Source organism: Aotus nancymaae, unplaced genomic scaffold (assembly GCF_030222135.1).
Source record: "Aotus nancymaae isolate 86718 unplaced genomic scaffold, 86718_ANA_hifiasm-v0.15.2.pri h1tg000028l, whole genome shotgun sequence".
Taxonomy (NCBI): Eukaryota; Metazoa; Chordata; class Mammalia; order Primates; family Aotidae; genus Aotus; species Aotus nancymaae.
This window is the reverse complement of record NW_026988441.1, coordinates 37946636-38015156: the sequence shown is the minus strand read 5'-3', so window position 1 is coordinate 38015156 and position 68521 is coordinate 37946636. Positions and strand designations below refer to the sequence as shown.

The window sequence follows — 68521 nt, the reverse complement described above, 5'->3', positions numbered from 1 at the left end:
ATAATAGCCACAACGTATTCAGTACTTAGGGGTGCCAAGAGATGTGGGCTGTTTTTTTTAAACATCTCTATTTTTAAAATTGAGACATCAATCACATACTATAAAATTCGTTCTTTTAAACTATGCAATTCAGTGGATTTTAGTGTATTCGTAAGGTGTGCAACCATCTAATTCTACAACATTTTCTTTTTATTTTTTTCTTTTCTTTTTTTTGAGACCGAGTCTCACTCTGTCGCCCAGGTTGGAGTGCAGTGGCTCAATCTTGGCTCACTACAACCTCCGCCTCCTGGGTTCAAATGATTCTCTTGCCTCAGCCTCCCGAGTAGCTGGGATTACAGATGTGTACCACCATGCCCGGCTAATTCTTGCATTTTCAGTAGAGACGGGGTTTCCCCATGTTGGCCAGACTGGTCTTGAACCCCTGACCTCAGGTGATCCACCCACCTCGGCTTCCCAAAGTGCTGGGATTATAGCCGTGAGCCACCATGCCCAGCTCAGAACATTTTCATTATCTCAAAAAGAATCACCGTCCTCATTGGCTATCACACCACAGTCCTTCTTCCCCCAGACCCTGGTGACCACGAATCTGCTTTCTGTCTTTGGGAATGTGCCTGTTCTGGACACTTTCTATAAAAAGCATCCTACAATGTGTGGTCTCTTGTGATTCACTGAGCATCAAGTTTTAAGGTTCATCCATGTCGTAGCTTGTGTTTGAATTTCCCAATAATATTCCATTGTGCAGATGGGCCACGATGTGCTTATTCATGCGTCTGTGATGGACAGCTGGGTTGTTCAGCGTCTGTCTTATTTCCTTCATGGTGCTGTGCGTTCGTACTCTGCAGCTGCCCCCTGTTTGGACAGATGCTCAGTAGATATTTGCCGAATAAAAGGACAAATGGATGATGGGTGTGGTGACTCATGCCTGTAATCCCAGGGATGTGGGAGGCCAAGGTGGGAGGATCGATTAAGCCCAGGACTTCAAGATCAGCCTGGGCAATACAGCAAGACCCCATTTCTACAAAAAAAAAAAAAAAAATAGCTGGGTGTGGTGGTACACATTTGTAGTCCCAGCTACTTGGGAGGCTGAGGTGGGAAGACTGCTTGAGCCTGGGAGGCTGAGGCAGCAGTCAGCTATGATCGTGCCGCTGCACTCGAGCCTGGGTGACTAGAGCGAAACTCTGTCTCAAAAAAAAAAAAAAATACATTTAAAATTTTGTATTTTATTTTTTGAAACAGAGTCCCACTTTTTTGAAACAGAGTCCCACTTTGTGACCCAGACTGGAATGCAGTGGCATGATCTCAGCTCACTGCAGCCTCCTCCTCCCAGGTTCAAGTGATTCTCCTGCCTCAGCCACCTGAGTAGTTGGGATTACAAGTGCATGCCACCATGGTGCCTAATTCTTTTGTATTTTTAGTAGAGATGGGGTTTTGCCATGTTGGCAAGACGGGTCTTGAACTCCTGGCCTCAAATGATTCACCTGCCTCAGCCTCCCAAAGTGTTAGAATTAACAGGCGTGAGCCACCACATCCAGCCCAAATCCATTTTTTTAAAAAGAGGATGAACGCATGAGTGTTTCTTCTGTAGCACCTCCTACCACCTGGCATCTTGTAGCCTTCACTTCAGCTGATTTTCTGTTTCTCCATCCCCAGAACATTAGCCCCATCTGGGCAGGGAAATTTGTGTGCTTGGATCACTGCTGTATCCTCAGAGCCTAGAACAGAGTCTCATGCTCTCTCAATTCTCGTTGAATGAAGAAGAAATTGTTGTCCCGTCAACTCAAACCCCTCCATCAGCCCCAGGAGGCCTTCAGGGAATGGATCACCAACATGTGTTTTCTTCAAAGGAGAAAGGAGTTCCAGAGGAACCTATCCTGCCTGGGGGTGTCATGGGCTAGACACACGTCATGTCATGGCGTCTGGTTTCATGCATGTAATTATCCAACTTCTGGCATCTGCCTTCTCTGAGACAACAGGATTTATATACGAAGTCATCCCTAAGTCATTTGTAATTGCAATAAAAATGAATAAATAAAATAGAAACTGTAACATTGTTGCCGGGCGCGGTGGCTCATGCCTGTAATCCCAGCACTTTCAGAGGCCGAGGCGGGTGGATCATGAGACCAAGAGATCTGGACCATCCTGGCCAACATGGTGAAAGCCCATCTCACCGAAAAATACAAAAATTAGCTGGGTATGGTGGCGCATGCCTGTAATCCCAGCTACTCAGGAGGCTGAGGCAGGAGAATTGCCTGAACCCAGGAGGCGGAGGTTGTGGTGAGCCGAGATTGCGCCATTGCACTCCAGCCTGGGTAACAAGAGCGAAACTCCATCTCAAAAAAAAAAAAAAAATTAGCTGAGTGTAGTGGCAGGCACCTGTAATGCCAGCTACTTGGGAGGCTGAGGCAGGAGAATTGCTTGAATCCAGGAGGCAGAGGTTGCAGTGAACCAAGATCACACCACTGCACTCCAGCCTGGGCGACAAAGCGAGACTCCGTCTCAAACAAACAAACAAACAAACAAAAATACAAAATTAGCCGGGCATGGTGGCGCATGCCTGTAATCCCAGCTACTGGGGAGGCTGAGGCAGGAAGATCACTTGAACCCAGGAGGCAGAGGTTGCAGTGAGCCAAGATAGCACTGTTGCACTCCAGCCTGGGTAACAAGAGCAAAACTCCATCTCCAAAAAAAAAAAAAAAAAAAGATACTCTCTTAAGTTGTCATTGACCCACAAGAAGGCTGTACCTGGAGGCCACCGGACCTATGTAAGCAGGAGCGAACTGAGGGAGCCCATACCTGGACCTCTTCCGCTCCCCTATTCGAGCTGCTCTGCCCACACCACTAACCTCTGTTCCGGTTGGATGATCCTTGCCTTGCTCTCTGCCTGTCTTCCAAATGCCACCAGGTGCCCCAGCTAACCCCACATCATGACTCTTCTCTGTTCAAAAGTCACCCATGAGGCGGGGCGGCTTACAGCTGTAACCCCAGCACTTTGGGAGGCTGAGGCGTGTGAATCACTGGTCAAGAGATCGAGACCATCCTGGTCAACATGGTAAAACCCCGTCTTTACTAAAAATACAAAAATTAGCTGGGCATGGTGGTGGGTGCCTGTAGTCCCAGATACTCGGGAGGCTGAAGCAGGAGAACCACTTGAACCCGGGACGTGGAGGTTGCAGTGAGCTGAGGTCACGCCACTGCACTCCAGCCTGGCAACAGAGCGAGACTCTGTCTCCCAAAAAAAAAAAAAAGCTATCCATGGCTCCCCAAGGCTCTCAGGACAGAGCACACAGTCCTCAGCCTGACATTCCCCACTTGGCCCCTGGAAACCTCTCCAGTCCTTTCACCCGCAGTCTCTCTCCGACCAACAGCCTGGGCTCCACTTCAGGCCACTCTACTTCCTTCCAGGCTGTGCTCTTCCACCTCAAGACCCTGGCCGGGCACGGCGGCTCACGCCCGACATCCCAGCACTTTGGGAGGCTGAGGTGGGTGGATCACTCGAGGTCAGGAGTTCGAGAGCAGCCTGATCAACATGGTAAAACCCTATCTCTATTAAAAATAGAAAAAAATTAGCTGGGCGTGGTGGCTCACGCCTGACATCCCACCACTTTGGGAGGCCGAGACAGGCGGATCATAAGGTCAAGAGATAGAGACCTTCCTGGCCAACACAGTGAAACCCCGTCTCTACTAAAAATATAAAAGTTAGCTGGGCATGCTGGCGGACACCTGTAGTCCCAGCTATTGAGAAGGCTGAGGCAGGAGAATCACCTGAACCTGGGAGGTGGAAGTTGCAGTGAGCCGAGATTGCACCACTGCACTCCAGCCTGGCCACAGAGAGACTCCATCTCAAAAAAAAAAAAAAAAGGAAAAGAAAGAAAAAATTAGCCAGCCGTGGTGGTGGGTGCTGTAATCCCAGCTTCTGGGGAGGCTGAGGCAGGAGAATTGCTCGAACCTGACAGAGGTTGCAGTGAGCTGAGATCGTGCTACTGCACTACAGCCTGAGCGACAGAGCCAGATTCTGCCTCAAAACGACACCAGCAGCGACAACGAAAAAGACCTTTACATATGCTATTCCCTTTGCCTCCAAAGCCTTGAGTTGGGCGTGGTGGCCACGCCTGTAATCCCAGCTACTGCAGGGTCTGAGGCAGGAGGATCGCTGGAGCCTGGGGGTTCAAGGCTGCAGTGAGCTATAATCACACCACGGTACTCCAGCCTGGGCAACAGAGCAAGACCCCGTCACTAAAACAACGCAACAAAATCCGGAGCCTTAGAGGACATCTACTCATCCTTTTCAGACTTGGTTTCCATGGTATTGTTTCTTTTTGTTGTTGTTGTTGTTGAGTTTGGCTTGTTTCGTTTTGAGGCCGTCTGGTTCTGTCACTCAGGCTGGGGTGGAGTGGTGCGATCATAGCTCACTGCAGCCTTGAACTCCTGGGCTCAAGCAATCCTTCTGCCTCAGCCTCTGGAGTAGCTGGGACCACAAGTGTGCACCGCCACGCTCAGCTATTTTTTTTTTTTTAATTTTTTGTAAAGATGGGGTCTCACTATATTGCCCAGGCTGGTCTGAAACTCCTGAGCTCAAGTGATCCTCGTGCCTCGGCCTCCCAAAGTGCTGGGATTACAGGCGTGAGCCACCACCTTGGCCCCCAGAGTACTGCTGCTGTTCTTTTCCCATTCAGCAAGCAGAGGCCTTACGCCCCATCCTCTGACACCCCACTTCTGGTACCTCCTTCCTCTCTCTGCCTCAAGCTAACCACGGGGCTGAAGAAATCTGTTTCTCATTCTGAATCTCTTACAACCTGGGGGCACTGGGCCTCTCTGGAATCCCAGGATCATCCAGCAAAAGTTGTTTTATGGCATTTTGGTTGAATAAATGAATGAGTCCATCAATGAACACAGGATACATTTCCAGCACTCTAACCAAGCGTGCAAACCGTTATTCTCTTCATCTCGCCTCACATTTTAGCCACAGGAACATACTTTCTGCTTTCTCAATCTGACCAGCTCCTCTTTGACTTCCAGAACTGAGCGCATATGTTTCCCCTCTTCTGCTCTCCTTCCCCAGACTCCTACCCCACTTGGCAAACTCCTATTCATCTTTCAAAACCCAACGCCTACATGTGGAGTCTTTGGGTGTTTTCTGTTTCTGTAACCCTGATCATGAGTGGCTGGGAGCAGGCGGGGTGTGGTGGCTCACGCCTATAATCCCAGCACTTTGGGAGGCTGAGGCAGGCAGATCACCTGAGGTCAGCAGTTTGAGAGCAACCTGGGCAACATGATGAAACCCTGTCTCTGCCAAAAAATAGAAAAAACAGCCGAGCATGATGGTGCACGCCTGTAGAACCAGCTACTCGGGAGGCTGGGGCAGGAGAATCTCTTGAACCTGGTAGGTGGAGGTTGCAGTGAGCCGAGATTGCCCCACTGCACTCCAGCCTGGGTGACAAGAAAGATTCTTTTTCAGAGAAGTTTTTTCTAACTGTGAGTCATGACTCATAAACAGATAATGATGAAATCAATGAGAATAGGTTTTAAAATTTTTTCTGCCACGTATTTTCTTTCATTTACAGTCCTAGATCAGCAGCCTCTTTGATTTGACTATTTTGCCAGCATATATTTCACTTTTTATTTACTTTTTTTTTTTTGGACAGAGTCTCCCTCTTTCACACAGGCTGGAGTGCAATGGCACCATCTTAGCCCACTAAAACCTCTGCCACCCGGGTTCAAGTGATTCTCCTGTCTCAGTCTCCTGAGTAGATGGGATTACAGGTGCCTGCCATTATGCCCAGCTAATTTTTGTATTTTTACTAGAGACAGAGTTTCACTATGTTAGTCAGGCTGGTCTCGAACTCCTGACCTCAGCTGATCTGTCCGCCTCAGCCTCCCAAAGTGCTGCGATTATAGGCATGAACCACCACACCCAGTCTATATTTCACTTTTGATCATGCTAATTCACCAGCATATATCCAGCCCTACACACATGGGTGAGAATATTATAGTTTCCACTTCATTTATTACAATTACAAATTACTCAGGGATGACTTTATATATAAACCTTGTGGTCTATGGAAATTATCTCTGATTAAAAAAAAAAAAAATCCTGGTAGGATGCAGTGGCTCACGCCTGTAATCAGAGCACTTTGGGGGGCCGAGGCAGGTGGATCACCTGAGGTCAGGAGTTCAAGACCAGCCTGGCCAGCATGCTGAAACCCCATCTCTGCTAGAAATACAACAAATTAGCTGGCGTGGTGGCGGGCGCCTGTAATCTCAGCTACTCCGGAGGCTGAGGCAGGAGAATCGCTTGAACCCGGGAGGCGGAGGTTGCAGTGAGCCGAGATGGTGCCACTGCGCTCCAGCCTGGGTGACAGAGCAAGACTTTGTCTCAAAAAAAAGAAGAACACAAGAAATAAACCCTTTTTGCCTGTGGGTGAAGTTCAGCCCACTGTCTTCTGTCATGTGTCCCGCAAGCTAAGAATCATGTTTACATTTTCAAATGATTGAAAAATTAAAAAGATATTTTGTGACCTGTGAAAGTTAAATGAAAGGTACGTTTCAGTGTCAATCAAAAAAATTTTATCGGTTGTCCGGGCATGGTGGCTCCGCCTGTAATCCCAGCACTTTGAGAGGCCGAGGCAGGCGGATCACGAGGTCAAAAGATTGAGACCATCCTGGCCAACACGGTGAAGCCCCATCTCTACTAAAAATACAAAACTTAGCTGGGCGTGGTGATGCGTACCTGTAGTCCCAGCTACTAGGGAGGCTGAGGCAGGAGAATCACTTGAACCTGGGAGGTGGAGGTTGCAGTGAGCCGAGATCGTGCCGTTGCACTCCAGCCTGGTGACACAGCGAGACTGCTTCTCAAATTTATTGGCATACAGCCACACTCCTTTATTTCTCTATTATCTGTGGCTGCTTTCCAGCTACAGTGGCATAGTTATATAGTTGAGACAGAGTCTGGATGGCCGATAAAACCAAAACTATTTAATAGCTGGCCCTGTACAGAAAAGGTTGGCACTGGGTGCAATGGCTCATGTCTGTAATCCTATCACTTTGGGAAGTGAAGGGTCAAGGATTACTTGAGCCCAGCCTGGGCAGAACAGCAAGACCCCAACTCTATACAAAACTATTTTTTTAAGACAGGGTCTCACTCTGTTGCACAGACTGGAGTGCAGTGGCACCATCTCCACTCACTGCAACCTCCACCTCCCGGGTTCAAACAATTCTCCTGCCTCAGCCTCCTGAGTAGCTGGGACTACAGGTACATGCCATCATACCTGGCTAATTTTTTTTTTTTTAATTTTGATAGAGATGGGATTTCACCATGTTGCCCAGGCTGGTCTTGAACTCCTGAGCTCAAGTGATTGGCCCACCTTGGCCTCCCAAAGTGCTGGGATTACAGGTGTGAGCCACTGTACCCAGCATCCATCTGTATAAAAAACTTAAAAATTGGCCGGGCGCAGTGGCTCACGCCTGTAATCCTAGCACTTTGGGAGGCCAAGGTGGGTGGATCACCTGAGGTCAGGAGTTCAAGACCAGCCTGGCCATCATGGTGAAACCCTATCTTAAAAAAAAAAAAAAAAAAGTGCTCACTTCGGCAGCACATATACTAAAATTGGAATGATACAGAGAAGATTAGCATGGCCCCTGCGCAAGGATGACATGCAAATTCATGAAGCGTTCCATATTTTTAAAAAAAATTTAAAAATTAACTTTGATGGTATGCACCTGTGGTCCTAGCTACTTTGAAGGCTGAGGCAAGAGGACCACCTTAGCCCAGGAGGTCAAGACTGCAGTGAGCTATGATGGCACCACTGCACTCCAGGCTGGGCAACAGAGTAAGACTGTGTCTCTAAAAAAACACAAAAACAAGGGCCATGCATGGTGGCTCACGCCTGTAATCCCAACACTTTGGGAGGCCGAGGCAGGTGGATCACAAGGTCAGGAATTCGAGACCAGCCTGGCCAACATGGTGAAATCTACTAAAAATACAAAAAGTAGCTGGGCATGGTGGTGTGTGCCTGTAATCCCAGCTACTCAGGATGCTGAGGCAGGAGAATTACTTGAACCCAGGAGGCGGAAGTTGCAGTGAGATTGTGCCACTGCACTCCAGCCTGTGCAACAGAGTGAGACTCTGTCTCAAAACAAAACAAAACAAAACAAAACAAAACAAAAAAAAAACGAAAGAAAAAATTAGCCACCCACCCTACCCTTTTGAAGTGTATGATTTATTAGCTTGGGATTTATTAGCTTTGGGATACTCAGAAGTGTTTTGGAGAAGAAAGTCTTGGGGAAGACTTTCTCACATAACTCTCATTCTATTCCTCACCCCCGACCTGCTTAGATAGAGAGTTTTTGACAGAATAGAAAGTTTCCAAGTGTGTTTGCACCAGGGAAAGGTAAGTCTCGTTTTGTGCAACTTTTGTTTCTGTATGATACACATCTGGAAAGGCAGGTACAGGCTGATCATGATGTAAAATCTCTTTCCTAATAGATGCTGTGATCAGAGGAGTATGAGACCTGCAGCCTTACCAGGTAGCTACAGGTGGCTCAATTTATTTTATCTGGGGACAGGCTGCAGGAGAATCCAGTGGAGGACAATTTCACATGAGATAAGAACACATGGCTGTACTCGGGCTCAGCTCACACCTGAATCAGCTCTTTCTAGGTGCCTTTTATTTTTTAGAGACAGGATCTCACTCTGTTGCCCAGGCTGGAGTCCGGTGGTGCAGTAACGGATGACTGCAGCTTCAAACTCCTGGACTCAAGCAATCCTCCTGCGTCAGCCCACCAGCTAGTTTTTAGTTTTATTTTTTTATTTTTTGAGACGGAGTCTCACTCTGTCACCCAGGCTGGAGTGCAGTGGCGTGATCTTGGCCCACAGCAACCTCCACCTCCCAGATTCAAGTGATTCTCGTGCCTCAGCCTCCCAAGTAGCAGGGATTATAGGTGTGCACCACCACGCCCAGCTAATTTTTGTATTTTTAGTAGAGATGGGGTTTCACCAAGTTGACCAGGCTGGTCTCGAACTCCTAACCTCAAGTGATCTACCTGCCTTGGTCTCCCAAGGTGCTGGGATTACAGGCATAAGACAGCAGCACCCAGCCCACAGCTAGTTTTTAAATTTTGTTTAGAGACTGGTCTTGCTATGTTGCCCAAGCTGGTCTTAAACTCCTGGCCTCAAGTGATCCTCCTGTCTTGACCTTCCAAAGTACTAGTTTAAAGGGGAGAGCCACAACACACAGGCTCTCAATGGTTCTGCGGGGACTCTCACCGGTGGGTGGGAAGGAAAGAGAACACTGGACCACAGGGGTTGCTGGTGATTCCAGAGAGAAGGGCTCCAGAACCCTTACCCATCATCTCAGCCTCTGAGGATCAATCATCAGCTCCCTCCCACTTTAGAGGTGGAACTACTGAGGACAGAAACCGTATCTCTGGCCAAGGAAGAGCAAGAATCAGTGAGACCATGTGGATCCCAGAGTCTCCTAATCCCATCTCCCAGCTATGGGAAGCCCCGGGGTCAAAGGTAACAGGGTCAGGGCAACCCGAGCACCCTGGAACTGAGCCTCCAACCCGCCTCCCAAAAAAGTCTCCTGGACTCACCCCAAGTTTAAATCCTGGCTCTAACAACCAGGGTGACCCTGGGTACAGCCTTCAAACTCCCTTGAACACCTGTTTCATCACCTGAAAAATGGGACGAAGTCTATATCATATAGACTGCATCTAACTCCCAATGTCGGTGTGCAGATTAAAGCAGATGTTTCATGTAAAATGTTTAGGATACCTAGTACACAGCAAGCTATGTGCAGGGCAGAGAACTAAGCAGTACCCCTGGATGCCATCATCCCCAGGGCTCCAGGCAAGCACCACTGTGTTCCCAGTACCCAGTATGGGAATGGCCAAGTGCACCAGTCTTTGGCTTTCAAGCTTCGGTTAAATGCCATTATCATTTATGCATCCACTTTTTTTTTTTTGAGACAGGGTCTCCCTCTGTCACCCAGGCTAGAGTGCAGTGGTGCGAACTTGGCTCACTGCAGCCTCCACTTCTTGGGCTCAAGCAATCCTCCCACCTCAGCCTCCAGAGTAGCTGGAACTACAAGAACGCACTACCTCACTCAGCTAATTTTTTAAAAACTTTTTGTTTTTAAAGACTGGTTTTCACCATGTTGGTCAGGCTAGTCTTGAACTCCCGACCTCAGGTGATCCGCCTGCCTTGGCCTCCAAAGTGCTTGGATTACAGGCGTGAGCCACCACACCCAGCCTAAAAAACTTTTTGTAAGGCAGGGCACAGTGGCTCATGCCTGTAATCCCAGCACTTTGGGAGGCCAAGGCAGCCAGATCACAAGGTCAGGAGTTCGAGACCAGCCTGACCAACATGGTGAAACCCCATCTCTACTAAAAATACAAAAATTAGCCAGGCATGGTGGTGCACACCTGTAATCCCAGCTACTTAGAAGGCTGAGGCAGGAGAATCACTTGTACCCGGGAGGTGGAGGTTGCAGTGAGCCAAGATCGCACCACTGCATTCCAGCCTGGGTGACAGAGTGAGACTCCATTTCAAAACAAAAACAAAATCTTTTTGTAGAGACAGGGTCTTGCTATGTTGCCCGGGCTGGTCTGGAACTCCTGGGCTCAAGTGATCCTCCTGCCTCTGCCTTCCAAAATGCTGGGCTTACAGGTATGAGTCGTGGTGCTAGGTACATCTACGATTTTTGAGCACTTTCCATGTGGTGTATTTTTGTGGTTTTTTTTGTTTTTTTTTTTTTTTTTGAGATGGAGTCTTGTTCTGTCACACAGGCTGGAAGGCAGTGTCATGATCTCGGCTCACTGCAGCCTCCACCTCCCAGGTTCAAGTGATTCTCCTCCCTCAGCCTCCCAAGTAGCTGGGATTACAGGCGCCTGCCACCACGCCTGGCTAATTTTTTTTTTTTTTTTTTTTTTTGAGACGGAGTTTCGCTCTTGTTACCCAGGCTGGAGTGCAATGGCGCGATCTCGGCTCACCGCAACCTCCGCCTCCTGGGTTCAGGCAATTCTCCTGCCTCAGCCTCCCGAGTAGCTGGGATTACAGGCACACGCCACCATGCCCAGCTAATTTTTTGTATTTTTAGTAGAGACGGGGTTTCACCATGTTGACCAGGATGGTCTCCATCTCTTGACCTCGTGATCCACTCGCCTCGGCCTCCCAAAGTGCTGGGATTACAGGCGTGAGCCACCGCACCCGGCCATAATTTTTATATTTTTAGTAGAGACGGGGCTTCACCATGTTGGCCAGGATGGTCTCGATCTCTTGACTTCATGATCCACCTGCCTTGGCCTCCCAAAGTGCTGGGATTACAGGCGTGAGCACCTGCACCCCATGTGGTGTTTTAACGGGAAAAAGAAAACCATCCCAGAATGCCTGAAACCAAGGGGTTTCCCAAGAGGTGGGACTTTCTTTTTTTCTTTTTGAGACAGTCTCGATCTTTCGCCCAGACTGGAGTGCAGTGGCATGATCTCAGCTCACTACAACCTCCACCTCCTGTGTTCAACCGATTCTCCTGCCTCAGCCTCCTGAGTAGCTGGGACTACAGATGCCCAACACCACACCAGCTAATTGTTTGTATAGTAGCGACAGGCTTTCGCCATGTTGCCCAGGGTGACCTCGAACTCCTGAGCTCAGGCAACCCGCCCACCTTGGCCTCCCAAAGTGCTAGGATTATACACGTGAGCCACCGCACCCGGCCAAGAGGTGAACTTTGTTTTATTTTGAGACAGAGTTTCTCTTTTCTTGCCCAGGCTGGAGTGCAGTGGCACGATCTCAGCTCACTGAAACCTCCGCCTCCCAAGTTCTTCCTCAGCCTCCCGAGTAGCTGGGATTACAGACGCCCACCACCATGCCTGGCTAATTTTTTATTTTTAGTACAGACAGGGTTTCACCACCTTGGTCAGGCTGGTCTTGAACTCCTGACTTCAAGTGATGCACCCGCGTTGGCCTCCCAAATTGCTGAGATTACAAGTGTGAACCACCATGCCCAGCGGGAACTTTTTAAATACAGAAACCAGGACAGTCCCAGGCAAACCGGGACAAGTTGTTCAGAGGGTACAGCTGTGAACAAGACAGATACAGTCACCTCTTCCAGGAAGCCTTTCCTGATTGGCCCACCCCCTCTAGCTCAGGGGCCTCCTCTGCCTCCCCAGACCACAGCTGCCTTTGTACCGCCCCCCCGCCATGAAAGCACCATCACCCCAGGATGGAAATGCCTGCAGTTACATCAGCGTTAGCTTAGGGAAAGCAGAAACCAGTTCGTTTCCTGGTCACCGATGTGAGAGCCTGGCGTCAAGTAAACACAAGTAAATGAATGAAAGCTGACACTCTTTGGCTAAAACTAGGGTTCAGACGGGCAAAGCTCTCCAGCAAGATTCCCCAGTAAGGATCAATAGGGAGGAACCGGGATTCGAACCGGCACCTGGAGAGACTCCTCCACCCACCCTCACGCTCACCGTGTTGTAGAACTCGGCCACCAGCTCCGAGTACTGGAAGTTGGTCTCACACCAGTCCAACTCGGAGCTCTGATAGGCAAAGATGCTGGGCATCTTGTCTCGGTGCCCGCCACCGGCTGGCTGAGCCCGGCAGAGAGGAGAAGGCGAGCTTGGGAGGGCCGGGCCCCGGTGAGGCGGGGGAGAGGACAGGCAGGCTGAGAGGAAAAACCTGCTGAGCCGCTCCTCAGGTGCACCAGGGCGGCCTGGCTGTGCAGTGACAGCAGCCCCGGGGATAAGTCGTGGGGCTGGCACTGTCCAGGCAGGGCAGAGGTGGGCAGGGAAGAGGCCTCCCATCCAGACTCACTAGGAATAAGAATTGGTGGGGGCGGCGGTGGCGGAGGGAACTGTCTTTATCTTTTACGTACTTGTTTATGTATTAGAGTCAGGGTCTCGCTCTGCTGCTCAGGCTGGAGTGCAGGGGCGTGACCACAGCGCACCGCAGCCTCGAACAACTGGGTTCAAGCAACGCTCCGGCCTCAGCCTCCCATGTAGCTGGGACCACAGGCACACGCTGCCACCACATCTGACTAATTTTTATTTTGCTTTGTTTTTTTGTTTTTGAGACAGAGTCTTGCTCTGTCACCCAGGCTAGAATGCAGCGGCACCATCTCGGCTCACCCCAAGCAATCTTGCCTCCCGGGTTCAAGCGATTCTCTGCCTCTGCCTCCCGAGTAGCTGGGATTACAGGCCCAGCTAATTTTTGTATTTTTAGTAGATATGGGGTTTCACCATGTTGACTAGGCTGGTCTGGAACTCCTGACCTTAGGTGATCCGCTCACCTTGGCCTCCCAAAGTGCCAGGATTACAGGCATGAGCCACCTCACCCGTCCTGAGTTCCTCTAAGCTGTGTGACCTTGGGCGAGTGAATTTACCTCTCTGATCCTCTGTTTGCTCACCTGTGATTTGGAGAGGATGGTGACAGAGCCAACCGTAACAAAGGCACACAGAGACAAAGCCTGTCAAAGGCTTAGCCCACTGCCTATGTCAGAGTAGGCTCTCAATGAATGGTAATGGGTTTTCTTACTGTAGCTGACCTCGAACTTTAAGTCAACTTTGTGGGAATAATAATAATAATTATTATTATAATAAAAGAGCCTGACCTTAGTAAGTAGTTAGCAAAAGTGTGCATAACAATATTATCATATAATTACCTATTATATAACAATATTATATTAAAATGAAAAATTATATTAAAAATATTTTATATAATATGATTTCAAACATTTAGTATAATATTTTAATATAATTAATATAACATTATATTAATATAATTAAATAATATTACATATTATAATTATTATTTTAAGTGCTTGAAATTTGGTATTATCTCATTTAATTTATAGATACTTTTTTTTTTTTTTTTAAAGACAGGGTTTCACCATGTTGGCCAGGCTGGTCTGGAACTCCTGACCGGTGATCCGCCTGCTTCAGCCTCCCAAAGTGCTGACACTACACGTCTGAGCCACTGCGCCCGGCCCATTTAATGTTCTTAACAACCCTAAGAGCAGCCAGGAACTATTGCTATCCCTTTTCTTTTCCTTTCTTCTTCTTTTTGTTTTTTTTTTTTTTTTGAGACGGAGTTTCGCTCTTGTTACCCAGGCTGGAGTGCAATGGCGCGATCTCGGCTCACCACAACCTCCGCCTCTTGGGTTCAGGCAATTCTCCTGCCTCAGCCTCCTGAGTAGCTGGGATTACAGGCACGCACCACCATGCCCAGCTAATTTTTTGTATTTTTAGTAGAGACGGGGTTTCACCATGTTGACCAGGATGGTCTCGATCTCTTGACCTCGTGATCCACCCGCCTCGGCCTCCCAAAGTGCTGGGATTACAGGCTTGAGCCACTGCGCCCGACCTTCTTTTTTTTTTTTTTGAGACAGAGTTTCATTCTTGCCATCCAGGCTGGAGTGCAATGTCATGATCTTGGCTCACTGCAACCTCTGCCTCCTGGGTTCAAGCAATTCTCCTGCCTCAGCCTCCCAAGTAGCTGGCATGACAGGCACCCGCCACCACATTTTTAGTAGACACAGGGTTTCACCATGTTGGCAAGGCTAGTCTCAAACTCCTGACCTCTGATGATCTGTCATCTGGGCCTACCAAAGTGCTAGAATATTACAGGTGTGAGCCACTGCACCTGGCTGGCCTCTTGTACTCTTTTGAGAAAGGGTCTTGCTCTGTTGCCCAGGCTGGAGTGCAGTGGCATGATCATAGTTCACTGCAGCCTTGAACTCCTGAGCTCATGCCATCCTATCTCCTGCTAGTAACTACTAGCAAGAAAGTTAAACCCCAGAGAGGTTAAGGAACTTACCATAGGTCATGCAATTAGGAAGTGGTAGAGACAGGCAAGCCACGTCACCGCTGACGCCTCAGTTTCCTTACCTGTAAGGTGGTTAAATAATAATGGTACCACCCTCTCAGGCTTGTTGTGAAGATTTAGTGAGCTGACACAATGTTTTCATAGAAAGATAAATTGTGGGCTGGGTGCAGTGGCTCACACCTGTAACCCCAGCACTTTGGGAGGCTGAGGTGGGCAGATCACAAGTTCAGAAAATCGAGATCATCCCGGCTAACACGGTGAAACCTGGTCTCTACTAAAACCACAAAAAATTAGCTGACCGTGGTGGCACGTGCCTGTAGTCCCAGCTACTCGGGAGGCTGAGGCAGGAGAATTGCTTGAACCCAGAAAGCGGAGGTTGCAGTAAGCCGAGATTGTGCCACTGCACTCCAGCCTGGGTGATAGAGCGAGACTCCTTCTCAAAAAATAATAATAATAATAATAATAACTGAACTGTGTGAAAGTCATCTACTTTTTCAATTTCCAATACTTAGAGGACAGAGGCTCAGTCGGTGCTAATACGTTCTATGTCTCTTAACAGTTAATGACTTTGAGAAAAAAGAAAAGCCCTTCCTTAACCAACAGTATTCAGTTAGAATTTAGTGACATTCTTTGGTTACATTGTATTTATTTTTTAATAAGCTTGTCTTCATGGTAGGCCGTATCTACTTTCCATGCACAGTGGGGTTACAAAGTTTCCTTTCTAAGATAATAATTTCTTAGCCCAATGCAGTGGCTCATGCTTGTAATTCCACCATTGCACTCCAGCCTGGGCAAAAAGAATGAAACTATCTAAAAAAAATTAATAAAAATAAAATAGAATTTAAAAAAATATATATTATGTATTTTATACATATGTATTTTATATATATATATATATATATATATTTTTTTTTTTTTTTGGGCCAGATGCGGTGGCTCATGCCTGTAATCCCAGCACTTTGTGAGGCTGAGGAGGGCAGATCATGAGGTCAACAGATGGAGACCAGCCTGGCCAACATGGTGAAACCCCATCTCTACTGAAAATGTAAAAATTTGCTGGGCATGGTGGCATGTGCCTGTAGTCCCAGCTACTTGGGAGGCTGAGGCTGGAGAATCACTTGAACCCGGGAGGTGGAGGTTGCAGTGAACTGAGATCACGCCACTGTACTCCAGCCTGGGCAACAGAGCAAGACTCTGTCTCAAAAAATAAATTAAGAGAGAGCGAGAGCGAGAGAGAGAGAGAGAGCGAGAGAGAGAGAGGTGGAGTCTTGCTCAGTTGCCTAGGCTGGAGTGCAGTGGTGCAATCCTAGTTTACAGCAGTGTCAAACACCTGGGTCAAGCAATCTTCTCACCTTAGCCTCCCAAGTTGCTGGGATTACAGGTATGAGCTACCATGCGCCGGCGAAAATAAGTTTATGTCAGTTTTACAATTGTGGTGGTGGTTGCACAAGTCTATACATGTGATACTATTAGATTTGTTCTAATTTTTCTGAAAAAATGAAAAGAAAGTTGCCTAACACATGAATGCATGTGAAACACTGTTGAAATCTGAATATGGTCTATAGATCATATTTATGTCGTTTTTCTGGTTGTGAAACTATATAGTTATATAAGATATACCACTGGGAGAAACCGGGTGAAGGTTACCGGAATTGTTGTATACTATCATTGCAGGCTCCTGCAAGTTTATAACTATTCCAATCTACATTCATTCATTCATTCATTCATTCATTTATACAGGGTCTCACTCTGTTGCCAGGCTGGAGTACAGTGGTGCAAAGACAGGCCACCGCAGCCTCAACCTCCTGGGCTCAAGGGATCCTCACACCTCACCCTCCCTAGTAGCTGGGACTACAGGCCTGGCAAATTTTTTCCATTTTTTGCAGACCAGTTTCTGCTGTGTCTCCCAGGCTGCTCTCAAATTCCTGAGCTCAAGCAATCCTTCCACCTCAGCCTCCCGAAGTGCTAGGATTACATGTGTAAGCCACTGTGCCTGGCCTAAAAATCTTCTTCTTCTTTTTTTTTTTTTTAATTGAGACAGAGTCTCACCCTGTTGCCTAGGCTGGAGTGCAATGGCGCGATCTCAGCTCACTGCAACCTTCGCCTCTCAGGTTCAAACGATTCTTCTGCTTCAGCCTCCCGAGTAGCTGGCATTACAGGTGCCCACCACCATGCCCAGCTAATTTTTGTGTTTTTAGTAGAGACAGGGGTTTCACCATGTTGGCCAGGGTGGTCTCGAACTCCTGACCTTGTAATCTGCCTGCCTCGGCCTCCCAAAGTAGTGAGATTACAGGCGTGAGCCACCGCGCCTGGCCTAAAAATCTTTTTTCTAAAGGGATCGATTTAGATTTTTAATTAATACATGAATGGATAAACACAATGTGTGAGGTTCATCTGTACCATGGAATATTATTCAGCCCTAAAAAAGGAAGGAAATTCCGATACAGGCGACAATGTGAACGAACTTTAAGGACATCAAGCTCGGTGAAATAAGCCAGACACAAAAGGAAACACCCTGCATGATCCCACTCCTAGGAGGTCCCTAAAGTCCTCAGAGTCACCAAGACAGGAAGTTAAACGGCGGGGGCCGGGGGGGGTCGGTGGACCAGGGGCTGGGGAGGGGGATAGGGAGTGAGTGTTTCTTGGGGACAGAGTTTCAGTTTGGGAAGATGAGGAAGTTCTGAAGAGGGTGGTGGTGACGGTCGCACAGACACGTGAATGTGCTTAATGCCACTGAACTGCGCACCTAATGATGATTAAAATGGGCAGTTTCTTGTTATGTAACTTTTACCACAATTTTACGAAGTACTGATTTAGGTTTTTAAAAGAGAGGTTTGGGGCCGGACATAGTGGCTCATGCCTGTAATCCCAGCATTTTGGGAGGCCAAGGTGAGCAGATCACTTGAAGTCAGGAGTTCGAGACCAGCCTGGCCAACATGGCAAGATTTCCCCCCTCCATCTCTACTAAAAATAAAAAAAAAAATAAAACCAGCCAGGCGTGTTGGTGCCCGAGTGTAGTCCCAGCTACTTGGGAGGCTGAGGTATGAGAATTGCTTGAACCCAGGAGATGCAGGTTGCAATGAGTCAAGATTCCACCACTACACTCCAGCCTGGGACACCCAGAGCAAGACTCTGTCTTGCCAGGAGCAGTGGCTCACACCTGTAATCCCAGCACTTTGGGAGGCCGAGGCGGGTGGATCACCAGGTCAAGAGTTCAAGACCAGCCTGGCCAACATGGTGAAACCCTGTCTTAAAAAAAAAAAAAAAAAAAAAAAAACAGCCAGGTGCGGTGGCTCACGCCTGTAATCCCAGCACTCTGGGAGGCCGAGGCGGGTGGATCACGAGGTCAAGAGATCGAGACCATCCTGGTCAACATAGTGAAACCCCGTCTCTACTAAAAATACAAAAAATTAGCTGGGCATGGTGGCGCCTGCCTGTAATCCCAGATACTCGGGAGGCTGAGGCAGGAGAATTGCCTGAACCCAGGAGGCGGAGGTTGCGGTGAGCCGAGATCACGCCATTGCACTCCAGCCCGGGTAACAAAAGCGAAACTCCGTCTCAAAAAAAAAAAAAAAAAAAAAAAGAGCTGTCATCTTGCGTCCCCACGTGTGTACGCGTAATCTAAGCTGGTCCACCCGAGACCCCCTGAGCACCAACCCTAGTCCCCCGCGCGACCCCTTATCTGCTCCGACAAGATGAAAGAAACAATCATGAACCAGGAAAAACTCGCCAAACTGCAGGCACAGGTGCGCATTGGTGGGAAAGGAACTGCTCGCAGAAAGAAGGTGGTTCATAGAACAGCCGCAGCAGATGATAAAAAACTGCAGTTCTCCTTAAAGAAGTTACAGGTAAACATTATCCCTGGTATTGAAGAGGTGAATATGTTTACAAATCAAGAACAGTGATCCACTTTCACAACCCTAGTTCAGGCATCTCTGGCAGCGAACACTTTCACCATCACAGGCCATGCTGAGACGAAGCAGCGGACAGAAATGCTACCCAGCACCTTAAACCAGCTCGGGGCAGACAGTCTGACTAGTTTAAGGAGACTGGCTGAGGCTCCGCCCAAACACTCTGTGGATGGAAGAGCACCACCTGCTACTGGAGAGGAGGAGGAGGATGAAGTTCCAGATCTTGTGGAGAATTTTGATGAGGCTTCCAAGAATGAGGCAAACTGAATTGTGTCAACTTCTGAAGATAAAACTTGAAGAAGTTACCGGGAGTTGCTATTTTATATTATGACTGCTTTTTAAGAAATTTTTGGGCCGGGTGCGGTGGCTCACGCCTGTAATCCCAGCACTTTGGGAGGCTAAGGCGGGTGGATCACGAGGTCAAGAGATCGAGACCATCCTGGCCGACATAGTGAAACCCCGTCTCGAAAAAATAAATCAATAGAGGCCGGGCGTGGTGGCTCATGCCTGTAATCTCAGCACTTTGGGAGGCCGAGGCAGGCGGATCACCTGAGGTCAGGGGTTCAAGACCAGCCTGGCCAACATGGTGAAACCCTGTCTTTAAAATAAAAAATAAATAAAATTAAAAATAAATAAATAAATAAGAAATTTTTGTTTATGGATCTGATAAAATCTAGATCTCTAATATTTTTAAGCCCAAGCCCCTTGGACACTGCAGCTCTTTTCAGCTTTTTGCTTATACACAATTCATTCTTTGCAGCTAATTAAGCCGAAGAAGCCTAGGAATCAAGTTTGAAACCAAGGTTAATAAAGTTCTTTGCCTAGTATTCAGTTTTATTTTTTATTTCATTGACACCAATCTGTACACAGTAAACAAATTGCTTATAGAAAGCTAATCATGGCATGTAGTATGGCTGATAACCTTTGGAATTTGATTAAAGATTTAAAATCACAGTGTAGTTAAAAAAAAAAAAAAAGAAGAAGAAAAAAGAACTAAAGCTTGACCTGACCGTGTATAGCACCCTTCCACAAACAGACACCATTTAGCCACAGCCCTAGCCCCCAAATCCCCTCCCAGGTAGACCAGGAGGACAAGCAGACATCACCTCCACCACCCAGCTCTCCAGCAGCAACGCTGACTCCTTCCCCACTGAGTAATCTTGAAACGGTCTCTGCTCTGAGTGTGGGGGAAGCAGACGGTCTTGAGGCCCCTTTAGCTGCTGAGATCTCGAATCTTGGCGAGGGTTTAAGAGCAGGCAGTGAGGCAGTAGTGACTGGTGCCACGCCCAGCCCAGCCTGGAGCACTTGGGCAATCTTGGCAATGACTAGGGAGGACACAGCAGCCAGACAGCTGGGTGGGAGCCCAGGGAGAGCTCTGCCTCCGCTAGGGGGAGAGGAGGGGCCAGGGAGAGGGTGACAAACAGAGGCGTGTGAGCTCCCACTAGTTACTGTAACAAATGCCACAACCTTAATAGCTTAGAACAACATACATTTATCCTCTTACCTTTCTACAGGCCAGGACTCTGGAATGAGTTTTACAGGCTACAGGTGTCATCACAGCTGTGTTCCTGGCGGAGGCTCCAGGAGAGAACCCATTTCCTGCCCTGGCCAGCGTCTAGAGGCCACTCATGTCCCTCAACTGGGGGTCTCGTCCTCCACCTTCACAGCCACAGTGCAGCCTCTTCCGGTCTCTCTCTCTTTTTTTTTTTTTTTTTTTTGAGATGGAGTCTTGCTCTGTTGCTTAGGCTGGAGTGCAGGGGTGCAGTCTCGGCTCACTGCGACCTCTGCCTCCCAGGTTCAAACAATTCTCCTGCCTCAGCCTCTTGAGCAGCTGGGATTACAGGCATGCGCCACCACGCTTGGCTAATTTTGTATTTTTAGTAGAGATGAGGTTTCTCCATGTTGGTCAGGCTGGTTTCTAACTCCCAACCTCAGGTGATCCACCCACCTCAGTCTCCCAAAGTGCTGGGATTACAGGTGTGAACTACTGCACCCAGCCTCTTGTTTCTTTTTTGAGATGGAGTCTTGCTCTGTTGCCCAGGCTGGAGTGCAATGGCACGATCTCGGCTCACTGAAACCTCTGCCTCCCAGGTTCAAACAATTCTCCTGCTTCAGCCTCCTGAGTAGCTGGGATTACAGGCCCCCACCAGCACACCTGGCTAATTTTTGTATTTTTAGTAGAGACGGGGTTTCACTATGGGCCAAGCACGGTGGCTCACGCCTGTAATCCCAGCACTTTGGGAGGCTGAGGTGGGCGGATCACGAGCTCAAGAGATGGAGACCAACCTGGCCAACATGGTGAAACCCGTCTGTACTAAAAATACAAAAAATTAGCCGGGCGTGGTGGTGCGTGCCTGTAGTCCCAGCAACTGAGGAGAATGAGGCAGGATAATCGCTTGAACCTGGGAGGCAGAGATTGCAGTGAGTCAAGATTGCGCCATTGCACTCTGGCTTGGTTGATAGAGTGAGATTCTGTCTCAAAAAAAAAAAAAAAAAATTAGAAGTGTGTGAGGTTTGCAGTTCACTTTGAAGGGGAGCAAAAAGATAAAATGGAGAGACGACTGGATGAAAGTTGGATATAGTAACAGCTCTGTGACTGAGCAAACAGAACGAAATACTCACAGTAAAATCTAGGCCAGGCATTCGCAACTACAGCCAGTATATTGTTTGGTTTATTTATTTATGTATTTTGAGACAGAATCTCACCCTGTCACCCAGGCTGGATTGCAGTGGCACTATCTCGGCTCACTGCAACCTCCGCCTCCTGGAATCAAGTGATTTCTTCTTCCGCAGGCTCAGCTTCCTCCTCAGCTGGGACTACAGGCGCCGGCCACCACGCCCGCCTAATTTTTGTATTTTTAGTAGATACAGCGTTTCGCCATTTTGGTCAGGCTGGTCTCAAACTCCCGACCTCAGGTGATCTGCCCGCCTCCGCCACTCGAAGTGCTGGGATTACAGGCGTGGGCCACCGCACCAGCCTCCGTGTATTGTTTGTAAATGAAGTTACGTGAATAAATTTTTACTGGCACACAGCCACACCTATTTGTAAGCTGTCTATGGCGACTTTTATGCTATAATGCAGCAATCCTCAATCTTTTCCTCACCCGGGCCCAGTTTTGTGGATGACGATTTCATTACGGAGGTGGAGAATGGTTCCAGGATGATTCCAATGCATTACATTTATCGTTCGCTTTATTTCTATTACGATTGCATTGTAATACATAAGGAACTAGTTATACAGCGCACCTCATGAAGAATCAGTGGGAGCTCTGTGCTTGTTTTCCTGCAACTACACGGCCCCATCTCGGGGTGATGGGAGACTGGGAGACACTGACAGATCATCAGCCATTAGACTTTTTTTTTTTTTTTTTTCCGAGATGGAGTCTCACTCTGTCGCCCAGGCTGGAGTGCAGGGGCGCGATCTCGGCTCACTGCAACCTCCGCTTCCCAGGTTCAAGCAATTCTCCTGCCTCAGCCTCCTGAGTAGCTGGGACTACAGGCACACACCACCACACCTGGCTAATTTCTGTATTTTTTGTAAAGATAGGGTTTCACCATGTTGCCCAGGGCTGGTCTCAAACTCCTGACTTCAGATGATCCACCTGCCTCAGCCTGCCAACATGCTGGGATTACAGGGGTGAGCCACCACGCCCGGCCCAGCTAATTTTGTAATTATTATTGCTGGAAACAGGGTCTCCCTATGTTGCCCAGGCTGCTCTCAAACTCCCAGGCTCAAGTGATCCTCCCACCTTGGCCTCCTAAACTGCTGGGATTCCAGGCGTGAGCCACTGCGTCCAGCCTTCACATTATCTTCCAACATGGGTTAATTCCATGACTCACTAGAAGAAGAGTTTCCAGATAAAATACAGGACACCCAGTTAAATCAGAATTTCAGATCAACGATGGATAAATTTTTAGAATAAATATGTTCCAAATACTGCATAGAATCAGATTATCCTAAAAATTATTCTTCATGTATCTGAAATTTAAATGAGCCTTTTTTATGTACTAAATCTGGAAACGCTAATCTGAAAGTATCTCTTGAACTGAGGCTGTCTCATTCTTTCCTCTAAAAAAAAAGTTCCAAAAAAAGTTTTCATTAAGTGGCATTATGTCACTTCTTTTTCTTTTTCTTTCCTTTCTTTCTTTCTTTTTTAGAGATGGAGTTTCGCTCTTGTTGCCCAGGCTGCAGTGCAATGGCAAAATCTCGGCTCACTGAAACCTCCATCTCCCTGGTTCAAGCAATTCTCCTGCTTCAGCTTCCAGAGTAGCTGGGATTACAGGCATGTGCCACCACTCCTGGCTACTTTTTTATTTTTGGTAGAGATGAGGTTTCTCCATGTTGGTCAGACTGGTCTCGAACTCCTGATCTCAGGTGACCCGCCTGCCTCGGCCTCCCAAAGTGCTGGGATTACAGGCGTGAGCCGGCACACCTGGCCGGTATTATGTCATTTCTATTGCCTCCTCTACCAAAATCCAGTAGCCCCAAATGGGTATTCTGAGATTAATCTTTTATTTCACTCTTCTTTCCTTATCTTTTTTCTTCCTTCCTTCATTTTTTCTTTCTTTCTTTTTTTCTCTTTCTTTCTTTCTCTCTCATTTCTTTCTTTCTTTTTTTTCTGGATCTTGCTCTGTCACCCAGGCTGGAGTGCAGTGTTGCAATCATAGCTCACTGCAGACTCGACCTCCTGGGCTCAAGCAATCCTCCCACCTTGGCCTCCCAAAATGCTGGGAAAATCCTGAGGCCTCTTTCCTTGGCTTGTAGGTGGCTGTTCACGCACCATCTATATCTGGTGGTCAGCCATCACTCCCAGCCCTTTTTTCCCCCAGTCATCTGCAGTGAAGTGCTAACAGCTTGCCCCCAGATGTATTGCTGCTAGGATTTCTGCCAGATTCTAAGATTCAAAGGTTTAAAACCTGTCCGTCTAGCTGAGAACTCAAATGTTTTTTTCTTCAACATCACACTGGAACTTACTCTGGTCCAGCAGAGAGAAGGTTCTCTGCCCTCTCCCTTCTTTCTTTCCTTCTTGAAGACTGAACCCGAGGAGGGAAAATAGGAAAGGGAAAGATAAAGAGAGAACTTGCTATTACGGCGTGGATGGTATCCTCTAAAAAGACACGCTGGCCAGGCGCAGTGGCTCATGCCTGAATCCCAGCAATGTGGGAGGCCAAGGTGGGCGGGTCATGAGATTAGGAGATCGAGACCATCCTGGCTACCACAGGGAAACCTCATCTCTACTAAAAATACAAAAAAGTAGCCAGGTGTACTGGCACATGCCTGAAATCCCAGCTATTCGGAAGGCTGAGGCAGGAGAATCGCTTGAACCCAGGAGGCGGAGGTTGCAGTGAGCCGAGATTGCACCACTGCACTACAGCCTGGGTGACAGAGCAAGACTCCATCTCAAAAAAAAAAAAAAAAAAAAAAAAAAAAGATGTGTTGCAGGCAGGACACGGTGACTCACACCTGTAATCTCAGCACTTTGGGAGGCCAAGGAGGGAGGATCGCTTGAAGTCAGGAGTTTGAGACCAGCCTGGCCAACACCATGAGTCCCAGTCTCTACAAAAATTATAATTTTTTTTTAAGAAAAGGTAAAGTACAGAATCCCTGGTCCCTCAGAATGTGACCTTGTTTGGAAATAGGCTCTTTTTCTTTTTTTTTTTTTTTGAGACAGAATCTCACTTTGTCGCCCACGCTGGAGCGTAGTGGTACGATCTCAGCACACTGCAGCCTCAGTCTCCCGGGTGAAAGCCATCCTCCCACCTCGGCCTCCTTAGTGGCATCTACAGCTGTGCACCTCCAAGCTTGGCTATCTTTTTGCATTTTTTGTAGAGACGGGGTTTCACCACATAACCCAAGCTGGTCTTGAACTCCTGGCTCAAGTGATCTGCCAGCCATGGCTTCCCAAAGTGCTGGGAGTATAGGCATGAACCACCACGTGGAAATACAGGCTTTAGAAAGGTAACAGAGTTAAAATGATGGCCGGGCGCAGTGGCTGGCATCTGTTATCCCAGCACTTTGGAAGGCCAAGGTGGGTGAATTACCTGACGTCAGGAGTTCAAGACCGGCCTGACCAACATGGCAAAGCCCCATCTCTACTAAAAATATAAAAATTAGCCAGTCTGTATATCTTGATTGAGGTAGTGATTACACGAATATGTACATATGTCAAAATTCATCAAACTGGGGCCGGGCTCGGTGGCTCACACCTATATGATCTCAGCACTTTGGGAGGATGAGGCAGGAGGATCACTTGAGCCCAGGAGTTTGAGAAAGGCCTGAGCAACATGGTTAAATAATGTCTCTACTAAAAATACGAAAATTAGCTAGGTGTGGTGGCACATGCCTGTAATCCCAGCTACTCAGGAGGCTGAGGCAGGAAAATCCCTTGAGCTCGGGAAGTGGAGGTTGCAGTGAGCCAAGATCACACCACTGCACTCTAGCCTGGGTGACAGAGTGAGATTCAGTCTCAAAAAAAAAAAAAAAAAAAAAAAAAAAAAAAAATCAAACCATATACTTAAAATGGATACTTTTATTAGACGAGCATTATACTTCATTAGAGTTAACTTCAAAATGACCACACCTCTACCTCTGGCCCTCAAGTAATCCTTCTGCCTTGGCCTCCCAAAGTGCTGGAATTACAGGCCTGAGCTACTGTGTGGGGCCTCACTTGACTTTTGAAAGGATCCCTCTGACCACTGTGGGGAGAATAGTTTGCAGGTGAGCAGGAGCTGAAGCTATGACGAAACAGAGGAAGTCTGGTGTGGCACGGTGGCTCATGCCTGCAATCCCAGCATTCTGGGAGGCCAAGGCAGGCAGATCGCGAGGTCAAAAGATCGAGACCATCCTGGTCAACATGGTGAAACCCCATCTGTACTAAAAATATAGAAATTAGCTGGGCGTGGTGGTGCATACCTATAGTCCCAGCTACTCGGGAAGCTGAGGCAGGAGAATCGCTTGAACCTGGGAGGCGGAGGTTGCAGTGAGCTGAGATCATGCCATTGCACTCCAGCCTGGGTGACAGAGCAAGACTCCATCTCAAAAAAAAAAAAAAAAAAAGAAGATTGAAGACTGAGCCCAGGGGCTCTCCAAGACAGAAGGGTCTCTTAAAGGACGAATCTGATAAAAGGGAAAACATCTTTCATCACAAAGAAAACATACATTTACAGGAATTGGTTAACTAAATTATGGGTTTTGATATCATCGACATGGAATTCTCCACAGGCATTAAAAAAAAAAAAAAGATGACAAAGCTCTGAGTCTCGGTTTGGATTCTCCAGAAGCAGATCCTGAGATAGAATTTGGTATGTGGCCGGGCGCGGTGGCTCACGCCTGTAATCCCAGCACTTTGGGAGGCCGAGGCGGGTGGATCACGAGGTCAAGAGATCGAGACCATCCTGGTCAACATGGTGAAAGCCCGTCTCTACTAATACAAAAAATTAGCTGGGCATGGTGGCACATGCCTGTAATCCCAGCTACTCAGGAGGCTGAGGCAGGAGAATTGCCAGAACCCAGGAGGCGGAGGTTGCGGTGAGCCGAGATCGCGCCATTGCACTCCAGCCTGGGTAACAAGAGCGAAACTCCGTCTCAAAAAAAAAAAAAAAAAAAATTTGGTATGTGAGATGTTTATCGGGAATTCACAATTGCCAAGGAAAGAAGCAGGGCAGGCCGGGCGCGGCGGCTCACGCCTGTAATCTCAGCACTTTGGGAGGCCAAGGCGGGTGGATCATGAGGTCAGGAGTTCCAGACCAGCCTGGCCAATATGGTGAAACCCCATCTCTACTAAAAATACAAAATTAACTGGGCACGGTGGTGGGTGCCTGTAGTCCCAGCTACTTGGGAGGCTGAGGCAGAAGAATTGCTTGAACCCGGGAGGCGGAGGTTGCGGTGAGCCGAGATCGCACCACTGCACTGCAGCCTAGATGACAGAGCGAGATTTGTCTCAAAAAAAAAAAAAAAAGAAAGAAAGAAAGAAAAGGAAGGAGGGAAGGAAGCAAACAAGCAAGCAGGGCTGGGCTTGGCGGCTCACACCTGTGCTCCCAGTGCCTTGGTAAGCAGAGGCAGGTGGAGGATGGCTTCAGCCTAGCGTTTGAGATCAGCCTGGGCAACATGATGAGATTACCATCTCTACAAAAGAAAAGAGGCCAGGCACAGTGACTGACACCTGTAATCCCAGCACTTTGAGAGGCCGAGGCAGGCAGATCATGAGGTCAGGAGATCGAGACCATCCTGGCCAACATGGTGAAACACCGTCTCTACTAAAAATACAAAAATTGGGCATGATGGTGTGCACCTGTGGTCCCAGGTACTCGGGAGGCTGAGGCAGGAGAATCGCTCAAACCCGGGAAGTGGAGATTGCAGTGAGCTGAGATCATGCCACTGCACTCCAGCATAGCAAGAGATCAAGACTCATCTCAAAAAAAGAGAGAGAGAGAAAGAAGGAGGGAAGGAGGGAGGGACAGAAGGAGGGAGAAGCAGAAGGGAGGGAAGGAAGGGAGGGAGGGAGGGAAGGAGGCAGGGAAAGAAGGAAGGAAAGGCAGGCAGGCAAACAGGACTGGGCAGAGGGAGAAGCTGAAGTGGTTTTGAGCATGGGCAAAGCCTTGGCTATTCAGGGAAGGACTCTGGAGCCAGTGCGCCCATCAGAGCAACCCAGGTGAAGTCAGAATACCCGACCTTTGTTCCTCTGCCTCACCCAGTCACTGGCTGTGGGCTGCCCTGGGACAGATGGGACTTTGAGGGAGGTGGCTCTTTGCACCTGAAGGTGACCCTGAACCTGGAAGCTGGAGGTTTCTGCTCACCATACATCCCTGACTGGGCAGCAAGTTTCTCCCTGAAAGGGGATCTGGAGGCCAGGCGTGGTGGCTGACGCCTGTAATCCCAGTACTTTGGGAAGCTGAGGTGGAACAATCACTTGAGCCCAGGAGTTCAAGACCAGCTCAGGCAACATAGCAAGATCTCATCTCTACCAAAAATACTAGAAGTAGCCCAGTGTGGTGGTGCATGCCTGTGGTCCCAGCTTCTCTGAAGGCTAAGGCAGGAGGATCGCTTGAGCCCAGGAGGTTGAGGCTGCAGTAAGCCATGATTGCACTACTGTACTCTGCCTGCGTGGCAAAGTGAGACCTTGCCCTGTGTCAAAAGAAGAAAGAAAGGAGAGGAAAGGAGAGAGAGGAGAGGAGAGAGAGGGGAGGGGAGGGGAGGGGAGAGAAAAAGAAAAGAAAAGAGGCTGGGTACAGTGGCTCATGCCTGTAATCCCAGCACTTTGGGAGGCCAAGGTGGGTGTATCATGAGGTCAAGAGATCAAGACCATCCTGGCCTACATGGTGAAATCCCGTCTCTACTAAAAATACAAAAATTAGCCAGGTGTGGTGGCATGCACTTGTAGTCCCAGCTATTAGAGAGGCTGAGGCAGGAGAATCACTTGAACCCAGGAGGCAGAGGTTGCAGTGAGTTGAGATCACGCCACTGTACTCCAGCCTGGGCAACAGAGTGAGACTCCATCTCAAAAGAAAAATAAATGAGAGAAAAGAAAAGAAGGAAGAAAGGAAGGGAGGGAGGAGGGGAGGGAGGGAAAAATAAAAGGAAAGAGAGGAGGAAGGAAGGAAGGAAAAGAAAGAGGATGTCGGTGCTGCAGAAGGAACACTCCATGACAGCAGGGATTGCTGTCTTTCTTTGCGTTTGTTCGCTCTGTCTTATAGGACTAAAAACAGCAGGAGCTGTACCCCAATGCTGTGCACATGGTGAATGCTCAGTCAGTATCAATGGAATGAATACACACATTTCCCAGCTCCTCTGCAGCCAGGTGTGGCCATGTGAGTAGCTCCTGGCCACTGGAGACCTCATGTGACAGAATCACCCTCCCAGCTCTAGACGCCAACCTCCAGACTGACTGGGAGAAAAAGACATGTCTATCTTGTCTGAGTCACTGGTACTCCTCTCCCTCAGTCATACCTAACTATACAATTAAAGCAGTGACGGCACTCAGTAAATAGGAGTTATATTCCATAATATGGACACTTGATAATCTGGGAGTTTAAAATCTGGCCAGGATCAGTGGCTCATGTCTGTAATCCCAGCACTTTGGAAGGCCGAGGCGGGAGAATCGTTTGAGCCCAGGAGTTTGAGTTCTGCCTGGACAACATAGCAAGACCCTGTCCTTACAGAAAAAATAGTCAAGTGTATTGGCATGCACCTGTGGTCCCAGCTACTCAGGAGGCCGAGGCAGGAGGATTGCTCGAGCCTGGGAGGTCAAGGCTGCAGTGAGCCATGACTGGGCTACTGCATGCCAGCCTGGGTGACAGAGTGAGATGCTGTCTCCAAAAATTAAATAATAAAATAATTTTAAAATTCAAGGCATTTGACTAGTCCCCTCTTACATTTATTTGCAATTCTTTGCTGATGTGGATGTGACAGACTATCTCCAGAGATAGCCGCCATCGCTTTCTATCCCCTTATGCCCCTGCCACTCCTCCCTGAAGTCTATTTCACCTCCTCTTCCCCTCGAATTTGGGTTTGGCCATGTGACTCGCTCTGACCAATGCAATGGGGCAGAAGAGCTACCATGTGACTTCCAAGCCAAGCATTTAAGAAGACAAGCAGATTTTGCTAACTCTCTGAAGCCAGTTACCATATGGGGAGTAACGACCACCATACTGTGAGGGAGTTCAAGCAGCCATGTGGAGAGAGAGATGCCTAGCTGGGGCTCCAGACGTGTGACTGGAGAATGTTTCTTGTGGCTATGCCAGCCCCAGCGAATCCTAGCTGAGCCCAGTCCAGATTCTCAAATTAAGAGAAATGATAAGCTGTTGTTGTTTAAACTCCTAAGTTTAGGGGTGGTTTGTTATACAGCATTAACTAACTGAAACACAGGTGTATGAACAACTCTGCCACAAGCAACTTTGGGGTCCAATCTTAGTGCACAGGTGCACAACTTTAATCGTTTGCTAAAAACAAATAGCTGAAAGTGGGTTCTGTGAATTTGAAATTTGGTGTCAACTTTGTTCCCAGAGAAGCTGTAGCAATGTCCACGACCCATCTATTGGGGCACCTATTGACCCACAGCCTCTTCGGCACTGAGGGTTTCCTTTTCTTTTCCTAATTTTCAATTTTTATCATTTCAATAAGCCCATTTGCATTCATTCCAGAGAAGGTAACAGTGATGACAGCTTCGCTCTGATCATAACTGAATGATAACCAAAAACAAGTAGGGCAGGTCCATTTGCAGCCAAGAGCCAAAATACTCATTCATTCAGAACTTGGTTTGGAAGAAGGAAAACAACACATTAAACATTTATGGGGTCCAGGTGCGACGGCTCATGCCTGTAATCCCAGCACTGAGAGGCCGAGGTGTGAGGATCACTTGAGGACAAGAGTTCAAGACCGGCTTGGACAATGTAAGAGAAACTCTGTCTCTACAAAAACAAAAATTAGCTGAGCATGTTGGCTTGCACCTGTAGTCTCAGCTACTTGGCAAACTAAAGTGGGAGGACTGCTTGAACCCAGAAGGTCGAGGCTGCAGTGAGCCATGTTCACAACACTGTACTCTAGCCTGAGTGACAAAGCAAGACTCTACTTAAAAAAAAAAAAAAAAAAAAAAAAAAAAAAAGAAGAAGAAGAAGAAGAGAAGGAGAAAGAAGAAAAGGAAGGGTTGGGTGCGTGGCTCACACCCAATATCCCAGCACTTTGGGAGGCCAAGGTAAGAAGATCGCTTGAGTCCAGGAATTTGAGACCAGCCTGGACAACGTAGTGAGACTCTGCCTCTACAAAATAAAAATAAGTAAAGATAAATAAAGTTGCTTTTTCTTATTCTTCTTCTATTTCAGATCACTGTCCACTTTAATTTAAATAGTGGTTCTTGGCTGGGCGCAGTGGCTCACGCCTGTAATCCCAGCACCTTGAGAGGGAGAGGCAGGTGGATCACCTGAGGTCAGGAGTTCAAGACCAGCCTGACCAATATGGTGAAACACCATCTCTACTAAAAATACAAAATTAGCCGGGTATGGGCACATGCCTGTATTCTCAGCTACTTGGGAGGCTGAGGCAGGAGAATCGCTTGAACCTGGAAAGCGGAGATTGCAGTGAACTGAGATCCCACCATTGTGCTCCAGCCTGGGCAACAAGAGCAAAACTCTGTCTCAAAAATAAAAATAAAATAAAATACATAAATCATGGTTCTCAGGCCAGGTGTGATGGCTAACACCTACAATCCCAGCACTTGGGGAGACTCAGGTGGGCAGATCACCTGAGGTCAGGAGTTTGAGACCAGCCTGGCCACACAGAGAAACGCCGTCTTTACTAAAAATACAAAAATTAGCCGGGCATGGTGTGGTACATACCTGTAGTCCCAGCTACTGGGGAGGTTGAGGCAGGAGAATCACTTGAACCGGGGAAGTGGAGGTTGCGGTGAGCCGAGATCGCACCACTGCACTCCAGCCTGGGCAACAGAGCGAGAGTCCGTCTCAAAAAAAATAAATATAATAAATAAGTACATAAATAAATAAATAGTGATGTCTGAGACACTTTTTATTGTTAGGGGGCATTTTGGGGGGGCATTTTTTTGAATTGATGGGGGCAGGGATGGAGGTGCTTCTGTTATCCAGTGGGCGGAGGCCAGGGATACAGCTCAGCATCCTACAGTGGCCTGGATGGCCTTTTGTCCTCCCAAAGAATTCTCCAACTCAGATTTTCAACCGTGCCAAGGTTGAAAAACCCTACTTTAAGCGAAATGCAATAGAATAGGATAAAATAGAATAGAAAACATCAAAGGACATTGCTCGAATACTAAGTATCATTTCATAAGACTTCTGTGTTTTTGTGTACTCAGACACTAGATTAGATAAGCTTCTCCTTGGGGCCCTAATCAAAAAGATTTAACAGGCTGGGTCCAGTGGCTCACGCCTGTAATCCCAGAACTTTGGGAGGCCAAGGCAGGAGGGTCGCTTGAGCTCAGGAATTTGAGACCAGCCTGAGCAATATATTGAGACCTCGTCTCTACAATAAAAAAACTTTTTTTTTTTTGAGACGGAGTTTCGCTCTTGTTGCCCAGGCTGGAGTGTGATGTCGTGATCTCGGCTCACTGCAACCTCCGCCACCCAGGTTCAAGTGATTCTCCTGCCTCAGCATCCCAAGTAGCTGGGATTACAGGCATACACCACCACACCTGGCTAATTTTTATTTCTAGTAGAGACAGGGTTTCTCCATGTCGGTCAGGCTGATCTCCAACTCCTGACCTCTGGCGATCCACCCACCTCGGCCTCCCAAAGTGCTGGGATTACAGGCGTGAGCCACCATGCCCTGCCTCAAAAAACATTTAAAAAATTATCAGGCCCTGTTGTCATGTGCCTGTGGTCCCAGCTACTTGGTAGGCTGAGGTTGGGAGGATTCACTGGAGCCGAGAAGTTTGAGGCTGCAGTGAGCTATGCTCAAACCACTGCATGCCAGTCTGAGTGACAGGTGAGACCTTGTCTCAAAAGAATAAAAAGAAAAAAAAAGATTTGCTGAATGCTCTTCTGAGAGCCAAACAAGATAGCAAAATGTTCCACAGACAATAGAAAATGAAGCAAATAAGTTAATGCATCGTTTACGACGGCAGTCACAGGAAGATGAAAATTAAACACGGCGAATGTTCTAGAGTGCGTGGGATACTAGCACAGGTGTTCAGGGAAGCCTTCTCTCGGGGATGACATTTGACCTGAGATTTTTTTTTTTAATTTGAGTTGGAGTCTTGCTCTGTCACCCAGGCTGGAGTGCAATGGCGCCATCTTGGCTCACTGCAACTTCTGCCTCCCAGGTTCAAGCGATTCTCCTGCCTCAGTCTCCCAAGTAGCTGGGACTACAGGCGTGGGCCACCATGCCAGGCCAAGTTTTGTATGTTTAGTAGAGACAGGGTTTCACTATATTGGTCAGGCTGGTCTTGAACTCCTGACCTCAGGTGATCTTCCCGCCTCAGCCTCCTAAAGTGCTGGGATTACAGGCGTGAGCCACAGTGCCGGCCTTGCCTTGAGTTGAGATTTACATGTTGGAAGGAAGCTGGACTCCCAGCAGAGTAAAGCAAAGGCTTTGTGGCTGGATTGAGCTTGGTGTCTGGGTATGAAAAGCAGACTAGGGCAGGGAAGGAGATGAGGGCAGACGTCGGCACGTGGGATGGGGAACCGTGGTTCAAGTTAGCTTTCTCGGCCAGGTGCGGTCACTCACACCTGTAACCCCAGCACTTTGGGAGGCCCAGGCGGGTGGATTAATTAGCTGACGTCAGGAATTTGAGACCAGCCTGTCCAACATGGTCTCTACTAAACCCCGTCTCTACTAAAAACTTAGCTGGGCGGGTGGCAGGTGCCTGTAATCCCAGCTACTTGGGAGGTTGAGGCAGAAGAATCACTTGAACACGAGAGGCGGAGGCTGCAGTGAACCGAGACTGCTTCACTGCACTCCAGCCTGGACTACAGAGTGAGACCCTGTCTCAAAAAATAAAAAAAATAATAAATAAATAAAAGCTTTCTCAGGGATCTCTTAAGAGTGAAGCGTGAAGAAGAGACAGTGGGTCACAGTGACATGGGCGAAACTGGAGCACCTGTTAGGGAGCTATTAACAATGAAGAAGGTGAAAAGCAGTTGCAATGCAATCAGAAGTGAAGCTGATTAAACAAAGGGAGACAGGGAGGGCATCTAAGAGGACCCCACCACCCCGTGTCAGAGGCTGGGAGGGCAGGGGGTGAGGGCCACCGTCTGGAGGAGTGGAGGAGTGGCTGCAGGGATGGTGGCAGCTGCTGTCCTGGCCCTTTTCCCCAGGGGCAGGAGCTAGGGCCCTGGGGGAACCGGCTGGGCAGGACCACCCACCTGACTCACAGCAGAAACTGGGACAGCAGCTACCCTCCTACCTCCTCAATCCCAGCTGTAAATGAAGATAAGATTTAAGACTTCTGGCCAACGCCCTCTGAGCCCAAAGGCCGGCTCCCCACTGTGAGGCCCTACCTGCCAGCGTTGGCTGCCATGTGGGCGTTCTGCTTCAAGTACCTTCAAGGCATTCTCCTAACTCTGCCACCTTCATCTCCTGCCCTCTGTCTTACTCCTGATTTTACAAGACTGGGAGTATCTGTGTCCCCTTCTATCTCCCCATCAGACTGGAGTCCCCTTGAGGTTACAGAGGGCACAAAACTATTCTTATCTAGCGCACCCAGCAGCAAGTTTAAGAGTCCAGCACACACAAAAAGAAAAAAAAAAAAAGCCGGGCGCGGTGGCTCAAGCCTGTAATCCCAGCACTTTGGGAGGCCGAGGCGGGTGGATCACGAGGTCAAGAGATCGAGACCATCCTGGTCAACATGGTGAAACCCCGTCTCTACTAATACAAAAAAATTAGCTGGGCACGGTGGCGCGTGCCTGTAATCCCAGCTACTCAGGAGGCTGAGGCAGGAGAATTGCCTGAACCCAGGAGGCGGAGATTGCGGTGAGCCGAGATCGCGCCATTGCGCTCCAGCCTGGGTATCAAGAGCGAAACTCCGTCTCAAAAAAAAAAAAAAAAAAAAAAAAAAAAAAAAAAAGAGTCCAGCACAGCCAAGCATGATGGTTCACGCCTGTAATCCCAGCAGTCTGTGGGGCTGCGGCAGGAGGATCCTTTAAGTCCAAGAGTTCAAGACCAGCCTGGGCAACATAGGGAGACCCTGTCTCTACAAATAATTTTAAAATTAGCCAGGTGTGGTGGCATGCACCTGTAATCCCAGCTACTAGGGAGGCTGAAGTGGGAGGATAGCTTGAGCCCAGAGATTCAAGGCTGCAGTGTGCTATGTTCGCACGACTGTATCCCAGTCTGGGTGACAGAGCAAGACCCTGACTCAAAAGAAAAAAAGAGTCTACTGAGCCAGGCGTGGTGGCTCACACCTGTAATCCCAGCATTTTGGGAAGCCAAAGGTGGATCACCTGAGGTTGGGAGTTTGAGAGTAGCCTGAGCAACATGGAGAAACCCTGTCTCTACTAAAAATACAAAAATTAGCCAGGCATGCTAGTGCATGCCTATATCCCCAGCTACTTGGGAGGCTGAGGCAGGAGAATCTCTTGAACTCTGGGAGGCAAAGATTGCAGTGAGCCAAGATTGTGCCACTGCACTCCAGCCTGGGCAATAAGGGCAAAACTCCGTCTCAAAAAAAAAGAGTCTACCACTTATCTCTTGGTAAACTCCTACTTATACATCAAAATCCCCTTCAGGAGTCTCTCTGAATCTGCTGTGATTTTTTTTTTTTTTGAACCCTGCCTCCTGGGTTCAAGTGATTCTCCTGCCTCAGCCTCCCAAGTAGCTGGGATTATATAGGCATGTGCCACCACACCCAGTTAATTTCGTTTTCGTTTTTTTTTTTTTAAACGGGCTTTCAGCATGTTGGTCAGGCTGGTCTTGAACTCCCGACCTCAGGTGATCCACCCGCCTTGGCCTCCAAAGTGCTTGGATTACAGGCGTGAGCCACCACGCCCGGCCCAATTTCGTATTTTGAATAGAGATGAAGTTTCACCATGTTGGTCAGGCTGGTCTCAAACTCCTGACCTCAGGTAATTCACCACCCCTCAGGCTCCCAAAGTGCTGGGATTACAGGCGTGAGCCATCACACCTGGCCTGAATCTGCTGTGATTCAAAGGACTGCCCGGGAAAAGAAAAAAAGAAAAGAAAAAAAAACACTTCTAATAGACCCCCATGTGAGAGGACTTGAGGACGTCTCAAACTTCCACAGACCCCATCTAACGAATCAATAACTAATTCAAATTGGGCACTTTTTACACATTTTTGGACCCTTTCTGAGGACCTTCTGCGCAAATCTAGGAGTGAGGTTATCATTACCCCCACCCTGCAGATGCCTCCAAGCCCTCTGCCCTTTACCTAAGTCCTTTATCACCTCTTCATCTCTTGGTTCAGTGTGTATTTAATGAGCACCTACTTGTGCCAGGCACCATTCTAGACTTTGGGGATGAAGTGGTAGCTCTCAGGTAGTGACACTGAACTCAGTGATGAAAAAGTGAAGGTGTGACAAAAAAGAGAAGACCCATTACCAGGAATCTTCCTACTTCCACCCTTTTGCCCATTCTTTCCCCTCTGCTGGAAATGCCTCTCCCCAGCTAACAAACTTCTTACTCTTCAAAGCCCAATTCCAATGACAGCTTCTCCTAGGAAGGCTTTTCAGTCTGCTCTCCAAGCAGAATCCGTAACACCCTTCTCTGGGCTCCCACAGCCTAAGGTCCCTTGCTCTATTCCACAGGTGGCCAAAGAATGAATGAGGAGGTCTCAGTAGGAATCAGCTACACCAGGCTGTATGTTACAGTACAGTTGTACGCTACCACACCCGCAAATATATATAAATATATAAAAATATATATATATTTGCCAAATATATAAAATATATATATATGCGAGTGTGGTAGCGTACAACTGTAGTCCCAGCTACGCCAGAGAGCAAGGTGGGAGGGAGGGTCTCTTGAGCACATAAGTTTGAGGCTGCATTGAGCTCGGATAGCGCCACTGCACTCCAGCCTGGGCTACAGAGTGAGACTCTGTCTCAAAAAAATAAAAATAGATAAAATAAAGCAGAAACATGCCGGGCGCGGTGGCTCACGCCTGTAATCCCAACACTTTGGGAGGCCGAGGCAGGTGGATCACGAGGTCAAGAGATCGAGACCATCCCGGTCAACATGGTGAAACCCCGTCTCTACTAAAAATACAAAAAATTAGCTGGGCACCGTGGCGCGTGCCTGTAATCCCAGCTACTCAGGAGGCTGAGGCAGGAGAATTGCCTGAACCCAGGAGGCGGAGGTTGCGGTGAGCCGAGATCGCGCCATTGCACTCCAGTCTGGGTAACAAGAGCGAAACTCCGTCTCAAAAAATAAATAAATAAATAAATAAATAAAAATAAAGCAGAAACAATACAAAACGAAGACAATTGGTCGGTAAGGGGACTCGAACTGGAGGCTCTAAAACTTCTCCAGCCCCGCCCACTCCATTTCCTAAACTGGCTCCGCCCTTTTAGGCTCCGTCCCTAGCCCTGTCCCACCCTTAACGGCGCCCGCCCAGCCTCCCGGAAGTGGGCGGCCTAGCGAGCGCGCTACCCGGGCTCAAAGCACGCCGGGCGTTGTAGTTCCGCCATCGAACGGAAGCCGACCGGGACGCGCGGAGGGATGTGGCCCGGAATATTGGTTGGGGGGGTCCGGGTGGCGGCAGGCAGGTACCCCGCTCTGGGGCTTCGCCTCGCCTCTCGGTTTGCAGCGCAGCGGACGCCCCAGAGCGGCCTGGCCCTGCAGCGGAGCCTGCACGTGACGGCGGCCCGAGCTCTCCCGCTCATTCCCATCGTGGTGGAGCAGACGGTACGGCGGCCGGGCAGGGACACGGCCCGGGGGCTCCGGGCCAGGTGGGGATCGGCTGGCTACCCCCCGACCCCCCACCTCCATCTTTCTGTCCCCAGGGTCGCGGGGAGCGCGCCTATGACATCTACTCGCGGCTGCTGCGGGAACGCATCGTGTGCGTCATGGGCCCGGTGAGCGCCCCGCGCCGGGACCCTCCCCAGCGCCTGCCCAGACCTCCTCCGCCCCTCCTTCCCGAAGCCTTGACTCTCTTCCCGCAGGCTCTGCTCTCCTTCCAGCCTCCTCCCCTCTCCCTCTAACTTCCCTCCTGGCTCCCGCCCCATCACCCGCTCCTCACCCCTTCCCCTCTGCTCCTCAACTCTTGATCTCCGACTGCCTTCCTGACACCTGGTGGCACCGCTGCCTTCCTTCCTAGGCTCAAGACTCTCCCCAGCCATTCTGACCCCTTCCTTTCCTGTGTCCTGAGCCCCCTGACGGCCCCTTTTCTGTGCTCCAGACACCCTGGGTTCTAGCCACTACTCTCTCCCCATCCCCTTCTGGGTCCTAAATTCTTCCCGACACCTTTTACTTGGGCTCTGGCCCCCCTTCCTGGTTCCCTGACCCATCCCCAGTTTCCCTTAAAACTCTCCCCACCCCAAATCTGGTGTCAACCCCACCCCCCACCCTCTCCACCTGCAGATAGATGACAGCGTTGCCAGCCTGGTTATTGCACAGCTCCTCTTCCTGCAATCCGAGAGCAACAAGAAGCCCATCCACATGTACATCAACAGCCCTGGTGAGCAGGGCCTTTCCTAGGTGCCAGGGACACTCATCAGGGCGCACGGGTGACTCGGGACCAGAATCCCGGGTCAGCGATGTTCTCTCTCTGGGAAAGGGTGCAGAGTGTCAGAATTCCACAAGTGGCTTGAAACTGCCAAAAGGTGCCTGTGGCAGGCTTTTAAGCCTGGGTTCACAAGTCAGGATGTGGCCTCTTTGATCCTGCACGTCCTGTTTTGCCAACTTGACCCAGCTGACATTTAAAATTGGTAGATTTTAGGCTGGGCACAGTGGCTCACGCCCGTAATTCCAACACTTTGGGAGGCTGAGGCAGGCAGATCACTTGAGCTCAGGAGTTCAAGACTAGCCTGGGCAACATAGTGAGACCCCCATCTGTATTAAAAAAATACAAAAATTAGCTGGGGGTGGTGGCGCGTGCCTGTAGTCCCAGGTACTCAGAAGGCTGAGGCAGAAGGATCACTTGAGCCCAGGAGGTCAAGGCTGTAGTGAACCCGTCTCAAAAATAATAATAATAATAATTGGTAGATTTTCTTCCCCCTCTCAAAAAAAAAGTAGTCAATTTTGATGGAGTACTTACGATGCAGGCATTTTGCTTTTTTTTTTTTTTGAGATGGAGTCTTGCTCTATCGCCCAGGCTACAGTGCAGTGGCACAATCTTGGCTCACTGCAACCTCCGCCTCTTGGGTTCAAGTGATTCTCTGGCTTCAGCCTCCCAACTAGGTGGGATTACAGGCATATGCCACCATGACCGTCTAATTTTTTATATTTAGTAGAGATGAGGTTTCACCATGTTGGTCAAACTGGTCTCGAACTCCTGACCTCAAGTGATCCACCCTTGGCCTCCCAAAGTGCTGGGATTACAGGCGTGAGCCACCACACCTGGCCTGGTTTCTAGTTTCTCTTGGAAATTTAGTAGATGTGGTCCTGTGGGCCCCCTGGCACATGTGGCAAGAGTCAGCCAACTGTGAAGCAATGGCTGTCCCTTTTGCCCATACCTGGTCCTTGTCACCTGTTTTTGTCACCTCCCTGGAAGCATTTGTGTTTGTGAACCCTGCTTTAAAGAGCTGCTTCTAGGCACAGTACAGTGGCTCACGCGTGTAATCCCAGCCACTTGGGAGGCCAAGGCAGGCGGATCACTTGAGGTCAGGAATTCAAGAGCAGCCTGGTCAACCTGGTGAAACCCCATCTCTACTGAAAATACAAAAATTAGCTGGGCGTGGTGGCGTGTGCCTGTAATCCCAGCTACTTGGGAGGCTGAGGCAGGAGAATTGCATGAACCCGGCAGGCAGAGGTTGCAGTGAGCTAAGATTGCGCCACTGCACTCCAGCCTGGGTGACAGAGTGAGACTCCATCTCAAAAAATTTAAAAAAGGGCTGCTTCTGGCCGCTTGTGGTGGCCCATGCCTATAATCCAGCACTTTGGGAGGATCGCTTGAGCCCTGGAGTTTGAGACCAGCCTTGGGCAACATGGCGAGACCAAGGCTTAATTCTTTAAAAAAGGAGGGGATCGTGACCAGGCACAGTGGCTCACACCTGTAATCCCAGCCCTTTGGGAGGCCAAGGCCGGTGGATCACAAGGTCAGGAGTTCGAGATCAGCCTGACCAATATGATGAAACCTCATCTCTACTAAAAATACAAAAATTACGCAGGCATCATGGTGCACGCCTGTAATCTTGGCTACTGGGGAGGCTGAGGCAGGAGAATGGCTTGAACCCAGGAGGCGGACGTTGCAGTGAGCTGAGATTGCACCACTGCGCTCTAGCGTGGGTGACAAAGCAAGACTCTGTCTCAGAAAAGAAAAAAAAAAAGGAGGGGGGCTGTTCCATCTCCTAACCCTCCTCCCCAGGGTTAGGAGATGGAACAGGGAAAGGGTCGGGGGAGCTGGTCCATCCCCTCACTTGCCCCCTGCCCGCAGGTGGTGTGGTGACCGCGGGCCTCGCCATCTATGACACGATGCAGTATATCCTCAACCCAATCTGCACATGGTGCGTGGGCCAGGCCGCCAGCATGGGCTCCCTGCTTCTTGCCGCCGGCAGCCCGGGCATGCGCCACTCGCTTCCCAACTCCCGCATCATGATCCACCAGCCCTCAGGGGGCGCCCGGGTGAGTGCCAGACATGCCAGCTGCTGTCAGGGTTCAGGACACGGTCTAGGCAGAAGGACTGACTGGGCAGAAGTCAGGTGTGGGAGTGGATGTCTTACAATGTGCAGGCTTGGCTACATGTGGCGGCTCAGGCCTATAACCCTAGCACTTTGGGAGACAGAGGTGGGAGGATCACGTGAGCTCAGGAGTTCGAGACCAGCCAGAGGAACATAGTGAGACCTCATCTTTATTTGAAAAAGAAAAAGGCCAGGCATGGTGGCTCACGCCTGTAATCTTGACACTGGGAAGCCGGGGCAGATGGATCATTTGAAGTCAGGAATTCAAGACCAGCCTGGCCAACATGGTGAAACCCCTTCTCTATTAAAAGTACAAAAATTAGCCAGGCGTGGTCATGTGTGCCTGTAATCGCAGCTATTTTGGGAGGCTGAGATAGAAGAATCACTTGAACCTGGGAGGTAGAAGTTGCAGTGAGTTGAGATGGTGCCACTGCACTCCAGCCCGTATGAGCAGAGACTCTGTCTCAAAAAAAAAAAAAGGTAAAAAAAAGAAAGAGCACTCAGGAGTTGTTTGCTATTTCTTTTTTTTTTTTCTTTGAGATGGAGTCTTGCTCTGTCACCCAGGCTGGAGAGCAGTGTTGCCATCTTGGCTCACTGCAACCTCCGCCTCCTGGGTTCAAGCAATTCTCTTTCCTCCGCTTCCTGAGTAGCTGGGACTACAGGCCTGTGCCCCCACGCCCGGCTGATTTTTGTACTCTCAGCAGAGACGAGGTTTTACCATGTTGGTCAGGCTGATCTCGAACTCTTAACCTCGTGGTCTGCCTGCCTCGGCCTCCCAAAGTGCTGGGATTACAGGTGTGAGCCTCCATACCCGGCTGTTTGTTTCCTATCTCTTAAGAATTAGTTTCAGCTGGGCACAGTGGCTCACACCTGTAATCCCAGCACTTTGGGAGGCCAAGGCAGGAGGATCACTTGAGGCCAAGAGTTTAACACCAGCCTGGGCAATAGCGAGACCCCATCTCTACAGAAAACTTTAAAAATGAGTCACGCGTGGTTCTGCTTGCCTCTGGTCCCAGCTACTCAGGAGGCCGAGGTGGGAGGATCGCTTGAGACTGAGAGGTCAAGGCTGCAATGAGCTGTATTGCACTGCTGCATTCCAGCCCCAGCAACAGAGAAAGACCCTGTCTCAAAAAAAAAAAAATGCTACAGCTGGGCATGGTGGCTCATGTCTGTAATCCCAGCACTTTAGGAGGCTGAGATGGGAGGATCACTTGAGGCCAGGGGTTTGAGACCAGTCAGAGCAACATAGCAAGACCCTATCTCTTTAAAAAAAAAAGGTGGGGGGGGCGGTTAGCTAACACCGAGAGAGACAGAGACAGAGAGAGAGAGAGAGAGACAGAGACAGAGAGAGAGAGAGAGAGACAGAGAGAGACACTGTTCTTCCCAGTCTGCAAAGCTTCAGATGCAGAAAATAAGAAAACATAGTTAATCCAGTCACAAACCCTTCCTGGTGGTGGCAAGACTGAAGCAGGATATGGGGGGATTTACCCAGTCCCGGCCCACTAGCCTGAAACTGGAAGCCCAAAGCCCAGGGAGGGCTCCTGAGTGCCACCTCCAGCTTCCCGGTGAGGGGCTGACGCTGAGGCCAGCCTTCACCCTCTCACTCCCCTTGGGCGTCCCTTAGGGCCAAGCCACAGACATTGCCATCCAGGCAGAGGAGATCATGAAGCTGAAGAAACAGCTCTACAACATCTATGCCAAGCATACCAAACAGAGCCTGCAGGTGATCGGTGAGCACCCCCTATCCAGCGTGCACACACCCTGCAGGTGATCGGTGAGCACCCCCTATCCAGCGTGCACACATGGACCCAGCATTGTTCCAGGCCGGGGCCTCTCACCTGGGGACCATCCTGGGCACTGCAGGATGTGTGGCAGCATCCCTGGCCTCCACCCACTCCACAGCAGCACCCACCATCTGTGAACCAGAAATATCTGCAGACATCAAGTGTTCCCTGGTGGGCAGAATTGCCTCCAGTCAAGAAACACTGTTCTGAGCCCTTTAAAAATATCGCTGGGCCTGGTGGTTCATGCCTGTAATCCCAGCACTTTAAGATGCCAAGGCAGGTGGATCACTTGAGGCCTAGAGTTCAATACCAGCCTGGGCAACATAACGAAACCCCATCTCTACTAAAAATATAAAAATTAGCCAGCCATGGTGGTGGGTACCTGTAATCCCCGCTGCTCTGTAGGCTGAGGCAGGAGAATTGCCTCCCCTCCTGGAAGGTGGAGGTTGCAGTAAGCTGAGATTGTGCCATTGCACTCCAGCCTGGGCAACAGATCGAGACTCTGTTTCAAAAAAAGAAGCCCCAGACTGCCCCGCGTCAGGTAAATGGGTGCACAAAAGGTGGGTTTCTTCACGTGCTGTACACAGCACCAAGGGTGAATGGTCTACTAGCCTGGCCAACATGGTGAAGCCCTATCTAAAAATTAGCCAGGCATGGTGGTGGGCACCTGTCATCCCAGCACTGTGAGAGGCTGAGGTGGGCAGATCACCTGAGGTCAGGAGTTCAAGACCAGCCTGACCAACATGGTGAAACCCCGTCTCTACTAAAAATACAAAAATTGGTCAGGCGTGGTGGCGAGCGCCTGTAATCCCAGCTACTAGGGAGGCTGAGGCAGGAGAATTGCTTGAATCCAGGAGGCAGAGGTTGCAGTGATCCGAGATCACACCATTGCACTCCAGCCTGGGCCACAGAGCAAGACTGTCTCAACAACAACAAAAAAAGAATGACTGGGCAACAGCATCACGGATGAATCTTTCTAATGTTGCATGAAAGAAGAATAAACACTCTATGATTCCATTTACTTAAACTATAACAACAGGCAGAGCTAATTTATGCTGGTAGAGGAGTGGTTACATTGGGGCGTGGGGAGCAGGTGGAATGGACTGGTGACTGCCATGGGCCCAAGTGGGGTTTCAGGGGTGCTGGAATATTCCATCTCTGGTATGGATGCTGGCCCTGTAGGATATGTTCAATCTGAAAATCCATCCACCAGACATTTACGAATCATGCCCTTTCCTGGATGTATATTACACATCAATAACAGTTTTTTTTTGTTTGAGACAGAGTCTAGCTCTGTTTCCGAGGCTGGAGTGCAGTGGTGCAATCTAGGCTCGCTGCAGCCTCCACCTCCCAGGTTCAAGTGATTCTCGTACCTCAGCCTCCCAAGTAGCTGGGATTACAAGCATGTGCCACCACACCGGGCTAATTTTTGTATTTTTAGTACCTAGAGACAGGGTTTTGTCATGTTGACCAGGCTGGCCTCAAACTCCTGGCCTCAAGTAATCCACCCACCTCAGCCCCGCAGAGTGCTGGGATTACAAGTGTGAGGCACTCTGCCTGGCCCGATAACAATTGTTTTAAAATTGAAAGTGGTATCTTAGTGATACCTAGGGGAAACTGAGGCACTGCAGAATGAGGACATGTCTCAGTCAGCTTGAGCTGCTTAACAAAACACCACAGACTGGGTGGCTTCAACAGAGATTGACTCCTCAGTTCTGGGGGCTGGGAAGCCCAAGGTCAGGGTGCCGGCTGATGGGTTCTTGGCAAGGGCTCTCTTACTGGTGTGCACACGGCCACCTTCTCACTGTGTCTTTACATGGTGGAGAGAGAACAAGCACACTGGTGTCTCCACTTCTTAGATGGCCACTAATCCCATCGGGGGCCCCTGACCCCATCTCCCCCTAATGACCTCCCGAGGACCCCATCTCCAAATCCCATCCCACTGGGGCTTGGGGCTTCGGCATATGACCTTGGGGTGGTGGGCGCAAACATTCAGGCCAAAACGGGATCCCGACCCGGCCCTGGTCTCTGCTCTTCCCCTCCAGAGTCGGCCATGGAGAGGGACCGCTACATGAGCCCCATGGAGGCCCAGGAGTTCGGCATCTTAGACAAGGTTCTCGTCCACCCTCCCCAGGATGGTGAAGATGAGCCCACGCTGGTGGAGAAGGAGCCTGTAGTAGCAGCGCCGACAGCAGACCCTGTCCCAGCAAGCACCTGAGAGCTGGGCCTCGTCTCCAGAATCACGTGGAGGGGCCAGAGGCCGGCCAGACCCCCAGCTGGGCCTTGCTTACCCCTCGCTGCTGAACCTGGAGGGGGCCCTTGAGGAACTTTGAATTTGCAAGGGTGCCCCCTACGGACGGGGCATTCCGGCGGAGACACTGTGATTTTAAATTAAATCTTTGTGGTCTTTGCTCTGCGTCTGAGACACCTCCCTCTCTGCACCATGACGGCATGGACGCATCCGTGTTCCACACGCCCCTTCTGCATCTGTCCTGACCCCAAGAGGCAAGTGAGCCATCCCTTCCTGCAGCAGATTCTCCTGATCATGTCCTGTATTCCAGGCAGTGTTCTTTTGTGAAGAAAACACAAGAAGCCATCCTCAAAGAGCTCCATTCCTGTGGGGGTAGACAGTTATTTAAAAAAAAAACAAACAGGCCGGGCACGGTGGCTCACGCCTATAATCCCAATACTTTGGGAGGCCGAAGTGGGCACATCACTTGAGGTCAGGAGTTTGAGACCATCCTGGCCAACATGGTGAAACCCCATCTCTACTAAAAATATAAAAATTAGCCGGGTGTGGTGGTGGGTGCCAGTAATCCCACCTACTCAGCAGGCTGAGGCAGGAGAATTGCTTGAACCCGGGAGGTGGAGGCTGTGGGCAAGATCATGCCACTGCACTCCAGCCGGGGCAACAGGAGCAAAAAAACTCCATCTCAAAAAAACAAAAAACAGGGACCAGGCTCGGTGGCTCATGTCTGTAAACCTAAAACTTTGAGAGGCCTAAGTGGGTGGATCACTTGTCAGGAGTTCGAGGCTAGCCTGGCCAACATGGTGAAACCCCATCTCTACTAAAAATACAAAAATTAGCTGGGCGTGGTGGTGCACGCTTGTAATCCTAGCTACTCCAGAGGCTGAGGCAGGAGAATCGCTTGAACGAAGAGGCAGAGGTTGCGGTGAGCGGGATCACGCCACTACACCCCATTCTGGGCAACAGAGCAAGACTCCGTCTCAAAAACAAAAACAAGAAAGGGCATGCAGATGTGAGGTGAGCGTGTTACAGTTTTACATGGTGTAGTCAGGGGAGGCCTCACTGAGAAGGCGGTGTTTGAGCAAAGTCTCAAAGGAGGTGAGGGATGGAGCCTGTGTCCAGGCCGAGGGCACAGCCAGTGCAAAGGCCCTGTCAAAGGACTGTACCTGGCATGTGAGAGGACCCACAAGGAGGCCAAGGGCTGAGGGAGGGTGGAAGAGATGAGATCAGAAAGCGGAATTAGCCAGGTGTGGTGGCATGCTTGAACCTGGGAGACAGGTTGCAGTGAGCCGAGATCGTGCCACTGCACTCCACCCTGGGCGACAGAGCGAGATTCTGTCTCAAGAAAGAAAAAAGTGGAGGTGAGTGAGGATAGATCATAAAAGGCCTGACATCTAAAAGGAGGGAGGTGAACCATGTAGGGTTTTGAGAAGAGGAAAAAAAATAAGGATGACTGCAACTCCTGAGGAGTGCACCATGAACAGAAACGAGAGCAGTTAGCAGAGTTGGAGTAATCCAGATGAAAGCTGAGTGGCAAATCAGATTCTAGCTAGGTGGGATGTAAGACAGCAATTTCCAAAAACTCTGAGCTGATGGCCCAAAGCAGTCAGGAAGATGGAGACCCATGACCTGAGATGGGAAGTGTAGGGAAAGGAACAGACTTGGAGTGGGGATCAGAAGTTGATTTTGGATATATTATAATCATACCTGGTGCTTGATATGTCCCTCGACGTCAGGGTCAAGAGGTTGAATTAACGGTCAGACTGAGCCCTGGCTACTGGATTTGGCACTGTGGATGTCACTGGCCACCTTAAATCAGGGCATTTCCGGTGCCGTGGGAGCCAAAAGCCAGGCTGGAGTGGACTAGAAGGAATGGGAAGAAACGTATCAGAGACAGACAAGTCTTTCAAGGAATTATGTAGCAAGGAGAGCAGGGTTGGGGCGGAATGTAGCTGTAGGGAGAAATGGGGTCAATATTTTTTAAAATTCAAGCATTGGGGCAGGCGTTTATACTCAGCAGTTACAGTGTTTGCACTTTTTATTACAGACTTTTTTTTCCCCTTTGGTGGGGAACGGAGTCTCACCCTATGGCCAGGCTGGACTGCAGTGGCTCAATCTTGGCTCACTGCAACCTCTGACTCCCTGGTTCAAGCAATGCTGCCTCAGCCTCCCAAGTAGCTGGGATTACAGGCAGATGCCACCACGCCCAGCTAATTTTTGTATTTTTAGTGGAGACGGGATTTCATTATGTTGGTGTCAATCTGACCTCACGATCCGCCCGCCTCGGCCTCCCAAAGTACTGGGATCACAGGCGTGAGCCACTGCGCCCGGCTTCATTATGGACATTTAAAATACATACAAAATTACCCAGAGCTCTGAAAGGCTGAGGGGAGAAGATCACCTGAGCTCAAGAATTCCAGGTAGCGAGCTATGATCGTGCCCTTGTACTCCAGTCTGGGCAGTAAAGGGAGAAAATAATTAAACATTTTATTATTTTTATTCTGTAAAAACATAATAAAATATAGACTGGGCATGGTGGTTCACGCCTGTAATCTCAGCACTTTGGGAGGATGAGGTGGATGGATCACCTGAGGGGAGGAGCTTGAGACCAGCGTGGCCAACATGGGGAAACCCCGTCTCTACTAAAAATACAAAAATTAGCCGGGCGTGGTAGCGGCCGCCCATAATCCCAGCTACTCGAGAGGCTGAGGCAGGAGAATCGCTTGAACTCGGGAGGCGGAGGTTGCAGTGAGTCGAGACTGCGCCGCTGCACTCCAGTCTGGGTGACAAAAGTGAAACTGTCTCAAAAACAAAAACAAACAAAAAAGTTGGGCATGGTGATTTGGTGCTTGTCATCCCAGCTATTCGGGAGGCTGAGGCACAAGAATCACTTAAACCCGGGAAGCGGAGGTTGCAAATCTCTAGGACCCGAGAGTGCCACTGTGCCGTTGGTGACACTCAGTCTCAAAAATGAATAAGTGTAATCCAATATATACAAAAGTAGAGAAAACAGGGTAGTGAAACCCCACTTACTTATCACACCAATTCAACAGTTAATTCACGGCCAAATGTCATCCTTCCCTATCCGGCCCTGCCCCCACAGCCTGGATTTATGGAGAAGCAAATCCCAGAGGTATTTTCATCTGTTTTTTTTTTTTTTTTTTTTTTCTCAGTTTGCATTTGTAAAATAGGAGGAATTTTTTTTTTTTTTTTTTTTTTTTTTTTTGAGACAGAGTCTTGCTGTGTCGCCCAGGCCGGCGTGCAGTGGCTCCATCTCGGCTCACAACAACCTCCGCCTCCTGGGTTCAAGCAATTCTCCTGCCTCAGCCTGCCTAATAGCTGGGATTACAGGCGCGCACCACCATGCCAGGCTCATTTTTTGTATTTTTAGTAGAGATCGCATTTCACCATGTTGGCCAGGCTAGGCTGGGCTAATTCCTGATCTCAGGTGATCCGCCTGCCTCGACCTCCCAAAGTGCTGGTGTTACAGGTGTGTAGGGTCCAGCCCTACTAGGGTCACGGGGTGTCCTATTGCTGTGCTGAGGCGCTGGATCTGAGAAATAAGGAGACAGGACGCACAAGGACAAAGAAAGCACAACGCCACTTACAAGCAGAGACAGGCGAGGCCCTGAACGTCCAGGAACATCTGTATTTATTGGGTATAGGTTAGGGGGCAGGGTAGTGAGTGAGGTCATTTTAAGGATAGTGATAGAGTCAAGACAATCACGTGAGCAATAAACAAGGGGTCCACCCCCATTAGGTCACCAAGGAGGTGGGCGGTGTGCAGTAAGGAGGGTGCAGTGTGCAACATCGCTTATCTATGGGCAGGCTACTTCTAAGGATATCTATAGGAGGATGCTCTGAGTCAGCACAGTGGCAAAAGAGCTGACAGGTTATACAGCCACCTGCTGGCAGCTTCCAGTGATTTCTATAGGAGGATGCTTTGAGTCAGTACAGGAGTAACAGAGCTGACAGGGTATACAGCCACCTAGGCACGATTATACAGGAGAGGTTTTAAGCCCTAGGATGCTCGCGGGCTTGCCAACCTGAGGCCACCTTTCCACAAGCACTGGATGCAAGGTACTATAACTCCCTTACAGGAGGAGTGACTCTTGCTCCAAACCTGCTATACAGCAGGTGTCTTTACGATACTGAAAGCTGGCGCCTAGGCTATCCTGCCATGTAGTCCGTGCCCTTTCAGGCAGGGGCACTACCGCCTGGGCCGTAGATTCTTGTCCTGGTATAAATGTTTTTCCCTGAAATCATGCTCTGCACCGTGTCTGCACTAGACATTCCTCCAGCTAGAAGCAAGATATGATTTATACATATATATATGGCTGCTTATTCCTTAATTCATGCTCCGTACCGTGTCTGCTCTAGACATTCCTCTATGAACTAAGATATAATTATATATATATGGAAATAACTGAGTAATAAGATTCTTCGGGCACTAATTGTTCCAATTATAAACTAATACATGATTATATATAAAGGAAATAACTGAGTAGTAACACTATAAACTAAGATATTCTTCAGGCACCAATTGTGCCAGGGATCTGCTTAGCTCTACTGCCTCGGTGCACAGATGAGGGGTTACACACAAGGTATGAGCCACCGCAGCCGGCTGAGGAATCTTTAAAGCAATAGTAATACGGAGACAGGGAAATGAATGATGCCTCGCTTTGACCTTTGGCCATAAGCCCTAACTCTGGATATCTGGCCCCACCACAAACATAATCGTGGCCTTGACGTCAGTCCCCTGACCACGGACCCCTTATCTCAGCCTGACTGTACTCTGCCCTTAACCTCTAGCCCCAGTCGACTCCGGAACCGTGGTCTTGGCCCCGATTCCCCTGACCACGGACTTCAGACCAGATACTGCCCATATTCCCTTGTGAGGTCTTCGCCTAGCAACCCCTACCTTGTACCTTTCCCTCTAATGAGTAAAGAGGCGGTGCTAACCTGCAGACGGACTTGCGACTCAGCCAATGGTTTAAGCCACTCTGGAGTGGCGTCCAATAAGCTCTCAAGTCAGGAGGCCGATTCTAGAAGAAAGCCAATAGTCTGTGAAGGCGAGTCTAGCAGCAACCAATAGCCATGAGTGAGAGGCGAGACTCTGAGGGAAGCCAATCGCTGGACGGGGCTGACGCAGCTACAGCCAATGGCTTTTGGCGGGGGCGTTCCCCGACCCTGGCCGCTTCCATAACCCGGCTACTGGGCTATGGCCGGGACTGGGCTGTTGGCGCTGCGGACGCTGCCAGGGCCCAGCTGGGTACGAGGCTCTAGCCCGTCGGTGCTTAGCCGCCTGCGGAATGCGGCCGTGGTACGGCCTGGGTTCCTGAGCGTGGCGGAGGAGGAGACGCTGAGCCGAGAGCTGGACCCCGAGCTGCGCCGCCGCCGCTACGAATACGATCACTGGGACGCGGTGAGACGAGCGGCGCGGGGATAGCGGGCGCGGCCTCGGACGCCGAGCACCGGATGGGGCGAGAACACGTTTGGGGCGGTACCTAGAGCGGGGATTTGGGGCGGGGACAGAGACGAGCGGCGGGGCGGGGCCATTTTGGGGGCGGGGGCAGAGGAGACCAGTGCAAGGACGGGCCGGAGCCACGCTGGGGCGGGCACAAAGGAGACCAGTGCAGGATGGGACGGGGCCACTCTAGGGGCGGGGCCAGAGGAGTCAAGCGTGCGGACGGGGGCGGGGCCACGCGGGGCGGGGCCACGTGTGGGTGGGGATAGGGGAGACGTGCTGGATGGGGCAGGGCCTTGCTGGGGGCGGTACCTAGCGCAGGGATTTGGGAGCCGGGCTATGATGGGGGCGGGGCTGAAACTCCGGTAGTGGGAGGGGCGGGACTTGGGGGACGAGGACATTGGTCAAGGAGCGCACTTTTGTGATGAGGCCAGGGCCGTAACTGGAGGCAAGATCTGGAACTGAGGGGTGTTTGGGACCAAGGTTAGCGGCAGAAACGGGTGTGGAATCAGAGGACGTTGAGGGACACAGGACACTTGGGTGGGGTCAAGTTGTAGGGAGACTCAGCCAATTGAATATTGGGGCTGGGCCAGCATTAGGGACTTGTTATTGTAGCCTCAGGGTGAGTACTAAGGACTGAGGTCACACCTAGGTAGGGCCATGGCTGGTGGGCTAGCGGGGTTTAAGTTGAGGGCAGGATCAAGAGTCACACTAGGAAAACCAGCCCCTTGCCGTTTTCTGCCCCTCCATGCCTGTGTCCCTGTTCCCTCTGGGAGCCCCGAGGCTTGACCAAGCTCTTTGTGTAGGCTATCCACGGCTTCCGAGAGACAGAGAAGTCGCGCTGGTCAGAAGCCAGCCGAGCCATCCTGCAGCGTGTGCAGGCGGCCGCCTTTGGCCCCGGGCAGACCCTGCTCTCCTCCGTGCACGTGCTGGACCTGGAAGCTCGGGGCTACATCAAGCCCCACGTGGACAGCGTCAAGGTGGGCAGAGGCAGACGCCTTGGCGCTCCCAGTCGGGGGGTGGGCAGACCAGGTCAGAGCCTGACCCAACCCTTCTTCCCTTTTGCAGTTCTGCGGGGCCACCATCGCTGGCCTGTCTCTCCTGTCTCCCAGCGTTATGCGACTGGTGCACACCCAGGAGCCAGGGGAGTGGCTGGAACTCTTGCTGGAGCCAGGCTCCCTCTACATCCTTAGGTACCTCCAGCCAGGCAGCCCCCACCCATCCAGGAATGTGTGACGCCAACCCAGTACCCTGGGTACCTTCCCTCAATCCACCTCTCCCCAAAGATGAAGCCTTTACCCCAGGGCTTGTGTGAGAGGCAGTGGGGGGCTGGAACCTGGGTCTGCCTGGATAGGGGGCTGTCCTCCCTGCACCCAGTTACGGCCTGTTTTCTTCTGCAGGGGCTCAGCCCGTTATGACTTCTCCCACGAGATCCTTCGGGACGAAGAATCCTTCTTTGGGGAGCGCCGGATTCCCCGGGGCCGGCGAATCTCTGTGATCTGCCGCTCCCTCCCTGAGGGCATGGGGCCAGGGGAATCTGGACAGTTGCCCCCAGCCTGCTGACCCCCAGCTTTCTACAGACACCGGATTTGTGAATAAAGCTGGGAATGGACAACCCAACATTGCATTGGCTGCTTACTGGAGCCAGGATCTGCAGGGGAACCCAGGATGGCACTGGCCCACAGGGAGCTCCAGGTGCAGCTGGCTGGATACAGTCAAGGTCACGAGGCCAGGAGAGTGGTGTCCTTTATTGCACTCATTGCTGGTCACCCCAGCCCACTCCTGTCCTCGTCTCTGCATCCAGGTCTCCAATAAAGAACTCAGCCAAGCTTCCCCAGTACTGCAGCTCCTGGGTACCAGACCAGGCACCCTCAGCCGATACAGCCACAGGCAGCTGCCGAGAGCTGGGGCAGCCACTGCCAGCGGTGGCGGTCATCGAGGAAGGACACGTCATCGTAGCGGGTGGGCTGGCAGCAGGGCCCGCCGTGGGCTTTCCCCTGGCCTTGCAGCTGGGCCAGTGCCAGGCCATGCTGGGTGCGGGCACCCCGGGAGCAGCTGCCGGCACAGTAGCGGAAGATGACCTTCTCCTCCGAGGCATAGCCTAGGCCCAGCTCTGCCACCGACAGAGTCAGGCTCCACAGCTGGCACGGACCGGATGGGGCTCGGCGCAGGCGGGTGAGGGGGCGGTGAGTGGCTGCTGGAGAGAAGGGTGCTGACGGTGAGCAGGGTCAGGGCTGGGGGAAGTTGGGAAGTCACAGAGGGTCCCTGGGAGTCCTTACCCAGCCAGGTTCCTCCAGCCTCTGCCACCTGCTCAGACGAGAGCTCTACATTGGCCACAGGAGCTCCACGGGCATCAGGGTCCCAGCCCTGTCCCAGATGCAGGGAGGACAGGAGCAGCACAGAGCCCAGAAGGACCTTCCCTACAGCCATTGTGACAGGCAGGTCCTGAGGATGGGAGGTGTGCCCCGAATTTATGCCCTGCTGGGGCTGGCAGCTAACCGCTTCACTGCCGGCCCCTGTGGCCAGAGGGCCCCACGTATGCACCAGCTTATCTCCTACGCCCTGGAATCCAGGCATCCACTCCTGCCCCACACCCCGCCCTTCTAAGAATTAAGGGCTGACCCCCAGCCCACCCCACCCCGACATTCCACACACCCATTTCCGACACCCCAGACACCCCCTGATTTACGACTGCTATACTGGCAGCCAGGGCGGGCAACTCATGTTCACCCCGGCCTGCTGCCTAGAGTGGGAGTCAGGGGCTTCATGGGTCCCCCAGTGGGGTCCCTCCCTACTAAGTCAGGGTGCTGGGTCTCAGGAGCCTCCATGTATGTCCTGTGCCAGGTGGGATGGATGCGAGTGCTGGGAAGAGTGGCTTGGCAGGGACCGAGTCCACGGGAACCCTCCTTGGTGGCTCCCGCCTGGAGGATTAAGACATCATGCCCCTGTCTCCGGGCCTGGCTGAGCCAACTTCAAAACAGGAAAAGGGAGAGGCCCAGGGAAAGCCAAGGGTGGGGACATAAGAGGGCAGGGACGCCTGTCTCGGGAATGCCAACCTGAGACCCCCATAACTGCAGCCCCTTCCTGGGATGTGAGCATGTCAGAGCCCACAGGGTGATGGAGGCCATCCAGGTCATGGTAACGTCTAGCACGATGCAGTGAGATGTGGGCTCTGGAGGCGGCTGCACTCAGCCCTGTGAGCCCAGTCCCCTCAATGGTACAGGGGAGCTCATCAGAACCCCTCCCACTTGGCTCAGTGAGGAGAGATGGGTGCTTAGTGTTTAAGGCAGTTCCCCTAGCTCTGAATGCAAAAACAAGCAAACAGCTTTTCACTGTTTGAAGGGGTGCTTGACCCTAAGCACCCCAAGATGGGGGACAATCAGAAAACCCTCACACAGGTGTGTGACCCATGCGCGCCCCGTGCTGTTGGTGTGGGTGTAAACTGCTAACAGCTCTTTGGACGAGCAGCTGCTCGAGGGCACGGGATCTGATGCTCTCACGTTAGGAAAGACTGGAAGTGACCTCAGCTCCATCCATGGCGGGGGACTCCCTCGATGATTATGTTGTGGTTTTTTCTCTTTTTTTTTTTTGGAGATGGAGTTTCACTCTTGTTTCCCAGGTTGGAGTGCAGTGGCACGATCTTGGCTCACCAAGCCTCTACCTGCTGGGTTCAAGCGATTCTCCTGCCTCAGCCTCCTGTGTAGCTGGGATTACAGGCATGTGCCACCACGACAGCTAGTTTTGTATTTTTAATACAGACGGGGTTTATCCATGTTGGTCATGCTGGTCTCGAACTCCTGACCTCAGGTGATCCACCTGCCTCAGCCTCCCAAAGTGCTGGGATTACAGGTGTGAGCCACCTCGCCCAGCCATATTGTGGTTTTTCTTATTGAGATAATTTTCAGATGGAGAAAAAAGCCTAGGTGCAGTGGCTCACACCTGTAATCCTAGCACTTTGGGAGGCCGAGGTGAGCGGATCACCTGAGGTCAGGAGTTTGAGACCAGCCTGACCAACATGGATGTGGGTAACACCCCCCAGGGGCACAGAGGAGGAGAACTGTCCAGACCCCAGGCACAATTAGTGCCTGAGGAATATCTTAGTTCATAGTGTTATGACTCAGCTATTTCCTTCATATAAATCCTTCATATGTAATCATATATTAGTTTATAGAATTAGTGCCTGAAGTATAACTTACCGCTTACATATATCTAGCTTATACAATCATACTTAATACTTGTATCTAGCATACTTAGTTCTATATAATCTTTCAGTATAATCACATAGGTATTGTAGTTGGAGCTGTACTGACACATTTAGTGCTGATTTATATAATCCTTCCATATAACCATATAGTAGTTTGTAGCAGGAGGAATGCCTAGAGCAGTCACAGAACAGAAGTAGTACCTGGGAAAACAGCCAGACCAGGACAAGAACCAGAGACCCAGGCGGTGGCGTCCCTGCCTGAAAGGGCATACGCTGTACGGCAGGCTTGGAGCAAGAGCCTCTCCTCCTTATAAAGCAGTTGTAGTACCTTGCATCCACTTCCTGTGGAAAGTAGGCCTCAGGCCTGAGATCCTGGAAGTAACCGAGGGAGACGAACCCGTCTGGTATGACCAGTCACGGCGGCTGTACATCCTGTCAGTCTTTTCTCACTCTGTGCTAGCTCAAATCATCCTCCCATAAATATCTTAAAAGAAGAGCACAAGTCTGTCAGCTCCCACTGCACTGGCCTACAGTATCCTCCTATTAGAAATCCTTTGAAGTCTCCAGCCCCCAGGTAAGTGTTGTGCACGACACCTGCTGCACACAGCCCACCTCCTCGCCTCGGTGACCTAATGGGGGTGGACCCCTTTTCTGTATACGACCCTCTACTACTACTACTATGCATGGCAAGGCCCCCTGCTGCGCACAGCCCACCTCTCTGCCCAGGTGACATAATGGGGTGGTCCCCTCACTTGGGACTCACATGATTATATATGCCCTATTACTAAGCCTATAGATGATGACCTCACACACGACCATGCCCCCTGCTTGTACCTAATAAATACAAATGCTCTGGGGCATTTGGGGGCTGTCGCTGATCTCCGCTCACAGGTGGCGTGGCCCCCCAAGTCCAGAAGCTCTTCACCAGTTCTTCAGTGCCCTGTCTCTTCTCGGATCCTGCACCTCAACACAGCATAAGGGATACCGCACGACCCTGTGGAGCCCCAATAGCCCTACACATGGAGAAACCCCGTCTCTACTAAAAATACAAAATTAGCCAGGCGTGGTAGCGTATGCCTGTAGTCACAGCTACTCCCGGAGGCTGAGGCAGGAGAATCACTTCAACTCGGGAGGCAGAGATCGCAGTGAGTTAAGATCGCACCATTGCACTCCAGCCTGGGCAACAACAAACTCTGTCTCAACAAAATAAAAAAATAAATACAAAACCTAAAAATTAGCTGGGCGTGGTGGCAGGTGCCTCATACCAGTTACTCAGGAGGCTGAGGTAGGAGAATTGCTTTAACTTGGGAGGTGGAGGCTGCAGTGAGCTGAGATGGCACCACTACACTCGGCCCTAGGTGATAGAGCAAGACTCCATCTCAAAAAAAAAAAGCCTGAAGTCACCCAGAATTAAGCAACGGACCTGGCATTTGAACCCAGGTCCACCTGAATGCAAAGCCCCTGTTCTAACCATGGGGCCACACGGCCCAGCCTCCTTAGACAAAGGTCCAAGCACTGGGGATGGCTGGGGTGAAACCGCCAGGGCAGGGGCCCCTCCAGAGCTGCCTCCCTGATGCCAGGAAGGCCTGGCAGAAGAATGGGGAGAGGTTGGCCTGAACTGGGACATTCCGAGGAATTAGCCCGACATCTCAGGCATTCCTGCTCAGCAGCCAAGGGCCACAGAACTGGGTGGGGAAGCTTTCCATGTGCAGTTTCCAACCACCGGCAAGATGGAAGGAAGGGGTCGCCCAAAAGATGAGTTCAAAAGTGGGTGCAGCCAAATTCTAATTCCAGCCACACTGCTGTCCAGGAACTGGAAAAGCCTGCCCTTCCAGAACCTGGCAACGCCAGATCAAATAAATGCATGACCAAACTTGGAGGAAGGGAAAGAAGCCCCTGAAACATCACAGGGAACCTGAAACATAGGGTCCCGCAATCGGGGGTTTGGCTTTTGTGGCCACGTAGGGACAGAGCCTACAAGCCGAGAACCACACACAAAACGGGCTGGGGCTGGCGCTCCTGGGTGGCTGGCGCAAGCCAAGGTGGAACCATCTGGAAGGACTGCCTGCAAAGTAGGCTACCCTGGATTCCCACAGAGCCCCCAGCTGGCCATGAGCATCCAACTCCAAATCACAAGAAAATCTATCACCAAGGGGAGTCAGAAGAAACACAAGGAGGCCCGTGAACTTCAGCTTCTAGATACGTCAGACCACAAAGTAAGGATGCCTAAAATGAAAACATCAGCCGGCGAAATGGTACACACCTGTGGTCCCAGTTACTCACCAGCCTGAGGTGGGAGGACTGCTTGACCCATGAGTTCAAGACTGGCCTGGGCAATACAGTGAGACCTCATCTCTACAAGAAATTTTTTAAAATTAGCTGGGCATGGTGGTGCACACTACTTTAAAGGCTAAGGCGGGAGGATGGCTTGAGTCAGGGAGGCGGAGGTTGCAGGGAGCCTGCAGTCCAGCCTGGGCAACAGAGCAAGACCCTGTCTCAAAAACTGAAAAATAAAAACATGAAGGACAAAACCCAAAACCTAAGGAACGAGACATTATCCAAACGTCTGTTAGAATACCAGAGCTAAAAAGGAGACAAAGAAATCCAAGCAGTTTCTTTACTTTGTTGAGACAGAGTCTCACTCTCACCCAGGCTGGAGTGCAGTTGTGTGACCTCAGCTCAAGGCAACCTCAGCCTCCCAGGTTCCCAAGAAGCAATTCTTGTGCTGAGAAGGCTGAGGCCTCCAGATAGCTGGGACCACAGGCACCCACCACCATGCCTGGCTGCTTTTTCTATGTGTGTGCCAGGGTCTTGCTCTGTTACCCAGGCTGGAGTACAGTGTCACCATCATAGCTCACTGCAGCCTTGAACTCCTGGGCTCAGCCTCCCAAGTAGCTGGGACTGCAGGCACTCACCACCATGCCTGGCCAAAACTGAAGACCTAATGGGCTATGGGGTAGATTAAGTCACGGCTGAAGAGAGGCCTAAGGAAGTGGAAGGCAGAGCTGCTACCCGGTGGGCAGCACAGGCCCTTGGTCAGTGTGAGGGAGGCTGAGCAGGGAGAAAGAGGACAATAAGAAGGTCTACCAGGCAGCTGAAGATTCCAGAAGGGCCAGAGGAGGCAATGGCTTAAACTTTTCCAAAATTGCTAACTCTGGGGCCCTGGGAGTCAGGGAGCATGACGGCAAAGGGGCAGTGAGAGCCTGAGTTCTGGAGAGCAGAGCTGTGCTCTGGACAGAGGCTCACTCCTTGAGGGAGAAATGCATCTTATCGTTGATCATCTTGCGCTCGGGGTTGAGGCGCTTGAGGATCTGGGCCAGCACATTCACCGTCTGGTCACTGCTCAGCCCCGTCTTCTTGGTCTGGAACTTTTTCAGCAGGTCCTTAGTGGTCATGGGCTTCCGCGTCAGGTAGCGGCGCACGGCGTCCTCAGTCACCTGCACGTCTCTGTGGATGGGGGGGTGGGAAAGGTGGCATCAGCGAGACTGTGCCGGCAGCCCTGGCCCTGCCCACTGCTCTTCTCGCCAACTTACCCGCTGCTGGGTGTCGACTTGCCCGATGGTGGCTGGGGAGTCGACTTCCCGGACAGGCTCTGGGGCCCCGCGTCCAGACGCAACCGCTTGGCTGCAGGCGCCTCGCTCACCCGCTTCCCTGTGGGAGTGGGATCAGGGCTGAGTCGTGGGGGCAGGAGGCCGAACCCCTGGGCAGGACCCCGGGCTGGGCAGTGCCAGGATTAGGGTTCAAGGGAAAAAGGGAGGGACAGGCCTCCACTCCCATCTCCATCCCCTCTCTGTCCCGAGCCCCAAAGGCAGAGGTCGGGAGGCTGTGGCTATGGGGAGTGCAGAGGCCACAGGCGCTCACCTTGCTCGAGTTTGCTGGCGGCGGCACGCAGGGTAGAGGAGGTGCTGCCGCCCTCCGTGCTGGGCGTGCCTGGCCGGCTGTTGCCCCTTGAGCTCCCTCCCGACAGCTTCCGCTCTCTCTTGGGAGGGGTCTTCTTCTTCTGCAGAGGTCAGGGTGGGGTGAGCGTGAGGGGGCTGAATCTAGAAATGGACACCCAGGCCTCCCTCCATGCCAAGCTGGGCCTTACCGCCATGAAGAGGGCCGAGGAGGCCTCACTGTCAATGTCACTCTCCTCTGAGCTGTCTGATTCATCGCTGCTGTCTGCAGGGCACAGGACAGGGGTCAGGGCCTAGTGCCCACCCGTACCTCCACTGCAGATGAGGGAGGTCTGCAGAGGAGAGGGGAGGAGGCAGCAGGGTGCCAGGGCCCGACCCAAGCCTCCAACACAGGGGCCACACGGGCCGCACCTTTCCTGCGCTTCTTCTCCTGCGGGGTGGGCGCTTTCTTCTCCTCCTCCTCCTCCTTGTCCTCCTCGGGTGGCTTCTCCTCCTCACTCTCCTCGCTACTGTCGCTCTGCTCATCGACGCCTGCAGGGACAGGGTATGAGCACCCACCCTGTGCGCCCCTCCCCCATCTCCCGCCAGGGCCTGCCCAGCCGCCACCTACCCTTGGGCCCCTCCTCCTGCTGCGGCACCTTGGCCTTGGTCTCAGGCTCTTCCATGGAGCTGCTGTGAGACAGGGATGGGGGAGGGTGAGTGTGCTCCCTCGGGGCACATGGGGTCTCGAAGGCGCCTTCTGTGGGCCTCACCTGGAGCCGTCCGACATGTAGTCCACCTCCTGGCCCTCGAAGTCCCCATCATCGCTGTCCTCGAAGGCCTCATCATCTGAGCCCTTCTTCTTCTTCTTCTTCCTGGTGCCCTTGGCCAGCGGCGCCTTCTTCTTGGCCTTGGGGGCTCTGCCACCTGGAAAGCAGGGAAAGAAAGGGAAGAGGGGGCGGCAGCGGGTATTTATTGTGTCTTTCACATTGTATGCAGTTTGGGCACGTGGGGGCCTCACCAACTGGGGAGACTGCCTCTCCAAGGCCAGCCCAGAAGCTCAACTCTCCTAAACAAACTCCCTGTCCAGACTCCACACACCCACCCACGTTCTCTAACGCCCACAGACCACTGCCTCCCTCTCCCAGACCACTCCAGGCCAGGCACTGAAAACCAGGGACAGCCCTACAGCCTGAGCGCACAGATTACTGAAACTGGCCAACCCAGAGTACAATTTCTCATGGGGAACCCCGGTAAAGGCCACAGCCAGGCCAGGTGCAGCGGCTCACACCTGTCATCCCAACACTTTGGCAGGCTGAGGCGGGAGGATGATTGGAGCCTAGGAGTTCGAGACCAGCCTGAGCAACACAGTGAGACCCCAGTCTCTACAAAAAATACAAAAATTAGGCTGGGCACCGGATACATGCCTGTAATCCCATCACTTTGGGAGGCTGAGGCAGGCAGATTACCTGAGGTTGGGAGTTTGAGATCAGCCCAGCCAACATGGTGAAACCCCCGTCTCTACTAAAAACACAAAAATTAGCCACATGTGGTGGTATGCACCTATAATCCCAGCTACCTAGGAGGCTGAGGCAGGAGAATCGCTTGAACTTGGGAGACAGAGGTTGCAGTAAGCCAAGATTGTGACACTGCACTTTTATGAGCAACAGGGCGAAACTCTTGTCTCCATAAAAAAAATAAATTAGCCGGGCGTGGTGAGGGGCAAGCCTGTAGTACTAGCTACTCAGGAGGCTGAGATGGGAGGATCACTTGACCCTAGGAGGTCAAGGCTACAGTGAGCCGTGATTGGACCACTGCACTCCAGCCTGGGCGAGAGAGAGAGAGATCCTGTCTCAAAAAAAAAAAAGACGACTCAGCTCTCCTGGGCTCTGACAGGCTCTCCTTGCCTCCTCAGTGACATCACTGCTCCTCTGGGCAGCCTCGCCTGACTCTCATTCTTTTTTCTCCGAGACAGAGTCCCTCTCTGTTGCCCAAGCTGGAGTACAGTAGCACGATCTCAGCTCACCACAACCTCCATCTCCCAGGTCCAAGTGATTCTCCTGCCTCAGCCTCCTAAGTAGCTGGGACTATACATGCACACCACAACGTCCAGCTAATTTTTGTGTTTTTAGTAGAAACAGGGTTTTTCCATGTTGGTCACGCTGGTCTCAAACTCCTGATCTCGATGATCTGCCCGCCTCGGCCTCTCAAAGTGCTGGGATGACAGGCGTGTCATCCCATGAGTCTCTCATTCTAGGGCCACCGTGCTCGACAGCAGACTTTGCCTTCACTGGCACCGCCTGCACCTCTGTGACGTAATGCCCGGCCCCGAGGCTCACCTTCCTCACCGCTGGCGTCACTGGCATCGGACGACATCTCCAGGTCGTCCTCCAGGTCGTGGATGCGCAGCTCGCTCGCCTTCCTACGGCCGCGCTTCTCCTTCTCCTCCTCGTCCTCGTCCTGGTCCTGGTCCTTGAGCCGCCGCTGCTGCATGATGCTGAAGTGGTTCAGCACCTTGTTCCTCCTGCGGGCCAGGCACAGGGGACTCAGGCCAGGGACCACCGCTTCTGCGCTTGCACGGGGCCAACCCCAGGGGCACCACCCACGCAGCCTTCCATGGAATGTGGTCCCCGGGCACTGGGGTTGTGGCCTATGACTTCCTGAAACCACACGGATACAGCTGGCCCTTCCTGCCTTCCCTCTCCCCGAGAGTTCCTCAAAGAGCAGGTCCCCACATGCGGCTGGAGTCTTAGCACCTCCCTCCTGCGACCTACAGGAACCAAGGGGGCGCTGAGACCCCACTCTGCTCTGCCAATTCCAGCTCCAGGTCACCCGCTTTGGTTCTGGCAGAGCCCCACTTTGGGCCTAATGCCTTGCACTTGTTTCCTCCCAAGCTGACAGCTCCAAAAGGGCCAAGCGAGGTCTCTCCTGGTCACCACTGAGTCCCCAGCTCCCCCAGCACAGCACATGGCAACGCACCCCATTTCCCTCACCTCTGTCCCCAGCCGCCACCCAGCCCACTCACCTCTCCCACTCCTCCTCGGCCTCCTCAGCAGTGAGCGTGCGGTGCCGGGCCAGCGGCGTGAAATTGTACCAGTTGTGCACGGGGAAGGCCTCAAAGGCCCCGTCGGGGCACTGGGTGAAGATATAGTAGGACGTGTTTTCTGTCACGCCTCCCTTCTTGATGCCCTTGAACCTGCAGGGAGCCATGGTCATGGCCTGGCCCACAGGACCAGCCCCAGCCGTGTGTGTGTCCCCCAGGCCTGCCTTCTTGATGGTATGTATCAAGGAGGAGGACCATGGAATGATGAGCCCGTGCAGCCTGGCAGCCCCTCCACCACCTGAGCCTTATCCATTTCCACACCCGGGGAGCAGGCCCAGTGCCTACCCCGGGAAGTGCTGGATGTGTGCGCATCGGCGTCATTTCTGGAAAGACCGGGTGAGATTATCCCAGCCCTGCAGTCAGCCCATCGGGATCTGCCTCCAGCTCTGCTACTTGTGGGCCACAGGTGGGAAACTTGGGAGCCAGGTCGGGGGATGGAGCGGGAAGACATGGCCAAATATTTTTTTTTTTATGGAGTCTTGCCCTGTCGCCCAGGCTGGAGTGCAGCAGCACAATCTCGGCTCACTGCAACCTCTGCCTCCCGGGTTCAAGCGATTCTTCTGCCTCAGCCTCCCGAGTAGCTGGGATTACAAGTGTTCCCCACCATGCCCAGATAATTTTTGTATTTTTAGTAGAGACAGGGTTTCACCATGTTGGCTAGGCTAGTTTTGAACTCCTGACCTCAAGTGATCCACCCACCTTGGCCTCCCCAAAGGGCTGGAATTACAGGCATGAGCCACCATGCCCGGCCACAGCATGGCCAAATCTGAAGGGGACACCTGGCCCGGTCCACCATTGCCTCAAGCCTAAATGACTGCCCAGCCTCCTCGAGGCCTCCACCTCATCCTCTTCTACCCCAAATGTCCAGGCAATCTGGCTGAGCACCCTTCCCTGCCTATAGCTTTCCAAGGCTCCACTGGGCCCAGCGCGTCCTGGCACCCACTGCCCTGTGTGAGCCGCCTATGTCTGTCACTATCACACACTGTGTGCCTGGAGTGCCCTTCATCAGTCTGACCTGTACCCTTCCTGTTCTGCCCTCAGCCTGCCCCCTCTGAGAGGTCTCAAGTGTCATGAACCACCCAAGCTTCCTGCACTGTGGCACTCATCAGAGCCAGGCACAAGCACCAACTCAGTTCATCTTTCTTTTTTTTGGAGACGGCCTCATTCTGTCTCCTAGGATAGAGTGCAGTGGCGCGATCTTGGCTCACTGCAACCGCCGCCTCCCAGGTTCTAGTGATTCTCCTGCCTCAGCTCTCCCTAGTAGCTGGGATTACAGGCACATGCCACCATGCCCAGCTAATTTTTTGTATTTTTTGTAGAGACGGGGTTTCACTACGTTGGCCAGGCTGAAACTCCTGACCTCAGGTGATTCACCTCCAGGGCTGGGATTACAGGTGTGAGCCACCATGCCCGGCCTCAGTTCATCTTCAAAACTAGAATCCCAGGGCCTGGGCAGTGGCTCACACCTGTAATCCCAGGACTTTGGGGGGCCAAGGTAAAAGGATCGCTTGACCCCAAGGGTTCAAGACCAGCCTAGGCAATACAGTAAAACCTCATGTCTACCAGAAATACAAAAATTAGCCAGGCATGGTGAGGCACGCCTGTAGTCCCAGCTACTCAGGAGGCTGAGGTGGGAAGATCTCTTGAGCCCAGGAGCTGGAGCCTGCAGCAAGCTATGATCGCACCCACTGCACTCCAGCCTGGGCAACAGTGAGACCCTGACTCAAGATAAATAAAGAAATAAAATAGAATAAATAAATGAATAAAAAATAAAACCCAGCCAGATGCAGTGGCTCACACCTGTAATCCCAGCACTTTGGGAGGCCGAGGCGGGTGGACCACCGGATGTCAGGACTTCGAGACAAGCCTGGCCAACATGGTGAAACTCCATCTCTACTAAAAATACAAAACTTAGCCGGGCGTGATGGCGCTCCCCTGTAATCCCAGCTACTCAGGAGGATGAGGCAGGAGAATCGCTTGGACCTGGGAGGCGGAGGCTGTGGTGAGCCAAGATCACGCCACTGCACTCCAGCCTGGGTGACAAGAGCGAAACTGTGTCTCAAAAATAAATAAATAAATAAATAATAAAACCCCACAGGGATGGAAGTGCCAGCACCTCCATCACACCAGTGGGAATCTGAGGTTCAGAGAGGGCACCCCACAAATGACGCAAGCTGAGGGAGGACATGGACTGGTCCCAAAGCCTGCACCACCACCGCCCTACCACTCACTTCCTGCCGGATTTGCCGTTGACGCGGAGCAGCCAGGGCTGGTCCTCGGGCCGGAACTCCTTGAGCACGATGCCGAGCTTCTTCCTCCGAGCCTCCTCCCGGAGCTTGCGGTTGAACTCGCTGCCTGCGCCTGACTCGGCCATCTCCTCCTCTTGGTAGATTTTCTTGTTGCTCAAGTCCCGCTCCAGCCGGGCCTGGGGGAGCAGGAAGCAAAGCCTCTCAGGGTCCCTGGCTGTGCTTGGGCGGTGCCCCCGTCCAGGAATGCCCTTCCTTGTGCTAGGCTGGGCTCTAGATGCTCAAAACCAACTTCCCACTGGGCAACAAAGGAGGAGAATGGTAGCCCTTGGTGAATCTGAGTAAAGTGAATTTGGGCCAGCCTTGCATTGTGTCTATTTTTGCAACTTGAAAGCTTGAGATTATTTCTAAATTAAAATTAAAGAGAAAAAGACCTGGCTGGGCGCAGTGGCTAAGGCCTGTAATCTCAGCACTTTGGGAGGAAGAGGCAGGCGGTTCATGAGGTCAAGAGACCGAGACCATCCTGGCTCACATGGTAAAACCTCATCTCTTCTGAAAATAGAAAAATTATCCAGGCATGGTGGTGGGCGCCTATAGTCCCAGCTACTCAGGAAGCTGAGGCAGGAGAATCACTTGAACTCAGGAGGCGGAGGTTTGCAGTGAATCAAGATGGTGCCACTGCACTCCAGTCTCGTGACAGAGCAAGACTCTATCTCAAAAACAAAAAACAAACAAACAACAAAGACCACCTGGTGGTCAAGCAGGCCATTAGAGGCAAAATTCCATATCTGAGGAATTTAGAAATAATTAGACTTCCCTATTATCTACAGCAGGCATCTGGTTCCAGGCTTCTTTTCAAAAAATGTGTAACTAGAATTTCTACACATCTCCAGAATGCATGCATATCAAAACTCCTTGTGCTGTGGCTCACGCCTATAATCCCAGAACTTTGGGAGGCCAAGGCTCACTTGAGCTCAGGAGTTTAAGACCAGCCTGGCACCAGAATGGCTTGAACCCCTGGGAGGAAAAGGTTGCAGTGAGCTGAGATCATGCCACTGTATGCCAGCCTGGGTAACAGAGTGACACTCTGTCTTTTAAAAAAATTTTTTGGCCGGACGCAGTGGCTCACGCCTGTAATCCCAGCACTTTGGGAGGCCGAGGCGGGTGGATCACGAGGTCAAGAGATCGAGACCATCCTGGTCAACACGGTGAAACCCCGTCTCTACTAAAGATACAAAAAGTTAGCTGGGCGTGGTGGCGCGTGCCTGTAATCCCAGCTACTCAGGAGGCTGAGGCAGGAGAATTGCCTGAACCCAGGAGGCGGAGGTTGCGGTGAGCCGAGATCGCGCCATTGCACTCCAGCCTGGGTAACAAAAGCGAAACTCCGTCTCAAAAAAAAAAAAAAAAAAAAAAAAACAAAATTTTTTAAAAGACCAGCCTGGGCAATATAGTGAGACCCTACCTCTATTAGGCCAAGGCAGGCAGATAATGAGATCAGGAGTTCAAGACCAGCCTAACCAACATGGTGAAACCTTGTCTCTACTAAAAAATACAAAAATTAGCTTGGTGTGGTGGCGAACACCTGTAATCCCAGCTACTCAGGAGGCTGAGGCAGGAGAATCGCTTGAACCCGGGAGGCAGAGGTTGCAGTGAGCACAGATCACACCACTTCACTCTAGCCTGGGCAACAGAGCAAGACTCCATCTCAGATAAATAAATAAATAAAAATGTCAGGCACAGTGGCTCACACATGTAATCCCAGCACTTTTAGAGGCTGAGGTGGGTGAATCACCTGAGGTCAGGAGTTACGAGACCAGTCTGACCAACATGGTGAAACCCCATCTCTACTAAAAATACAAAAATTAGGTGGGAGTGGGGGCGGGCACCTGTAATTCCAGCTACATGAGAGGCTGAGGCAGGAGAATGGCTTGAACCTGGGAGTTGGAGGTTGCAGTGAGCTGAGGTAGTGCCATTGCACTCCATCCTGGGCAACAAGAGTGAAACACCATCACAAAAAAATAAATAAATAAATAAAATAAATAAAAAGAAACTCATTGTGCCAAACTTGTTGACAGTAATACACCAAAATCTCTACAAATGTAACCATTAATCATGACCTATGTGGCCAATAAGGTCCCAATTACCCTTAAGCTCTTGCTTCAAGGTCCATATGTACCATTTCCAAAACACTCTAGAATCCAGCCCCATCTCATCACCTCCAGAGCCTCCAGGTCCCCGCCAGGACTCACCTAGACCGGTCAGTCCAGTTGCTTCCCACAATTGCAAACCCAGTTTGCCTCCCCACAGCAGCCAGATCATACTACAACTTCCCCATGGAGGATGCTTTAATGGCTCCCAAAGTCCTTTCTAGAGCCTCTGATGGCAGGGGCTCTGGGGAAGGCCCTAGCCCAGTCCCCTCCCTTGCCCAGATAAACCTTGGCAAAAATGGCCATCAGTGGGCACAACTTCTAAATGTCCATTAAGGAATGGCCTACTGTGGTCCTACCAAACCTAACTTACAGGGACACCCAGGAGCTTGGCCTGGGCCTTTGCCATCTTTTTTTTTTTTTTTTTTTGAGACGGAGTTTCGCTGTTGTTACCCAGGCTGGAGTGCAATGGCGCGATCTCGGCTCACCGCAACCTCCGCCTCCTGGGTTCTGGCAATTCTCCTGCCTCAGCCTCCTGAGTAGCTGGGATTACAGGCACGCACCACCGTGCCCAGCTAATTTTTTGTATTTTTAGTAGAGACGGGGTTTCACCATGTTGACCGGAATGGTCTCGATCTCTTGACCTCGTGATCCACCCGCCTCGGCCTCCCAAAGTGCTGGGATTACAGGCGTGAGCCATCGCGCCCGGCCCTGCCATCTTTTTTTTTTTTTTTTTTGAGACAGGTCTTACTCTGTCACCAGGCTGGAGTGCAGTAGTATAATCATAGCTCACTGCAGCCTTCAACTCCTGGGGTCAAGTGATCCTCCTACCTCAGCCTCCTGTGCAGGACTACAGATGCACACTACCACAACTAGCTAATTATTTTTGGTAGAGATGGGGTCTTCCTATATTGCCCAGGCTGGTCTTGAACTCTTGGCCTTAAGCAAGCTTCCTGCCTCGGCCTCCTAAGTGCTAAGATTACAGGTGCAAACTACTGCACCCAACTCTTGGGAAAAGTGAGAAAATTAAGACTTGGTTACTATGACAGTTAAGCAACTATTACAACCACCAAGGTCAGGGTCAAGTTCTCTCACCACCCCAGCCCCCGATCCCCAAGACCCAGGGACTTACCTGATTCCACGTGGCAAAGTTGACTTTATCAGCTGCATTAAAAGCCATGATGTTATATTTTTTGGTTGTATTCCTAGAGTGGATTAGAAGAGACAGTGTTGATCCAATACATCAATTCAATCATTAATTTGATCAATGTGAACAAATCATTAATTCAACCAGTCATTCAATCGGATCATTAATTCAATCACATCATTAATTCAATCATTCCATTCCACGGAATCATTAATTCAGTCACTCAACAAACCCACCCTGGTTCATTCAGTCTGTTTTGCCTGTCAACACTGGATATGGAAGACTGCAAGAATTCCCAGTCTGCCAGAGAAGCTAGACCCATCCCCTCTTCACCACATGCAGATGAAGAACAAATGGAGGAACAAAGATTGGGGGAAACCCAAGATGTGGAGATTATTGAGAACTCAGCCTTGGGGAGGAGGGAGGACAGTCAGGGAGTGCTTCCTGGAGGAAGATGATACTGGAGCTGAGTTTTGCAGAATCAACAAGAATTCACCCAGCAGAGTCACAGTTTGGGGGTTGAGGGGAGGCACTCATGGCAGAGGGAACAGGATGTACAAAGGCCTGGAAAGGAAAGGCAGCCTGCTCACTTTGAAACAGGACGAGGAATACGTCCTTACGGCTACAGCCTGGGCATCATGGCATCATATACTCTTGAACGTTAGGCCAGGAAGCTGAATCGTGCTGTGTATTAATGCACTCATTCACACAAAAAGCAGTGTTTGCCTCCAGAGAAGCCTCTGCTTAATCGCAGCTCCGCCCTCCAAGTCTCCCCGGGTCTGGAGGGAGAACCACAGGCAAGGCCAGAAACGCCAGGCTAAGAGGACCGTAAAGGTTTTCATTTTTGCGGGGTGAAGAGGAGTGGGAGATGGGGTTGCGGATTTACTTCGGAACTCGAACGACGTATTCAGTGACATTCTGGCTGCTGGGACCCTGCGGAAAGAGGAAGCGGACGGTGAGTAAGGTGCCGCCGAGGTCGCCGCCGGGACCCCCGAACCCCCGCCAAATCCACACTCACTAGGGCCGCCATGGGCAATGGTCAGCGGTTCCAATCTGGTCCGACCCGGGTTCCTTTCTTCTCTGGCTAAGGCGTCCCTCGAGCTCGGTGAAGCCGCCGCTCTGTGTCGGGTCTCTCTGTTCCGGTCCTCGTGCGAGGATTCCAACCCTAGGCGCCTCTGGCACTGGGAAAAGGTAACCGGAAGAGCGGCTGAGGCTATTCCGTCTACGCCTCCGCGGCCGCCTAACACGGAAGCGAAACCCTCCAGCGGCCGCGTCGCGATAGCAACCTTCTAAGCGGCTGTGGCCACCTCAATGCGCCGTCACTTATGTTCCTCGGCGTCTATGGCCATCTCAAAAGAGCCACCCCGGTCTCTTTTCAGACGCAACAAGGCTGACTCTGAGATAAAATAAGCGGCCTCTTTCGCTGGCGCTCCTATATACAGTGCGGTCATTGAATGTGGGACCGCCCTCCGTGACGTCAGCACCCAAGGACCGCGGGGCATCCTGGGTGGGAAGAAGGAAGCTAGTCCTCCTTGCGGGCTCCCAGGAGCTTTGCGCATGCGCCATGCCGCTGGGGCCATTGGGGCCTAGAAGGCCGCGTCACCATAGCAACTGAGGCCTACTCGGATGCAGTCGAACTGCCGCTTGGCTCCCCATGGGCGTCTTTGGGGTTCATTTCCTTTACCTGCCCAGAAGGGGTGGACCCCGTCATTCCGGCAAAATGACCGGGGCAGGGACCCTTGTGACGTTGAGCCGAGCCAGGAGGGGTCAGAGCCTGGGCGGAATCGGGGCGCGACCACCCCAAGGGCTGCTGGCGGGATGGGTCTCTGCAAATCCAAGCTGCCCCAGATGGGCAGGGCTCTGAGGCCCCAGGAGAAGAGTAACGTCGCGGGGGTGGCTGGCTGACTTACTAGGGGGAAGGGAAGGAGGCTGCAGAGGACGGGAGGGAGATGCAACCTCCCCTACCCCATTCCAGGCGTGCACACCCCCGCCCCCCGCCAAGCATGGCAGTAACACAATTGCGCATGCTCACAGCACAACCATTCATTGCTCTAGTTCGGAAATACTCAAGCAAAGCACGCTGCTGGGTTCTGGGCTCCACCAGGTGAATCTATCAAAACAGCTCTCTGTCCTCTGGGGGTTACAGTGTCGTGGAGGAGACTCATAAAATGGAAATCTACAACCCAGGAAGGAACAGGAGAAACACAGCGGGGCTCTGAGAGCTCAGAGAAAACGGGAGGTTTCAGTTGGCCACTGAGGGATGCATAGGAGTTGGCTACACAAAGGGAAGGGGAGCAAAACACAAAAGTTG

The 68521-nt window shown here is 51.1% G+C and overlaps 5 protein-coding genes, 1 non-coding gene and 1 pseudogene across 9 annotated transcripts in view; 4 read left to right on the top strand and 3 right to left on the bottom strand.

Annotated features, from left to right (window-relative positions):
* Window positions 1-12561, bottom strand: part of ACER1 (alkaline ceramidase 1) — a 21646-nt gene extending 9085 nt beyond the window's left edge. Inside the window, exon 1 of the mRNA XM_064380731.1 lies at window positions 12469-12561. Coding sequence (XP_064236801.1) covers window positions 12469-12561 — 93 coding nt within the window. The remainder of the gene's footprint in view (window positions 1-12468) is intronic.
* LOC135276911 (U6 spliceosomal RNA) lies at window positions 7574-7680 on the top strand. Its single transcript, XR_010344459.1, has one exon. It is a non-coding gene; the product is annotated as a U6 spliceosomal RNA (small nuclear RNA).
* A 5955-nt stretch (window positions 12562-18516) lies between the features above and the next one.
* LOC135276671 (transcription factor BTF3-like) lies at window positions 18517-19030 on the top strand (annotated as a pseudogene).
* Window positions 19031-36870: 17840 nt separating this feature from the next.
* Window positions 36871-46552, top strand: CLPP (caseinolytic mitochondrial matrix peptidase proteolytic subunit). 2 transcript variants are annotated; one of them, XM_012436123.2, is made up of 6 exons: window positions 36871-37056; window positions 37155-37226; window positions 37732-37828; window positions 39746-39933; window positions 41614-41719; window positions 43819-46552. In XM_012436123.2, exons 1-6 carry the CDS (start codon window positions 36871-36873, stop codon window positions 43989-43991), a joined length of 822 nt encoding a protein of 273 aa, XP_012291546.1. In that variant the 3' UTR covers window positions 43992-46552. The 2 variants fall into 2 exon arrangements, with proteins under 2 accessions (XP_012291546.1, XP_021532473.1); XM_021676798.2 differs by having other exon boundaries at window positions 43908-43992.
* A 2663-nt stretch (window positions 46553-49215) lies between these two features.
* On the top strand, window positions 49216-51108 carry ALKBH7 (alkB homolog 7). The gene is made up of 4 exons (XM_012436120.2): window positions 49216-49446; window positions 50295-50468; window positions 50557-50681; window positions 50889-51108. The coding sequence occupies exons 1-4, from the start codon at window positions 49243-49245 to the stop codon at window positions 51049-51051; spliced, it is 666 nt and encodes a 221-aa protein (XP_012291543.2). The 5' UTR covers window positions 49216-49242; the 3' UTR covers window positions 51052-51108.
* A 108-nt stretch (window positions 51109-51216) lies between these two features.
* PSPN (persephin) lies at window positions 51217-53520 on the bottom strand. The gene is made up of 2 exons (XM_012436122.2): window positions 51768-53520; window positions 51217-51685 (listed from the first exon to the last, which is right to left on the bottom strand). Exons 1-2 carry the CDS (start codon window positions 52063-52065, stop codon window positions 51360-51362), a joined length of 624 nt encoding a protein of 207 aa, XP_012291545.2. The 5' UTR covers window positions 52066-53520; the 3' UTR covers window positions 51217-51359.
* Window positions 53521-56295: 2775 nt separating this feature from the next.
* On the bottom strand, window positions 56296-67667 carry GTF2F1 (general transcription factor IIF subunit 1). Of its 3 annotated transcripts, none has more exons than XM_012436117.3 (13): window positions 67229-67667; window positions 67097-67143; window positions 66196-66268; window positions 62902-63095; window positions 60593-60763; window positions 59907-60091; window positions 58341-58494; window positions 58199-58260; window positions 58000-58119; window positions 57780-57853; window positions 57554-57692; window positions 57226-57343; window positions 56296-57139 (listed from the first exon to the last, which is right to left on the bottom strand). In XM_012436117.3, exons 1-13 carry the CDS (start codon window positions 67238-67240, stop codon window positions 56935-56937), a joined length of 1554 nt encoding a protein of 517 aa, XP_012291540.1. In that variant the 5' UTR covers window positions 67241-67667; the 3' UTR covers window positions 56296-56934. The 3 variants fall into 3 exon arrangements, with proteins under 3 accessions (XP_012291540.1, XP_012291541.1, XP_012291542.1); XM_012436118.3 differs by having other exon boundaries at window positions 58199-58257; XM_012436119.3 differs by lacking the exons at window positions 67097-67143; window positions 67229-67667 and adding an exon at window positions 66801-67058.
* Between the last annotated feature and the right edge of the window lie 854 nt (window positions 67668-68521).

Bases quoted from the DNA above. Each gene is read 5' to 3' on its own strand.
- CLPP (XM_012436123.2), top strand. From the start codon at position 36,871: ATGTGGCCCGGAATATTGGTTGGGGGGGTCCGGGTGGCGGCAGGCAGG. The intron at 37,227-37,731 runs GTGAGCGCCCCG...CTCCACCTGCAG, and splicing joins TCGTGTGCGTCATGGGCCCG to ATAGATGACAGCGTTGCCAG. The intron at 39,934-41,613 runs GTGAGTGCCAGA...GGCGTCCCTTAG, and splicing joins AGCCCTCAGGGGGCGCCCGG to GGCCAAGCCACAGACATTGC.
- ALKBH7 (XM_012436120.2), top strand. From the start codon at position 49,243: ATGGCCGGGACTGGGCTGTTGGCGCTGCGGACGCTGCCAGGGCCCAGC. The intron at 49,447-50,294 runs GTGAGACGAGCG...CTCTTTGTGTAG, and splicing joins AATACGATCACTGGGACGCG to GCTATCCACGGCTTCCGAGA. The intron at 50,469-50,556 runs GTGGGCAGAGGC...TCCCTTTTGCAG, and splicing joins CCCACGTGGACAGCGTCAAG to TTCTGCGGGGCCACCATCGC.
- PSPN (XM_012436122.2), bottom strand. From the start codon at position 52,065: ATGCCTGGATTCCAGGGCGTAGGAGATAAGCTGGTGCATACGTGGGGC. The intron at 51,686-51,767 runs GTAAGGACTCCC...CCTTCTCTCCAG, and splicing joins GGCTGGAGGAACCTGGCTGG to CAGCCACTCACCGCCCCCTC.
- GTF2F1 (XM_012436117.3), bottom strand. The intron at 66,269-67,096 runs GTAAATCCGCAA...AATCCACTCTAG, and splicing joins TACGTCGTTCGAGTTCCGAA to GAATACAACCAAAAAATATA. The intron at 57,854-57,999 runs GTGCGGCCCGTG...TGTGCCCTGCAG, and splicing joins GGAGAAGAAGCGCAGGAAAG to ACAGCAGCGATGAATCAGAC.